Source organism: Haliotis rubra, unplaced genomic scaffold (genome assembly GCF_003918875.1).
Source record: "Haliotis rubra isolate DU_JTF1 unplaced genomic scaffold, ASM391887v1 Scf5, whole genome shotgun sequence".
NCBI lineage: Eukaryota > Metazoa > Mollusca > Gastropoda > Lepetellida > Haliotidae > Haliotis > Haliotis rubra.
This window is the reverse complement of record NW_025767190.1, coordinates 474,792-546,880: the sequence shown is the minus strand read 5'-3', so window position 1 is coordinate 546,880 and position 72,089 is coordinate 474,792. Positions and strand designations below refer to the sequence as shown.

Sequence of the window (72,089 nt, the reverse complement as noted above, 5' to 3'; positions counted from 1 at the left end):
TGGTGATCACAGCTGGGCTCATCTGGGAATCAGACAAACTATGAATTGTTTGGTTGGTGTAAAAAGACGGAATCCGGCACAAAATCGAAATTCGAGTTGAAAAAAAGTCAGTTACGAACAGTAATTAGAACAAAAATAACAACTTGGATTGGCAAGTAGGGGAGGGCGGGTAACGACAACATTGAAAGCATATTAACATGTCTCACTTTTAAATACTAGTAAGCCTCAAGCTGTACGAGCTGTAAATCATGAAGCAAAAAGGACCTTTGCCATATACACTTGTACTCGTGTGAAATAGGCATAAGATCTATCGTTTGAATTGAGTGAGTGAGTGAGTGAGTGAGTTAGTTGGGCTTTTACTAATATTCCAGAATATCATGACAGGGGACACCAGAAATGGGCTTCACACAATTGTAACCATGTGGGGAATCGAACCCAGGCTTTTGGCATGATGAGCGAACTTCTAAACAACTTGGTTACCCCACCACCCCCCGATCGTTTCAAGAATGAGAGTGTTTGACACAGGTTTTCAAGCCGTTTTAGCTATGATCTATCGGTTGTTAATCAGGCAAGAGCTTCACTTGACCCATGTGAAGAATCGAACACAGGACTCGGCGTGACTGACCAACGACAGCTCTCATGGGAGCGAGACTCGGACTGACGTTGTTTTCCCAGCTATATGACTGCCGTATGTAAATGATCGAGTCTGGGCCATATAATCCAGTGATTGACATCATGAGCAACGATCGGTGGAATTGGTGGAATGCGATGACAGGGGCGGATGCAGCTGTTTGAGAAAAGGGGGGGTGGGGGGTGGGGTGCACACTTAATTTTTACCCGAGTTTCAATGGTCATTGAACAAACTTTCAGGACAAAAGGGGGGCGCGCACCCCTGCACACCCCCTCTGGATCCGCCTATGGATGACATGTATCAACCAAACAGCGAACATGACCAAACTATCACGTTAGCTGACTCTTAATTCAAACAAACATAAGTTGCTGAAGATCAGTTCTAACCCGGGTCTTCACGGGCGTATAAGTGACACAATGTTCTGTGTTTTGAGCAGGACACATCGTTTAGAGCTGTATTCTTTCCTTGTCAGCTGAGAGTATGTATACACCCCGAAACCGCTACTCATAATAAAGACGTTGTCATACATACAGGTACATCTCTGACCGTTATAGCATGACATTTACGAGAGGAATATTTGGGAAACATGAAATTAATTTTCACATCACACCAAGTTAACTATGATTCCACTTTGCTTGTCTCTGGGGCACTTTAACAAATATTCTATAATTGATAAGTTAATACTTTGAGAAATGTTCTATTAGCCCCTTTTACGCCTTGAAAGTTCGTGCAGGGGACATTAAGTGCGCGATTTGAAAGATTAGATTATGTCGTCGGGTTGTTCATCATTCTAAAACATTTCTTAATCCTAAATGAAAATCAACCCAGGGTTGATGTGATAATATTTCTAGTTCAAACATATCCTGCGTACGTCAATAATAAAATGAATTGCTAGAAAACATGAGGCATATTGTTTTCAGATTTTCATTTGTCTCACACTCTACACCGAATCACCCAGAGATCTGCGTCGCGAAAACAGTGTCAGTTTTCTTTGAAAACGAATTAAAGTTGATAAAAATGGCTTGACATGTATTAATCAGCAAGTGATTGAGAGTAGGGTGTCGTATTGTTGTGGCCTTCTCGTCTACATCTGCGCTGGTGTGAACGTGTCAGCGCTACATCGTCGACAACCCGTCTTTGATCAGCAACGTGGGCCTAGAGACTATTTGATTAGGAGGGCGGATGCAGAGTCTTACAAAACTTCTCTGCAAGGAGCTTCCGTGTCTCCGCCCGTCGTCCTCGATGTCGCCAAGATGACCTGACGTCATCTGTCGTCGCAGAGGAGGTTGTATACTGTCTATACCGGAACACAGAGCAATGCATCTACACAATTAGTTTTGACGTAGCAATTTCCACATCATTAATTATTGAAGCAATGATCCTTCGACCCGTCTGTTCGCCTCGTCCAAGCTCCACATCCCTCGTGCTGCTGTCATTTTTCCCGAGTGTATCCCCCAATGATTTCCTCCCAGACTCCGGTCTTGTGGGGGGAAAGGATGAAGGAGGGATATGAAATGAAAATTAATATTTCGGATAAAATGTGTCACGTATTGTTGAAGACAGATAAAGTCGTTGCAGTTGCTGCATCGCGCTGACATTTTGATCCTCACCGGCAACGTGACACCACGTATGTGACAGCTTCCAGTCTCTAGGTCAGAGGTCATGGATGCGAGATTACCGCTCAGGCCGTATGACAAACCCGGATTTTGCTCTGATTTAATTGAACTCCGGGACTTTAGATTAGAGTCGAGATGACAACATGTTATGACTGTGACAAATGCAAGTGATGCGCGTGCGCTGGATATCGCGGTTGGTATAGGGCCGAGTATCCCTCGATATCGGGTGGAATATGGCTTCGCTTCCGTTTCCCTTGATCTTTTCTTATGGTATATGTTCGGTTGTCAGTGGTGATCTCCCTTTAGAGAACGTTTTCCTAGTGTGTCGAATGATAATTTGTGTTATAACTTGATCCAGCCTTTTAAACAAAATCAATATTGTAATGAGGTTTAATCTTCAATATGAAATTGCAGTGAATGTCATATGCATGTCATGCTTTTGACAATCGTTGCATTTGATTTTTTAAACAAATTAAACTGCGCAATTTAAATTCTGGAAACGGGAGTCGGATGTCTGTTCAGCGCGACTTTTGAGTACTGAGAGGTTATTACAAATGAGCTGTCGTTATTTCAACAGGAGATATTATATGGCTGAAAGAGGTAGTGAGTGAGTGAGTGAGTTTAGTTTTACGCAGCACTTAGCAATATTCCAGCTATATGGCGGCGGTCTGTAAATAATCGAGTCTGGACCAGACAATCCAGTGATCAACAGCATGAGCATCGATTTGCGCAATTGGGAACCGATGACATGTGTCAACCAAGCCAGCGAGCCTGACCACCTGATCCCGTTAGTCGCCTCTTACGACAAGCATGGGTTACTGAAGGTACATTCTAACCGGATCTTCACGGGTAGAAGGAATGAGGAAGCTGGGAATGCAGAAGATCTGTTTTTAGGGTAGAAAGAACTCTGGAGGTAGCTGTACATGCGACCTGAATATAGCGGATAGAAATGACGTTATGGTTAAATGCGACCCGGTTATTGAGGGTAGAAATCACTGATGACCTAAAGGCGATCTAGCTATTGAAGGTAGAAATATTTGTTTTGTAGGCGACCTGCTTATCGCGGGTAGAAGTCACGTGTGAGCTGAAACTAATCTACATTTACGGGTAGAAGTCATGTGTGAGCTGAACCTAATCTACATTTACGGGTAGAAGGCAGTGTGAGCGGTAGACGACCTTGTATTGAGAGTAGAAATCACGTTTGAGCGGAAAGCAATCCGGTTATTTCGGGTAGAAATCACATTTGAGCTAAAGACGACCTGGGCCCCGTTCCTCAAAGCGATCGTAGCGCTACGACAGTCGTAAGTGTATGTTGAAGTATGGGAGTAACGATCATCTTAGCGCTACGATCGCTTTGAGGAACGGGACCCTGGATTTCGTTGGTAGGAATCACGTATGAGCTGAGGGCGATCTGGTTATTGTTGGCAAAAATCACTCTTGTGTTACACTGGCGACCAGGATATTGCTGTTAGAAACCACGTTTGGGTTATGGGCGACTTTGAAGAAGTCACGTTTCAACTGTAGAGGCTAGAAGGACGTTCGAGATTGTTTTCGAGAGGGATAGAAGTAATTGTTTCTGAACAATGTCGAAACATGGGTGTTTCGGTATGGAACCGCCAGTCAATATATTGATGACATGGCGTAACGTATATAATGTAGGTAACATTTCCAATATCGTACAATACACAACTAAAACATTGGAATAATGGCTATGAGTTAGCCCTAACATAGAATAATGTTTCTTTGCCAAACTTGTCGAAACTGAATATATTGTGCCAGTCATCAACACTAGATACGAAGGCTTACTGAAGCGTTAGTATACACGCACTGGGAACTCACAGGTTAACATGACGTCATTCTATTAGCTATATACTCATGCCAATAATGGTTGTCACCCCCTTCAATTTTTTTAATTGGAGAGGGGGTGTGGGGTGGGTGTGTGAGGTGTATGTGGGGTTGGGGTGGGGAGGGGGGTGACAACCATTATTGGCATGAGTATATTTTAACTGAATAAATAATATTTTCGATTGTCGCAAATTCGAAAATAATACTTTTCAAATACTGACTGAAAATATGTAATTCAATCAAAGAATTCCTAGCCGTGAAACGTCTACATAATATATCCGTGGATTAATCGCTGAGGACCAGGCACTCTTTCCACAAAGCGTTCATAGCACTACGTCATTCGTAAGGCAATGATGTAGTATAGAGTTACGATAGGTCGTAACGTAACGAACGCTTTGTGGATCGGGACCCAGGGCCCTGTTTCACGAAACTTTCGTAGCGCTACGACTATCGTAAGTCAGTGTTACAGTATAGGAAGTACGAATGCTTCGAGAAAAGTTACGAGATCTTAGGCTTACGAGAGCTTTGAGAAACTGGGCCCCGTTTCACAAAGCTCTCGTAGCGCTACGACTATCGTAAGTCAATGTTACAGTATAGGAGGTAGGAACGTTACGAGGAAAGTTACGAGATCTTAGGCTTACGAGAGCTTTGTGAAACGGGGCCCTGCAGTCGTTTAAGCCACCACAAGTCGATGCGTCGCTATGAATGTGAGTTCGACTCCCGGTTCGCTCCGATTACCGATACGTTTCTAGGTTTGTCAGCACCATTCCCTGCTGTAGAGTTTCACCGACATTGTAAACGCCTGAGACCTGCATCATTTAGGACTGTCTTCCCACAGAGGCCTTGATATAACTGGACTACTGTTTAAAACGGCGTTCAGCACAACTCACTCACTCATTCATTCGGTACGAGTCGTGGTTGTAATAGTGTTAGAATAGTCGGGATGGAACAATGGACATGCGTTTTTGGTCTCTGGACTTATTAAATTGACTCTTTCTTCTGTCAGTTTTAGTTAAAATGGCTTTTATTAGTGTCATTAGGATTATTATTGATATTTTGTTTTGAGAGGATGTGAGGTCGCCATCAATGGCTAGTGTGGAGTAGTCTTACTGCACTGAAGATGTCTCTGAGGACGCTGACAACTGATGCCTCAGTGTGTCAGACTGTGGACTAATGACCTTAGTCATCTAAAGACACTAACAACAAGAATGACAAGACAATAACGCTATGACTGGCCCGTCTCTTTGTCTGTCGTACGTTTTGATAATAGTCCGAATTTCCGGAAACCCGGGTATTCCTTTTTCTGCAAATGGGACAACATCCGGTGCCAAAGACCGCTGGGAAGCCGTATCCTGAACAGCCAGCAGAAATCATTTAGTTACTAACACAAATGTCCTGGTGTTTGTGTACCTGTCAGGACTCGTTTAGGAAGCTGGATGTCTCCGCTAGCATTTTACTGAGAGCCACGGGTTACAGAGGGACAGTGATTGGGAAACAGCTTATGACGTGTTCAGCAAATGGCAGTTAAGTGATGGCTGGCGGCACAAGGAGCTGTGAAGCTACCTTGTATAAATCAAACTGCGGCACAACAATATATAAATATTTGATAAATAAATTCTTTCCTGATACTGTGAGTATTACAGAACGCCTCGAAATACTTTTCAACATGTCAGCGTAGTTTCTTTGAGAGGCATTCAGAAGTTGGGACAGTAAGGATGGATAACATATATGGATGAACAACTCCTTTACTGCTATGAGAGCGACGTTTCGGTGTAGGTTCTAACATCGTTATCAAGCAAGTGATGATGCAATGCTTGATAACGATGTTAGAACCTACACCGAAACGTCGCTCTCATAGCAGTAAAGACGTTGTTCTTTCATATATTGTTATCCTTCCATATCAGCATAGTGTCCAAAGTCTTGTCCTTGGGGTTTATACGTGCGTCCCAGTTACGCACGCAGTAGTCTGAAATAATATCGTAAGCAATATCAGTTGATTTCACTGTGCTGCTTTCAGACTAGTTGTTGATTGAGAAGTTCACTACTGGGGGTCTATCTTTGTTTGCAAATTATTTGTGTACGGTTGTGTCATTAAACCAAATGAAACGAACGTCGTTAAATGTGAGACCCCGTATATTGCAACCGATGAACTTGCGACATATTTGCGACGTCCGAGAGCTGCGACTTGGCGTATCGATGAAAGCAGAATCGGTGTTGCGCAGGTTTGCAATCAAAGCTGTTTACTTACGCATACGAGATTTGATCACATTTCCGTTTTCCTTCTGCTATCGTTCTCCTTTTTCTAAACCAGTAGTTATTTATCGTTATTGCCACGTGACCGATGTCAGCAAGACTTTCCGGTATAATGACAGAAACATGTTTGATCACGAAAACAAAGAAAATCAAAAGAGATGAAACTCATGCCTAGTTTCTTTATTATCGATTGTTTCTGACATTGTGTGTCCATATCATGTGTGTAAGGTTCCATGTAGTGAGCACATTGCATAGTCGGGTGACATCCGACTTGTTCTGCGGGTTCTAACCCCATTATCGTCATCTCGAACTAGCGATTTAAAAACACCAAACAAATCATGTTGAAACTGCACGCAGGTACAATGTGTGAAGCGCATTTCTTGGGTCATCCGCAGTGATATTACTGGAATATTGCTAAAAAAGGCATAAAACTAAACTCACTCATTATTAAATACCAACCTTCCTGAATGAATTCCACGAATTACACCGTGATTGTCCCGCCATGACGATACCGATCCCACCTGCAGTTTGTCTTGTCTTACACTCTGTCCTTGGGTTACAATACAATACTCCCTAGTAATGCTTACTCCTTGACTAAACGTTCACCCGAGAATGGGACTTTGCAGGTATCACCAACTGCGAGTACCTCGTCCTAGTCACAGGCCCTTCTTTGCGAGGATTAAAGATGTTAAAAAGCAAAACATTTCAGATGAACCCCGACTCGAAATACTTGAGAGTACAATACATTATATATGTAATCCTCGCAAAGACTCGAGGGCCTGTGGTCCTAGGCGCAACAAGTCCTAACTTTCCTCCTATGACACCTAAGTATATTTCATAAGCAATTCATAACTTGATTAATATATTGCGAGACTCCACTGAGAATCAAACCTGACATTATGAAGATATGATTGTTTAAGAGGAAACATTGAACTTATATCAGACATATTTTTTTAATGTTGACCAGTGTTGGTGCAAGTGCACATTTCATATGGAAACCTGATACACATAAGTAGTCCTGTTTAAGTCGAATGAAACCCAGTAATGAATCATGAAACGAAACAGAAAAAATCACAGAAACTTGCACTCTCGAATATTGTCAGACTCATGATAATGATCCGCGAACTAGACCCTTGATTATCAAATTTTATACGAAGCATTGAAGAGATTGAAAGGTACTGAACGAAAAAGACATTTTATGGAAACATATTTTTGACTCTTTGCCAACTCTTAAATGCAACTTTTTTTTATGTTTTAAACGTTTTTTCTTTCGTTGAGTTTCTCGAACAAAAACATTTTATAGGTGTCTATAAATTTGTCTGTTTGGCGTTTTAGCAACAGAAAGGCGAAGACTGATTGTTACTGGAGCTCGTTTCGTATCAGTAGTGTTTTGTCTGCACACCCCAAAGACACACACTTGAATACAAAAGTATAATCTGCATTTCCAGATTTTCATATTGCATCTCAAGAGCGGGACCAGTTCACATCGTGGTGTGAATCGAGTTACGTGCTTGTGATAACGTAAACGGACAAGTTTTAATGAATGGGAACTGCTGAAGCGGGAGCGCTTTTCCCCCGACAAAAACCCATTACAGTGACAAAAGTATCCCGTCCTCTTTAGCTTACACAAGAATACGCATGTGATGTGTCTTCGCTTGACAGGTGAGACGTATACAACTGAACAGGTGAGATGTGTACAGGGTTCTCGTCTAAGCTGAACAGGTGAGATGTATACAGGGTCCTCGTCTAAGCTGAACAGGTGAGATGTGTACAGGGCTCTCGTCTAAGCTGAACAGGTGAGATGTGTACAGGGTCCTCGTCTAAGCTGAACAGGTGAGACGTATACAGGGTCCTCGTCTAAGCTGAACAGGTGAGATGTATACAGGGTCCTCGTCTAAGCTGAACAGGTGAGATGTATACAGGGTCCTCGTCTAAACTGAACAGGTGAGATGTGTACAGGGTTCTCATCTAAGCTGAACAGGTGAGATGTGTACAGGGTTCTCGTCTAAACTGAACAGGTGAGATGTGTACAGGGTTCTGATCTAAGCTGAACAGGTGAGATGTGTACAGGGTCCTCGTCTAAGCTGAACAGGTGAGATGTGTACAGGGTTCTCGTCTAAGCTGAACAGGTGAGATGTATGCAGGGTCCTCGTCTAAGCTGAACAGGTGAGATGTGTACAGGGTCCTCGTCTAAGCTGAACAGGTGAGATGTGTACAGGGTTCTCATCTAAGCTGAACAGGTGAGATGTGTACAGGGTTCTCGTCTAAGCTGAACAGGTGAGATGTGTACAGGGTCCTCGTCTAAGCTGAACAGGTGAGATGTGTACAGGGCTCTCGTCTAAGCTGAACAGGTGAGATGTGTACAGGGTCCTCGTCTAAGCTGAACAGGTGAGACGTATACAGGGTCCTCGTCTAAGCTGAACAGGTGAGATGTGTACAGGGTCCTCGCCTAAGCTGAACAGGTAAGATGTGTACAGGGTCCTCGTCTACGCTGAACAGGTGAGATGTGTACAGGGTCCTCGTCTAAGCTGAACAGCTGAGATGTATACAGGGTCCTCGTCTAAACTGAACAGGTGAGATGTATACTGGGAGCTCGTAAAGCTGAACAGGTGAGATGTATACATGGGCCTCGTCTAAGCTGAACAGGTGAACCGTATACAAAGGTCTCGTCTAGGCTGAACAGGGGAGATGTATACAGAGGCCTTGTCTAGGCTGAACAGGTGAGACGTATGCAGAGGCCTCGTCTAATCTGAACAGGGGAGATGTATACAGGGGCCTCGTCTACGCTGAACAGGTGAGACGTTTACAAGGGCCTCTTCTATGCTGAACAGGTGAGATGTATTCAGGGGCCTCGTCTACGATGAACAGGTGAGATGTATACAGAGGCCTCGTCTAGGCTGAACAGGTGAGACGTATACAGATGGCTCTTCTAAGCCGAACAGGTGAGACGTTTACAGGGGCCTCGTCTACGATGAACAGGTGAGATGTATACAGAGGCCTCGTCTAAACTGAACAGGTGAGATGTGTACAGGGTTCTCATCTAAGCTGAACAGGTGAGATGTGTACAGGGTTCTCGTCTAAACTGAACAGGTGAGATGTGTACAGGGTTCTGATCTAAGCTGAACAGGTGAGATGTGTACAGGGTCCTCGTCTAAGCTGAACAGGTGAGATGTGTACAGGGTTCTCGTCTAAGCTGAACAGGTGAGATGTATGCAGGGTCCTCGTCTAAGCTGAACAGGTGAGACGTATACAGGGTCCTCGTCTAAGCTGAACAGGTGAGATGTATACAGGGTCCTCGTCTAAACTGAACAGGTGAGATGTGTACAGGGTTCTCATCTAAGCTGAACAGGTGAGATGTATACAGGGTTCTCGTCTAAACTGAACAGGTGAGATGTGTACAGGGTTCTGATCTAAGCTGAACAGGTGAGATGTGTACAGGGTCCTCGTCTAAGCTGAACAGGTGAGATGTGTACAGGGTTCTCGTCTAAGCTGAACAGGTGAGATGTATGCAGGGTCCTCGTCTAAGCTGAACAGGTGAGATGTGTACAGGGTCCTCGTCTAAGCTGAACAGGTGAGATGTGTACAGGGTTCTCATCTAAGCTGAACAGGTGAGATGTGTACAGGGTTCTCGTCTAAGCTGAACAGGTGAGATGTGTACAGGGTCCTCGTCTAAGCTGAACAGGTGAGATGTGTACAGGGCTCTCGTCTAAGCAGAACAGGTGAGATGTGTACAGGGTCCTCGTCTAAGCTGAACAGGTGAGACGTATACAGGGTCCTCGTCTAAGCTGAACAGGTGAGATGTGTACAGGGTCCTCGCCTAAGCTGAACAGGTAAGATGTGTACAGGGTCCTCGTCTACGCTGAACAGGTGAGATGTGTACAGGGTCCTCGTCTAAGCTGAACAGCTGAGATGTATACAGGGTCCTCGTCTAAACTGAACAGGTGAGATGTATACTGGGAGCTCGTAAAGCTGAACAGGTGAGATGTATACATGGGCCTCGTCTAAGCTGAACAGGTGAACCGTATACAAAGGTCTCGTCTAGGCTGAACAGGGGAGATGTATACAGAGGCCTTGTCTAGGCTGAACAGGTGAGACGTATACAGAGGCCTCGTCTAATCTGAACAGGGGAGATGTATACAGGGGCCTCGTCTACGCTGAACAGGTGAGACGTTTACAAGGGCCTCTTCTATGCTGAACAGGTGAGATGTATTCAGGGGCCTCGTCTACGATGAACAGGTGAGATGTATACAGAGGCCTCGTCTAGGCTGAACAGGTGAGACGTATACAGATGGCTCTTCTAAGCTGAACAGGTGAGACGTTTACAGGGGCCTCGTCTACGATGAACAGGTGAGATGTATACAGAGGCCTCGTCTAAGCTGAACAGGTGAGACGTTTACAGGGTCCTCGTCTATGCTGAACAGGTGAGATGTGTACAGCGCCCCAGTCTACACTTATGAAGTGAAATGTATACAGCCGGAGGGATCTCATTTATACTGGACAGATGAGATGTAGGCACGTGTGGTGGATGCTGGCGCCTCGTCTATTTTTGGCAGGTAATGTGTATCCATTAACCTCAGCCATTCACTCGTTTTCGTACATCCGACGAATGTACAATCGTTGAGGGAATTATGTTCTATGCCAATGTCAGCGATATCTACGTCATCTCATCTGGATCAGACAAACCAGAGAACGATATCATGAGCAACTTCCCACACTGTCGGGTACCGATGGGATATAAACTTACCACCTAATCCTCGTTTAAATCGACTGTTGAAGGTAACCTAGGGTCTGTGATCTACTAAGAGCGTATAGTTCTCTTGAGTTGTAGAAATGTCAATACATCTTTATGGATGATGACATGTCGGAAAACAGCACGTGCTCTGTCATGCGGCATGATAAAACACACCTGCGGTTGCGGAAGAGGCTACATTATCTTAGCCGCGAAACAGGAAAAGTACGTCAATTCACGATAATGTGAAATTTTAAGAATGCGAAATGCTAAACATTGACCTAGAATTCAAACTGCGGAGGAAAATAGTTTCTCTATCATATCGGCCTTGTATACAACTACTGATGTTATCAGCAAATACTTTAGCCAGGATGAAGTATGGATGGTATATCCGCCTATACACAAACACATATACCTATACATGCATGTACGTGAAGCTGAATTGGAAATTAACCCACTCTTTTCGTAATGTACAATTTATCCAGGTCTTCACTGATGGTAACACCATGAAACATGACTTAACGCTATCAGAAAACTGTTCTCCAAACTGAGATAAAACGTTTCCGTATGTTGTATTTTTTCAGAAATATCAGTAAACTTTCTAAGCTGTTTGAAAAAATGCGAATCCTCGCTAACTCTTCGCCTCCTATTCCCTGTGAAACTGCCACCTTCAGCCTTAACAAAATATGTGAGATTTCGACCTTAAGGGTTGAAGCATCCCTTACAGCGTGTTGCTTGTAGTCTGTTGCCAAGAAATATGGATAACTGTCTGTGATGTAAAAGGTGTTATTAATCACACTGCGTAGACAGTCGCAGGTGCGTGTCAGAATGACAGCTGGTCTGTGCTTCACGAGGTTTGCACGCTTTTTTGTTGCACTGCGTGCAGTGTTTAGGAATGATCGCATTTCCTTTACATAAGAATGCTTTTAGTTTCACTTATAAAACACTGAAAACAAAAGGCGTTATGTATTAAAAGAAATCACATAAATATAATTATATAATATTTGCATTTTTGCGCTGGGTTAGTCATTTGGAAAGGTGTGTTAATTTCGCTGACATAATATTTTATCACCGTATATGACCGTAAATGTTATTATCAGTACACATTTTTATATAACACAAATTAAGTGAAAGTAAACACGAGGATTTGGACGGCACCAGTACTCAGCCGACTAATAAGCTATTTGTCGATAGTACTCTTTTTCTCTGTCGTTCTTTACATTGGAGAATAATGACTGCACAAGTACTGGTCTTTTGCTAAGGAAAATAAAACAAACCCAAAAAACCTCGCAAACTAATATGGTGCCGTGGAACAAAACGTTCATTGTTAAAGTCGTAACTTTCTCTGCCTGGGACTAGATTGTCGAAGCTCTCTTAGCGCTAAGATAGTCGTAAGTGCCATACATTAACATTAACATACGACTATCTTAGCGCTAAGAGAGCTTCGAAAATCTAGGCCCTGATTTGCTAGGATTATGGTTTGGGTAGAATGTCTCTGTCTCTTGCGAACATCAGTGTCTCAACTGCTTTGGCTCCAGAGGTTACGTCCCTTTGGCGGTCCAGAATCCGCATAATAAATCTGCCGTTCCAGTTACGACATGGATGTTTTGAATCTTCATGATTAAGTTTTTAAAGCATAGTTTTAACATTCATTGTTTTATTAAGTTCCGATGAATGTTCACCCATCACGATACACTTTTGTCCAATAACCTTCAGAATACAACATAGGCTACCTTTAATTATGGTCACGATGTGGCTGAAATATTGCAGGTGTGACATTAAATTCTCAATCCCTCACTATCTTTATTTCACATGGACCACAATTCTCTTGACTTACAGAAATTGTAACTCACTCACTCAAGTCCGAGGTGTGTACGGGGCTTCATTAAGGAGTACCGGTAGGGTAATCGTGCTCATTAAAAGAATGTTGCAAGATTCATACTTGAAGAGAGCATCAATTACTGCATGCTTTGGTCTCAAAGTCCGCCGTGAACTCGGATCCGCATTAATAGGTGACAATTGTAAAGCATCTGTCATCAGGCATGGGTGTCAAATGGGGAGGGAGGAGGGGAGGGACTGGGGATTAATCCTGGGGGGAGGGGCACCCCGCTCCACTGAGTCACGACCCCTAGGGCTACAGGGCTTGCCCCTGTTTTTCATCACTCGAGAGCTCTTGCATAGGAATATTCACACTTCAATTAAATATCTTCATGATCGGCCAATTAGTTCGCCAGACGCCAGGACCCGGTTTCGATACAAGGTGTGTCCAGCCTGCTACAAAATTGATCTTGAGTGGACAGTTTGAGAGTAATTTCCACCTAAGTCGACCGGATTACTGAAAATGAGATTTAGGCAAAGGCTTTGGATCAAGTCAGAGGAAAAGCCTTCCTGCCTGACTGTCGGTATTCCAGGGTAATTAGTAGTAATTAGGAAAGTAGCAGCAGTTTGCACGTGAGTCATCCAATAGCACAGGAAACAAAGGGACCCATAATGCATCAGCCCGTGGGGTCGGGCGGATAGGAAAGCCAGACTTTGGGGGTAATCTTAATAATAAGGTTAGTGCACGTGGCCCGGTGTGGTTTAGAACTCGGACAAAAATGCGCAATCGGTTGAAATTAGCCTTCAGAGGAATCCCTCTGCCATTCCTCCAGGCAGTGGGGGAATAGCGGGAGGCAATGATCGGAATCCGTGTTCTGACCGCATCGAGCACACGCCCCTTGCCACACTTTAAAACATCATCACTTCCACATTGGAACAGTTTGTTAAGACGACTAAGCAAACTCTTTTCATTTCAGTCAAGTTTCCATTAATGTAATCTTTACATAAAACAATACGATTATGTTTAATGATACATTTTCTGAAATAATTTCTTTAGAATATTCGCGGAGTCAATTTACATTAAGGATTTACCAGTTTAGTAAGTAAGTATGATTTTATGCCGCTTTACCAATATTCCGGCAATGTCACGGTGAGTATGGGCTTCACGTTGTACCCATGCGGAGAATCAAACTGGTGTGTTTGGCATGTCAAACAAAATTTTCACCACTAGGCTACCAAACTGCCCCATATTCTGTTTTTACCAGAGTGTTAGGTCACGGCACCTATTCCATTTCTTCTCTGGAATATCCGAATACAGTCACAGCGTAATTGATTTCCCACGTTACCAGCTGTCAATAAGCTGCATTCTTGGTGACCTTTTTGTTTACGTAATTCCACTGTATATATAGTCACATCGTTGGGAAACAATACTAATGTATTAATAATTATGGTTTCTTCTGTCTAGTGTTTTCACTTAATTTACTGCCGAATGTATACATACATACACTGGCTACCGCCGACTGGCATGTTCCTCGAAACAACCCGCGAAGATCACTCCTGTAATTAAAATGAAGGATAGTTTATTCGTCTAACCAGGAAAAGAATGTATATTCCTGCATGTTTTGGAATGTGCCGATAAAGCTATATATACAAGGGTACAAAAAGTGATATTTGTTGTTACCATGCCTTGCGTTTAGCGTCAACTAGATGAAACATGGAAGTGTCTTGGCAGGGGATGCATGATAAACTGCGGCTTGGTGTCTAAGTATGCTAGCGCCATAAGTCTGTGCAAGACCATGCATCCGCACACACGTGCATGCACTTTAGCGCATAGGCCCAATAATTTTGAATACCACATTAAAACACATTGGACTTCACTTAAACCGAGGTGGTAAATGTCAGCGATCTACGTCAGTTTGGTCTTTCTGCTTCATCGCTGAACGTTGTGATGCCTGATGCACTGCCAGAAAGACGTTAAAGTCACTTACTCTCTAGTATTGTAAGAACACTTGGAGTAAATCAGCGAACGCCTCTTACCATGTATACACGACTCACGTGCGTTGTTGCAAAAGTAAATGTCAGCAATATTCCATCAAGCTATAGCGCGACTGGATAATCAATGTATGGCAATACAACCCTGTAGTTGATAGCATGGCTATCGAGTCTTTTCATCGGGGAACTATGACTCTATGAGTGCGTGAGTTTAGTTTTACGCCGCTTTTAACAATATTACAGCAATATCACGGCGGGAGACACCAGAAATGGGCATCACAAATTGTACCTATGTGGGGAATAGAACCCGGATCTTAGGCGTGACAAGCGAACACTTTAACCAATAGGCTACCCCACCGCCTACACCACCGCCCCTATGACTAGTGGACAAAATGATATCAGCTATGAAACACAAAGAACAACTGTCGGTAGTTTCCGGGATACGAGTATTATTTTTATGCTACAAATGTTGTTAAGAAAATAATTCCTTATTTAAGATACTAGTTTTGATATGCTTTAATGATTTAATTTCATATTAGAAATATATCTCCTTTAATCGTCTCCTCCATCAAGCTTGTTCTCAGGGGACTGGTTCTGTCCGTATATCAATTTGGTTTAATATCACAACGCGATATATCTCTCAAAAACTACGAAATCTGGTCTATTGTATAGTTAAAAGAAATTTATTACGATTTTACCGTTTGTGAGGTTCAAATTGTTATAATAGTGTATATTCTACATTCAGAATTTGTCAGAAGGAAGCCTCTAACTCAGTCAACCTGAAATTTCATTTATCCGATTGTTACGCTCGACTGGAAACAGGACTGGTTCTAATTAGAACAAAGTATCGACATTACATTCCGACATACCAGGAAATGTACGTCATTATTGTATATCTAATTTCATCAAGCATCAAATAATACCGAGTGCACTCGTTCATCAAAAGGTCTGTATTTATCAATATAATCGGGCTGCGGCTCATTAACGAGAACTATCGGAACAACTATAATCTCGTTAATCACATGGGGACAAAACCCGTGTTCCCCGGGCCTATTTCGGGCAGTGCAATGCATTACATTGGCTTAGACATATTCAATGTTGTTTTCACCACTAATACTGACGCACTAATACATGATCCTGTCGAGTGATGATTTTATCTGTTTAGGTTGATTTTGTAAAGCCTTTTTCATTATCGCCTACCCTATCTAACTGTCGGGCTAAAACGCCACCTAATTAATCCAAAGGGATTCCATCATTGATCCCAACGCTGGGCATTTATATCTTGAAATCATACATTGTCAGTAGCATCTTCTTGATGAAGACGGATGGCGCGCGGAACAATGTCCGGCATTAGTCTCCAAAGGGGGGGTAACTCTTCCTCAAATCAAAGGTCAAGACCAGTATTACTGAAACATCGATGCAGTAACTTTTAGATCTTGATAATGAATTACAAGTTGGCAGAACGAGTGATTTTCGGGCTTAATTCACGCTAGTCTTTCCTCCATGGGATCACGCAGGGTCAAAGATGAACGATCGCCATCTTGTATTCCATCGACACTGTCCTCAGTCGCTAATGATCTGGCCGAGATCAGATAGCAAACGACACACAATGCAAAATAAGGCATGTGCTCATCTATCAGATTCCAGATCCATGTAATTTTACGCTATTTATTCAAGATGAATTGTCTTTAGGACGATTCCTTTGGGTGAGGTAAAGGTTGGGTAAATTACATTACCTTCTCATGCAAGTCAGTGTTTTTTTATTTGAAAATATCAAAAAGAAAAGTCACGATCGCCTTGGACATTCACGCAGAGGATAGCATGATGGGTTGTTCCATTCCAGAAAATATTTTTTTAGAGTTTCTTTGAAGTACGACGAGGCCCCTCCATTCCGTCAGAAGCACAACCTGATTACATGGCCTCACTGTGTGTTTTGTACCCGAGTTATTATGCATCTGATAGTGCGCAAACAGATGGGACGGCGATTAACACACTTAGACAGGACAAAGAGAGGCAACTGTCTCCAAATTCAATCACTGTCCTGGAAATAGCGCCTTTTATAATGAGCTGTTTTACATTATCAATATTTCAAATTTACATTGTTTAATAAAGTGATACCGCATTCCACATTATTTAATTTAGATGAGAAATCAAGATCACGCTGCATACAAAATCAGCTTTGTTACAAGCTTCCTGCGTGGGTTAACTGAAAAATGCTTTTAGATATTCTCGTTTCCGTTTAAAGCGATTATTTCAACATTAAACAAATCGATATCTGCATAATGACTTAAAACTAACATCAAAGCCTTTTAACTCATGTCTTCTTGCCACACAACAAAAGTCAAATCAAATATTTATACAGTAGTTGTATTCATACATCCATACACCAGTAAAAAATTTTTTTGTGTCAATTTTTTATTTTAATTTTAATTTCTTTTCCCCGTTGTAATTACGTCACTCACCACCCAAAAAATAAATTGTTTCAGCGAGCGAGAGTATTCCAAATACTTTATCAGCAGGTCCCACGAAAATGATCTCTAACGATATTCTACCAGTGTCATTAATCTCCTTGGGTGACTTATCGGGACCAATATCAGCTATATATCAAAATGGTAAACGGATTTGTCAGAGGCCAGGTGGTGACGAAGCCATTTTGACTGTGATCACGTGATCAGATTATCGCTATCCGGGCGAGTGCACGTGCACAGTAACCATAGACACGGACAGTGATAAAACGTGGGACACTGTCACAAAAGCAGTGATCGACAACTAAATTGATTTACGAGCTTTTTCGTGTGTTGAGCACGTTATGCACGTGTAAATGACAAACGTTTAATGAAGTAACGAGGGGTGGTATAAAGCGGACGAGAACTTAATATCAATCAATGTCTCTCGTACTTTGGGTTAACAAGATGTTTATGACGAATTGGCGCAACATCAAATAGAAAAGTGCGAACGGATTGTTTGCCATATCCTTTACGGGACGATATTATTTAAATTATTTCCTTTCATGCATATTAATTTGCATATCTGCAATCAACCAGGATGTGAATGACAGTCGAGTAATTAATGTCAATTGTTTTACATTGACCAGTTTTGACCCCTTGACTTCTCATTTCAGCGAGCAAGTATTTTTTTAAGAACAGAGATTGGATCGCGAGAACAGACAACCCGGCAGACATATTTATTGGGGATTTTATACCCTAATAAAATCTTATAAAAAAAAAGAAATCAAATTCGATAATCCAATCAAAATATTGGAATTAAAACACGTGTATATGATATTGTTTTTCATTTTCATCAAAACTGTAGTTACTTTTGAGACACGTTAAAATACCTTTTTATTTCTTTGAACCCAACCCAGTCAGCTGTCGTTTTCAAATTTAAGACTTTCAAAACTCGTTAAATTCATTCACCTAACACGCTCGCGTGACCCTAAATGATTCCTTTGTCTTTTTGCTTCATTACGAGGCCAATTTCCCAGACTAGAATTGCAATCCCGAAATCAAATCGGTCTGAATCAAACCAATTACATGTTTAACTGTAACCATAGAGATGGGGTATTGCGCGTTACGCCACACTGATGGAAAGGTAATCTAACCGCCGATCTGCCTGTACCCTACAGAAAATGAAACCCAATTTCTCTCAGATAAGATGACTTAATGGTCGTTTAGCCATTGACCTCTACATTGACTCGAAGTCATATAAAGCTCATCAAAAGAGATCTTTGGCTCCAAGGAGACCAGTGCTCTCAGAACATATATCTATTTTCTACTTACATGTTGGGTCGAACGATGCATTTGAGAGATTTTGGTGGAGAAGCGATAACGCCACAATAAAATGATCAGAATAGCCTGTCTTATAACGGGAACGCTTTAATTGATTTCGTTCCATCTAGCTGTACTCGTCTTGGTCTAAGTATTGGGAATGGAGGTTCTACATTACTACATCTATTGGGAGAGAATCATCACTTTGTCACGTTATTAATCTGATGACACATCCTAGATAGCTTGTCAGCAGTATTGGGTGAGTGAGTTGATTTTTACGTCACCTTTGGAAATGTTTCAAATAACGGCAGTGATAACGTGAATTGACTTTGTCAGCATCAGAAACTAGGTCGATATCTTTGGACCAATGTGATTAAGGAGTCCGATAGTAGGAATGACTCAAATCTGGAATCCTGAATACATTATAAGGACAAATGGCCACAGGCGGTTAGTTTCTATCAATATCTGTCTTTAGGGGTTCGAATCCCATAGACAAATCTGATCATCGTTCTTGGTTTCTTTTTGGTCTTGTGTTTTACGGAGTGGTAAATATGTACGACCTGTATCACTTCGGGCTTCCCTGCATAGACACGCCGTCAAACCATAATGGTTACACAAAAGTAAATGTTTTCCCATAGATTTCCATAGTAACGTTATATGTTCTTAAAAATAACCAGGGTGTTTCAAACCATTACATGTACATATATGTACAATATGGCCTTAGAACTGCAATAAAACGCATATTTTGACCAATTCCTTTTCCGAGTACAGGAAGCTGAAGACCCAGCCCCAGTTCCGCACCAAATGCCACCTACTTGAAAATATCTGTGCACACATTCAACATAAGTCAACGTGTTAAAAGGGCAGCACTAGATTTTAAAAATGTGGTCAGTTTTAATTACTTGATGGATGTCGATTTAATAAACATAAATATCCTTCACAATATCATCCAATCAGCTGTCACATGCCTCGATCAGAACTGAGGTTTACTTACGATACTTGCTCAGGGAGCAGTGATTTATTTAGTGGAGAGGACCTGTAATGGCTGCGTTAAACCAAACTCACTCACTCATTCACTTATTAAGGTTTAATCGGTCCGGTCAGACACTAGTTGGAAAATGTTTCTTTACAGTGTTTCAACACTGGCAAATGTCGATGAAGAAATCCATGTCATGTGACCAACCAACAGAAGCATCCCAGTCTTATCAGTGAACACAGCTTTACACGAACCATTTGGCTGTATCTTTCCTATATGTTTGACGTAACCATCGCATAGTACATGACTAATGTGAACACACGAGATAAAGCGATGACACCGTGGATTGAAGGGGCGACTTAAGCGATATGCTTCGACCAAGTCCATTAAAGTCCCAACCACTTCTAAATGTAGTTACCCAAATGAGAGTTCACTCGGTATTTTGAATGTTCGAAATACAATACAAACCGAATTAATTACTGGAAATATTGACAAAACAAAAAGTCATGCATTCTTTAAAATTCCCCTAATATTACGCTTTCAAAGACATCTGCGTTAAATCGTGTCAATAGAAATCGATATTTATCGATCTGTTCTGCAGTGTTTCTACAGATAATGTTATTCGCATGATTACAGTTTGTAAAGCATGTTATTGTTAGGAAGCGGAAATTGTAAATCCATGATACTTCCCCATCCCTTTGACTCATGTTTTCAATAATGTTTTTTTAATGATACACACCACTACTCTAGCACGACCCCCTCCGTCCCGACGTGATGTTATTGTGAAGGAATAGGAAGACGACTTCCTCAGCCCCGGGCCATGCACAAGTGACGTATCAAGAAAATCACATTGATATACTCCACGCTTATTTTTGTATGGGGGCGGTGGGGTAGCCTAGTGGTTAAAGCGTTCGCTCGTTACGCCGAAGACCCGGGTTCGAATCCCCACATGGGTACATTGTGTGAAGCTCATTTCTGGTGTCCCCTGCCGTGATATAGCTGGAATATTGCTAAAAGCGGCGTAAAGCCAAACTCACTCACTCACTATTTTTGTATGATTAGAAGACAATAATTTGGAAATAAACGTTATAGCAACATGTCATGTGGTGTGTCTACAGGTAAACCCCGATAACCCGATCGTACAAAATCAATGAGTAAATGATGAGATCACAGACATTCATTGAAAATGATGTGGAATTACATGATAATCGGGTCAAATTGTAAGGCGAAACTAAGGTAATCGAATCCTATCATAGACAAGGGACGAAACTCCAAGCAGTATATTGCTTTAAAGAGAGGAGAGATACAGGTGATGAAACAGTAGTTTGTTTTAAAACCTTTCAATGACATTTAGAAATGATACACAGATGGGGGAAATCATGGATGTCAACTTCTGTATCACGAGGGACACGTGGTTGTGGAGTATATTCTTACTGCTTCATCAGGTGAATATAACTAGGAAGCAGAGCGTGTATATGTACATGTGATAAGATAACACGGGTGGGCACTTAACGCGAGAAGCCAGGAATAAAGTGGCTCTGATTGCTAACAGCAATGGTTAAATGGAATCCAGGGTTAATTCCTGGAATCACAATATAGATGGAATATTGCAGAGTAAGGCGATAAACGACGAACAAACAAAACTATAAATTAAACACATATTATTGGGTCAGTGTGCAGTTTATCACATCTTGGACGACATGTCAACGTAACAACGCTACTCTGCTTTTACAAAACATGCATTTTCCCCGGCAGGCCGTGGGGTAGCCTAGCAGTTAAAGCGTTCGCTCATCACGCCGAAGACCAGGGTTCGATTCCCCAAATGGGTACAATGAGTGAAGCCCATTTCTGGTGTCCCCCGCCGTGATATTGCTGGAATATTGCTAAAAGCGGCGTAAGATCATACTCGCTTACTCATATTTCCTGGGTATTCCGGGTCACAGTTCACAACCTATTCTATGTATAATGGGCGAATAGGCAGAAGGCATGGTTGATAAAGCGTCATCGTATCCTGACAGCGTGAATCGTTACTTACAATATCAATCACTGGTTGGCCTGATTAATTACAAGCTCTTATCCTATAGCTGGGATATAAACAACGAACACACTTAACAGGTATTTAAAGTGGTTTTCTCTGCCTCGGTATTAAAGAGTTAAACACCTATATACATCAGATTCCGTGGAACTAATTCCAATATGTTGTACCACGTGCACGTTAATTGCATCAGCGACTGTATCTATACGGATAACCAAATTGGACATAAATCTATAAATACCCACATACGTGCGTCTCTGCAAAGCTAATAAGAGGGAAGCAACGTCGTTTTGAGTTTAAAACGCAACAAAATAGAAATTAATGAATGATTGCTGTCTGAGTAGATAGTGCGTTCCTCGTTATGCTGGTTTAGGGCTGTGTTTGTGGTAAGTGTGGATCTACAGTGACGTCACAGAGGCTACTTAAACAGGTCCTTGACGTTAATCACCGTCTCCGGTCGCTGTATACCTCTTACAGGCTGATGGGGCATTGTGTCGAGCTGGTGTAATGCTATAACATACGCGTGAAAAAGGCCGTCGGTAAAAACATTTGACATACATTTTCTTTTCTTATGTTATAGTAGTGTGCCAGGTTCATTCTGATCAATGTCGCTTGCAAATATCGTGTAACTCAGTGATGCTTACGCAAAATTAAAGTGACCTTAGTTCCTTAATTATTTCGTACAATTGAAACCTTTTCCAAAATCTGTAAAAACGACGAAGACGTGGTTATTTATAAACTTTTATAGTGACTTGATTAACACATAGTCTATGAAATAGTTCATTACACAATTCCTTTCTTGCTTAATCTTTTTCCAGTGCTGTGGAATAGAGATAGCTAGACCTGACTATTTATTATCTAGGTTGGTTTTGATCACACTTACTGCAGATACTCCGGATCTATGGCGGAGCATTTTTCGCCGCAACGTGCCATTGGAACAAGATGTTTACAATGAACAAGATGCTAAATCCATTATCCCGTGTACTATCATATGTATGGGTACGTTTAGATGCTCCTTGAAGAATATAATATGACATTTGATAATAGATGCAGCTGACATGAGTATTTGATCGAAGAATAAACAAGGTTAAGCCCATCCGATTCTTTCATATATATGCAATTATATAGACAAGTTAACCTGCCATGCTATGTTAACCCAATCCGCAAAACAGATTCTTTCATATATATGCAATTATATAGACAAGTTAACCTGCCATGCTATGTTAACCCGATCCGCAAAACAGATTCTGTCATATTACGATGGTGACTTTGTCATTCCAGATGAACTCTGGCAATATTAACAAAAATCCTTAAAAAATTTTCAGTAGTATATAGGTCTTGTGCAGCTACAGACTTTCACATCGGTATCTTACGACTTTTGACCTTTCTACGTTTCGTGTCCTCAGTGTAAAGACTTGCACTGAACGGATGAAAAGAAAACGAGTGAACGAGGTCTAATGTGGACGCATTATCAAGAGATAGTACCGCAAGACTAATGACAGTTTCAGCTGGAAGCAAAGGACTTTTTAAATTGTTTGTTGAAGAAGCAATGCTAATTGCCTCTCGTTTTATACAATGTCAACAGCTTTTTATGTGGAATGTTTCTGACAACGTATTTGACACGTTTCTATTGTCATTTTAAAAGGACACTGTTTTAAAATAACACAACACATTTCCTCCGGCACATTTTTCAATCATAAATTGGGCTTGATTCATATGCCCTTTGTGACTTAAGCCAGTACAAAATGTCGCGCCTCGAGGACAGCGTCTTGGTCACTAAGGAGATTAATGCCACACCGACTGGACGTGCACGATTTCGCCCGGCCTGAGACAACACAATTGACCATGCGAACTTTAAACACCAGTTCCAGATCACAGAGGGAGAAATTAATGGAAATACGCCCGCCTCACCCGCCGCTGAGTCATTAGCCTGTGAAATAATGAACTCATTTCGAACTGCATTGCATTAATTCAAAGTCTGGGCCGCATATCTCTATTGTTTTTGCGAGGGTATTTTCGTTGTCACGGACTTTGACAGATGTCTGGTGCTGTGGCAGAGGTAGCTGTCACGTGGGAGGCTGATCCTGCACGTGCAGTGGGAGGTCACATGACACTGTTCAAATCTCGCGGTGGATTGAATCTGTCACGTTCCGAAAACCACACCAAACAGCGACTTCAAGCTGGTATGGTCAACCGTATCATGCCCGTCAAAACTACAACATTCCTTCCACCGCCATCTTGCAATACCAGTGTGTGTTTGCGCAGTGTCATGGTCCGCGCGTGCCGCACGAGCGCCACGGGAACCTATTCCACATGCGCGTGCCGACAGTGGGATCCGGTTTGGCGCCAATTCTTTGTTTATTTACATCTCGCCAGGACCAAGGCGGATCACGAGATCTTAAACGTGATGGGCGAGGAGAGAAGATAAAATCACAATTTATATTTTAAATAGAATAAACCCACTAGCAATGCATGGACTGATTGTAAACATGTCAATGTCGATCTCCGCCGGCGGAATGATTTCATCTGTGGGATCTTGCCATAAACCTCACGAGATGTTCATATCCACGGCCATCTTGAGACCCGTGTGGAGGGCATTGTAATCTGTCATGCTAGGTTCCGACTCCGAACATTTACAATAAGCGTCGATATCAATGTAAACATGTAGTCATGCAGTAGTAAAAGTGCCATGTTCACTGTTGTTATTGCTGAAATCGGCGTGTTCGGAACATGTGGAGTGACAGCTGATTCCAGATCGAGATTCCACAGATATTTGGATCTGAACGTTTTCTCAGTATAATTCTCTTATTCTACATATAAAATACGTACGAACAATCATGTCAGTGAAATTAATTATGTACACATTTGATTGGGGTGTGAATTTCAGTCACAAATTCCCTGAATTATCGAAGGAAATTTCGCTGCAGAAATTCTCCTATTCCACATCTGTTTCTATTCACGAAGATACTGGAGAGGGAACGCTAACATTACAAACGGCAAAATGAAAACCAATACAAGTCACGATTTGAATTAACGAGAAGTAAGCGTGACTGACGGAGAAACCAACTAACCACAAACCTTCAAAGGCATCTAATATAATGTGCACGTGTGTGTAACGATTGACAAGGTATTTAATTTAGGTCATCTTAACTCGGTGTTGTTTACAATCAGGTCTCCTATGGTAAGGACATCCGTTATTGTTAGGTGGTTCTCATCTTTAACCTCAACCAGCAAGAGGCACCCCCCCCCAAAAAAAAACAACAACAACAACAACAACAAAAAACAACCCCAAACCAACAACAAAAAAACAACAACAAAAACCAAAAAAAACAGCAAAAAAACCAAACAAAAACAACCCCACAATACCCCCAAACTAATGAAAAATAAATGGAAACTTTTTTTCACTTATTGTGTAACCTATTTTTTTAATCTTAAGGTTCATGTCACTTGGTAACAGTCTTTGAATGAATTTATGATGCAGATCGAGTTACTTTGCTTGGGAAACAATTTTTTTAATGTTTGGGATGAAGAAAATGACCAAGCTGGTTTTAATGGGTGTACAAGGGTAAGGGTATATTTTGCTATCCCATCTAGGCATACAATTCAACAGCGGCAGGAAAAATTGATATAATAGTCTTTATTATTTTACGAAGGAATGATAATTCACGGAGGAAGATTGAATATTGGAAAATTGGAAACACACAAACTAGATACGGGCAGGTAAATCTGATTGTATAGGTGTTGTGTTGGAAAACCCATTCGGCAAGTGGGTGAATGATTTCATGAATTCCAGGTTTTACTCGGCGGCCTGTAGATCATCTAGTATGCTTGTATGTCATTTTTTAGGCTACTCAAGATATATGCATACACGTGCATGTGCGTGAGTGTGTATGTGTGTGTATACATGTGGCTGCTTGTGTGTGTGTATACATGTGGCTGCTTGTAGTAATCCTGATTAATGACGGTGTCATAGTGCTTGACAACTGATAAACCATTCCGAAGTGTACCTTGACACAGTATACTGACTCAAAGCCAACAACTTTGTTTTAAGATAAGGTAAGATAATTCTTTACTACCAAACAGGGAATTTTGTGTACATCACAGGTAAATGACATGTTAAAACAGAGAGCACGATACAAACAGACATACAAACGTAAACAATAATATTGAAGACATCCAAAGCAATAGCACATGTAGAATCCCTAAAAGTTAAGCATAAAACTATGACAATAACTACGAGCCAAGCACAACAGATAACAGAATATTTAAGATTGGTTTAAAAGAGATATACTAACAGGAATAAAAGATTGTTTTGCTTATCCACCGAATGCCGAGAACCAGACAGAGGCGCAAACAAGAACCATCTCAACGTCTTTCGGTATGAAGCGATCGAAGTACATCTGACGCAAAGACTATCCGTCATCTGGGCTCACTGCTGGTCATGGTATTCTATGGGTGTTGTTTAGGTGGAAGTGGGTATTGGCGCTTCGTGCTCAATGAACGAGCGCGTTGTCGTCTAGAAAGACAAAACATCGACCTACTCGCCTTGCACAGGGGACACTAAGGGTGTCAGTATGTTATGATAGTACTGTCCTCTGACCTTTTCTTGCACAATATGGAGTGCAGTTCACTCTGTCATAGCGACACCATAACAGATCAACATCTGTCACGAGGTGTCAGACTGACGGGTCATTTTGACGTCGCCAGACACGACCCCGCCTATCAAGGAACTTCAAAGTAAACCGTTAATCTGAAGATATAACCTGTGACCAGCAACGATTACCCTGTCGACGTTGGTATACCACTGACATCTGATTTTGGAAAGGGTTGCGGAACACGTGGCCGTTGAGCATGGAGATGACTTGCATGTAGACGATGTCTTCTGATCGCCATGCCGTACTCCAGAAGCTCCACAGATTCTGCAACAATTTGATTCGCCGATTCACCTTGATTTCGAAGAGTCTGGTTTTAGATCAACATATTCTGTACTCTTGTCTGTAAGGTGGGCGCATCAACCGGGTCAATCGTTTACATTTTGGGTTAGTTGGTACCTGTTCCAATCTCTGCTGAAACGTAGACCGTGAAACACGGCGTGTAGTGGCCATTAATTGACTTCTGCCAGTTTCCAAAATGGCTTTGCAGTGGCAGAATGGCTGGTTCACACACAAAGAAGGAAAAAGACGTCACTTAGAAAAGTATGATCAGCAGAATCAACAAGATTGACAGAAATCTTGATCCACACACAGATTAATCAACCTTTAAAGTTTCAAAACCAGGAATTTCCGCAAGCGGCACGTGTAAACGATAGAGGGGTTTGGGGTGTAACGTGCTACAGACATAAACGCTCCTGCATAGGATGTCTGCAGTCTAAACCTATCTTAGTTCTACTACTTGGAATTAACATTCATGTTTCCTGATCCCCGACAGCTTATCGAGAGTATATTGGGCGAATCTTCGGTTTGGAGAACTAATGGATCTGACTCTGTGAGCTGGCCATATGCCACCATTGAGCTCCAGATTATTTCTCAAATATTCCTAACCGCCAGACTGACCCCAGTCAGCCTCTCAGTCCCTTACCGTAATGAAAATGCCCTAAATGAAGCAAGTCAGGTTCTGAATCATCCAGCTCACTGGGATAGCTTTTCAATTTAAATGCAGTTGTTTTGTTTCTACCAAAATGATATGTATTTAGAGACTAAGCGTAAGTATTCACGGTCCCGTTCACTGAAGTTATTCTGCCACGCTGGCTGGTTCGACCAGGTTATCTGCTGGACGTAGTGGTTGGGATGCAGATTATCCATACTGGCGGACTGTCTGAGATAATCCACAAGGCTGAAATAGACCACTGTCCTGCCAGACTGACCAAGATCACCTGTACTACCGGACTGTGATAGAAGACCCAGACTTGATGACTGGCAGTTTGGTTTGTTGTTTTGCGCCGCACTCATCACTATTCCGGCTATATATCGGCGGTCTGTAAATAATCGAGTGTGGTCCAAATAATCCAGTGATCAACAGCATGAGCATCAATCTACGCAATTGGGACAAGATGAGATGTGTCAACCACGTCAGCGAGCCTGACCACCCGATCCCGTGGGTTACTGAAGACCAATTTTAACCCGGATCTTCACGGGTCTGATCATTGACAGCACACCTGTACTATGATTGACAGAACACCTGTACTACTTGCAACTGATTGTGATTGGAGATCCAAACCTGATGACTGACGAAACACCCAAACTTCCAGACTGTGTCAGAACACCAAAAGTCCCTGCGTGACAGAACTCCTAAACTGCTTAACTGTGGTATCCTCCTCCTAAAACCTCCTCCTCATTTCCCCGTAGTGTCCGCACCAAATTGACCATGCGTATGCGCGTGCTACTGTTAAGTTGGCCAACTTACCTACATTTAGGTCTTCAAAGCGTACATTCCTTTCAAAGAGTGTTCCCTCCACCCGGTCTATTCCATTCCTCTTTCCCATATCCCATCCTGTCCCACTATACCCCCCTTTCCCCCCTCCCTCGATTCAACTCCTATTCCATTCAATAGCCCGATCTCATCCCTCCCAACCATTTCCCACCCAGGGGCGGCTGGGTAGCATAGTGATTAAAGCGTTCGCTCGTCAGGACGTAAACCCGAGTTCTATTCCACATTTGGGGGCAATGGGTGAAGCTCATTTCTAGTGTCCTCCGACGTTACCATTGTTGGAATATTACTAAAGGCGGCGTAAAACCGTACTCAGTCATTCATCTCCCATTCAGATCCTCCCTAAACATTACAAGATCCCATCCCACCGTCTCCATCCCATCCTACCCCTATCCGTACTGATCCCAGACAGCAGTCAATATTGCAGCTATAAAGAGGTCATTAGAAAGGGCGGCAGTTGGCATCTGCTATCAAAGGCCATACTAAATCGTGCCAGTAATTAATGTCCAAAAAAAGAAATACATCTTTCTCTGTGCGAGTGGAAACACATTCATTAGCTTTACTGATAATGAAATAATGAAATCTGTGGGTAATGAGTCCGGCTCGACTGAGCGCGCCAGTCTGCACGTGCAGAGGGTAAGACTACCGACACATTTAGCAAGCTTCTGTGAACTCTGAATTGGCCAATCAGCAGGCATCAAATTCTGTTTTGCCGCAGGGGGTCTCTTGGGACAGAATGCTGGAATTTGATACGTAATAGAGTCGTTTCGACTTCACGGTAGTCGAAGAAGTATATGTAGCTGTTATTGTCTGATTGAAGACATTGACAAACATATTGACCTGGTTTTAGTTACCAAGCTTTGTCCGAAAGATGCAGATGGTTGTGGAGTTTGCTCGGAGGTACGGAATAACGCCATCACGACTGCCGTGGCCCATGGGATGGGTCTCATCGTGATCGGGGTCGGGTTGGCGTTTGGGTGTGACAGCTTGGATAAGGTGGGGTGCTTCAGGGAGAAGGGCGGAGAAAATTAGTATCTTTGGGGATAGGGGGTGACGGCGTTGCTGTGGCAATCAGTATGGGGATGTTGATGGGGATGATGGGAAGGGGTGTGAGACAACGACGGTGATGTTGTGACAATCACCTCTCGCACCCCTGGGATGGCGGTTCGTTGTCGGTGTTGTCGGTAGGTGGTAAAGGGTTGGATGAGGCGAGTCGTTGTGTTTTAAGGCCAGTAAAGTTGAGTAGCTGGGTGGGGGAGGAATTTGGGTGGACGGCAGTTTTCACTCACTGAGTGACAGTCGACGCCATCTGCAGGGATGAGGGAAAGAACAGGGCACCAGGTGGCGCTGTCGACACAGTTAAGGAAAAATATACTTGTCTTATGACATTTCACTAGCATAATATTTCAGCAAACTTCATTGATATATTTTGTCATCACATATCACTACCACACAACAAAGTGAAACACAGTCCGGGTTCGTAACCTTTACAACGACAGCACGTACAGTGACATCCTCCATGAAATATAACATACATACGAGATGAGTACTTGAATGTTGGACTACTGTCTCAAGGGGAAGTCACTCCATCGTTAAACAGGCACTTCCGTAAGACCTGACACTGTAATGAGCAGGTGAAACTGGGCGTGCCGTGGAGTTTTACAAACCCGATTGTATCTGCAGCCTGACCTGATGGAATCACATGTGGGTCACGTTTTGGAACGAGGATTTGAATCTGGGTCAAGTTTTTTCTCAAGGAACTGAATCGACCGCAGGTGGTCACTAATTGCATCTGGGTCACGTTTAGCCAGTAGTATTTGAATCCAGGTCATTTCATTTGGACCAGAGATTACCGCGAGTTTATTGTTAAGTTGTTATCCCCCAATGTATTCTTGATACGTAGCCTTTTACGTACGAACCCCAATAACTAGACATTTGGTTCAGCCACTGAAAATGCCCTGTGAGGATGACAATGGTATAACTACTATGAATTGTGGTAATGGGGGCGGTGGGGTAGCCTAGTGGTTTAAGCGTTCGTTCGTCACGCCTAAGACCCGAGGTCGATTCCCCACATGGATACAATGCACGAAACCCATTTCTGGTGTTCCCCGCTGTGATATTGCTGGAATATTGGTCAAAGCGGCGTAAAATTGAATTCACTCACTCACTCATAGTAGTAATGTTCGTTACGTCTGAAATATTCTGATTGAATTGTTTTTAACGGCACTTCAGACGTCCAGTCGCTGCGTATCTCCTTACATATACGGGCACAGATTGTTCATGTTAAAAAGAGTTCGAAATCCACGATGAAGGCTTATAATCATACAGGCCAGGGTTTCGAACCAGTTTACTGCGGGATGTTAACGATCACTTCCAGGGAATTAGGGGGATGTTAACGGTCACTTCCGGGGAATTAGGGGATGTTAACGGTCACTTCCAAGGAATCAGGGGATGTTAACGATCACTTCCGGGGAATCAAGGTGATGTTAGCGGTCACTTCCGTCACGTGTAGGGAATCAAGAGATGGTGACAGTTACGTCTGGGATCTCTGATATGGGGAACATAGATGTTGGCAGTCACTACCAGACGGTCAAAGGTGGTTAACATGGCGTCGAGATACCATGTCACGTCCAGAGATGTTAACGTCACAAGACGTTGATGATGTCTACAAACAGCCTATCGTTAACGGTAACTTGGAGCCCGTGATCTGAAGAACGTCTGTGGTATAAATGTATGATGTCAGTGTATTGTCCACGTTCTTGTCATCTGACCGTTTAACAAGTTCATGGTATGCGCATATATGGCTGTGTTTCTCAATGCTAAGTACTGGCGGTCTTCGTATGCAAATAGGCTGTGTTCTTTTTTCCAAAAAAAAAGTATGCACTTAGGATCCCAATAGAGAAGCAGCAAAGTATCTCAGCCCGGCATTTCCCCACGTTTGTCTCGCCACATTCTAAGATAATTCATGTGTTAATTGAACGGAAATTTCTGGCAAAACTTTGGCGTTTGCCGAATTTTTGTCTCATCAGTCACGTCAAGTTCTCGTAATTATAAAAGTATGAATCTTTGGCGTTTAATAAAAACATCCGCAGTTGGAGAAACATTTCAAGTACCTCCCGATAGTGTGTCTAGCGTAACGGTCTTGTACTCTGCTCTTTGCGATAGGCATCGAAAACTGTCGATGGGCACTCTACCGCACCACACACTTGTCCTCTTTCTGCATGCTCTGCATAGACAAAGCGCCGTAATGACGGAATTATCTCCCTTTGACTGCCCGTGCAAAGAGACTCTCTCGCGCATTGTCTAACGGCCTAATAGACTCTCAGATGGCCTACGAGATTTCCTTATAGCATTGATCGTCCAATCTCGCGAGCGATATTCAGGTAATCATTGGGTTGCGTACATAGCCTAATTGCATTTGGGACGACCATGAAACATTATTAACTTTATATGATCACGAAATCCCAACACTCTTACTATCGTCTTTTATTGTTGTCATGGCAACTTAATATTTTCAGGTTTGACAGGCTCCTGGATACTAACCCACGGAAATGAGTTTTCTGTTTGTAAATGTCAACGGTAATCTTAAATTGTATGCTTTAATGGGAACACCGTAGAACGTTTAAAACATTTAAATTAAACGTCCGACAATCGATACAATCTCGGCCTTAGGATTTCTTAAAGAAAACTGACAGTTAAATTCTACAGCCTTCTATTTAATCAAATGAAAATATATAGAATGACAATGGCATATTTATACGGTAAATTCATCTCGATTAGTGTTAAATTTGTTTGAACATCAATACTTTGTGTTTACTGCGCACGGCCAGTGATGTTTTGAAACATCAAGCACTAACTAGTGTTCTCTCGTGTCACGATTTTTCCGAATCTCCGGGCGCTCTCCTCGTCCGTTGTAAGACATCATTTAGCGAGTGCCTCAGTTAAAGAAGGTTTGTAGCTGCAGGATAGGTGGTAGCCAGAGCATGTCGTTCAAATCACTGAGGTTCACATGTAGCGTTGCTCACAGGCTTCCATTCACATCCCCGCTCGGGACTGCCTCCGGAACATTTCGACCAATCAATGCGCAGCGCCAAGTCACATGACCACAGCTTACTCGCGCGACGATAACATTTAACAGTGTAGGGAACCGACTGGCCTTGCAAGAGGTGGGGAGTTTGTAGTTATGTTAAAATGTGAGATTACGGACTACAAGTGTTCAAACAGTGACAGGCCACCGTGATACAACTTGTAGACACTCCGAGTGCCCACTTGTAATGAGATATGGAATGACAGCAACGCAAGAAGCAGGCGGGACAGGACCATGGGTTGTGTTCAGCCCGACGACAGTCGCCTATTCACTTGGTGCCTTTGGATATGCTAAAATATTGTCTCCGATGTAGGCCTCGAGTGATTTTGGCAGGCATAATGCTGTGTGTTTTATTGATGTTAAGTGTGTACAATCTGGCAGTCATAGGAGCCGTGCCTCTAACTGGCAACGATTACGTCATAGCGGTCAGGAATTCCCTATCGAATGTCCATGCGCCGGAAAAAGTCATTCGTCATAACAGAATGCTTCAAGATGCAAATTATAAAGATTTTAGTGTGTCGCCGGACTCTGGACATTTCGCCGGGGGTCATCTGGATAATAACAAGCATCCCCCGGGGGAATTAAGTGACAGCAACATCTACGTGGATGATGATGATGGGACTGTTGGGGGTGTCCCCCCTGGAGTTACCCCCCTGAGTTCTGGTTTCAAGGAGGGTTACAGGACTAACCCCACCCTAGTATCAAACGCTACAAAGAAGCTCCCTGATGCTATTATTATTGGAGTAAAGAAAGGAGGAACGCGGGCGTTACTGGAGTTCCTCAGGATTCACCCCCGAATTCGGGCAACTGGGCCGGAGCCACACTTTTTTGATAGAAACTACAATGAGGGTTTGGCCTGGTACAGGTGAGTCTGGTAGATTCACCCAAAGGAAGATATTGTCACAGACAGGATTGCGTATTATGTCATGGGTTTATATTTAGAGACTGTAGACTGGGTGGACCATGTTTCAAACCCCTTGAAATACAACCGGAGAGACACCTCCAACTTTGACTTATATACACAGATTCATATATTCAGACACACAGATAACAGACACAAATACAGATGTACAGACATAGGTACAGACACATTTGCACCTGGTGTCTTATCCAAGTGTACCTGACTATACGTTTTGTAATAAACACTTCAACGAGATAATTATCTGTCGAAAGGAGCAGCGCACCCGTGTAGTATCTTCACGATAGCACATTGCTGATAACACAGGTAGGTGGATATGATAGATGGATATGACAGGTATGTCGACTCAAGTACACATGGGGATAAAGTTTTGAAGTTAAGTCATCAAATAACTTCCCTGACGAACCCCATATCTAATCCCAGGACAGTACCGCGTGGCTGGAGACTGTTGGGATACCGTTACTGCGCCGTATTAGAATACTTTAGAATAAAAACATGAGAAATCATTGATGGCAACATGTATTATTCTTTTCATTCACGAAGCTGTTGTCTATCAGATGATGCTACTCTACAAGTTGGACTTAAGATTTTCCAGTGATGTGTAGGACCAATATCAGGTGTAGAGTCTTTGAAGGGCATTTGGAAGTGATAACACATAAAGGCAAGAATTTTATGGATGTCAACTTCTTTATTGTGAAGGGTCACGACGTTTCGAAGTATGTTCTTACTCCTTCATCATGTGAATGAAACAATTAGGAACAGACAGCTATATATGTACATGTTAAAACAACAACAGTTATGGGATAACAAGGGATCTTATATCTTATATGGTTATATGTTGGTAATATAATTCAGAACCATTCGTGTCCAGACTGTTAAGGTAGATATTGATAATGTGTTTATTATGGTAATACATAAGTATCATTTAATAAAAATGATAATAATTTTGAAATGTTAAACGAGTTAAACGATCTATGAAGTTTAGAGAGCCAATTTGATCGCCACACACAAACGTGTTCAATCACCATTTGGCTTGGTCCTTGGTAATATGTTTTCATACCAACATTCAACGTCCATGCACATTCATTGTGTCCTCGTGATCTGTCCCTGAGAAAAGGCCATTTTGAAAGGCTGTTAGTCATGAACAGGTGTATGTGATACCAAGAGATCTAACACCACAGCACACGCACGTAAATACAACCAGCTTTCAACTACACGGACTATAATATCATATTTGATCTGCCTTTCCTGACACTAGAACGATCGTGTCGAATTCGTGACATTTTGGACCACTGCATAACGATCTCCCCTACTTTTAATAGTTTATCAGCTAATGGTCCGCTGAGAATTTTAATTTTATTGCCAAGTCAAATGAAGCCGATAAAAGCAATTGAACAGTATTCCTCAGACCATACAAGCTGTAGGTCACTTCTGACAGCGTCAACATGCCAGTCTTCAGGGAGATGTTACGATATGTGGTGTAAATAATTTATCCGTTTCAGTTGTAAGTAGGAAAGAAACTTGAACTTTACCAAGTGTGTCTTCCACAGGGTGGTGTATTGAGACGTTGGCTTTTACTGATCAGCATTTGTTGAAACTGTGAAAAGGCCTGTTGATAAAATTGTTTACATGTATTATGCATAGACATGACTGTTAAACGATGTTCATGGACTACAGTAGGGACTGTGAGATGAGGGGCTACCTTGGTTTAACAGACTGCATGTTACCTGTGTTCATTTATTCCTTTTGGGGAACAGGTGTGAATCTGCACTATGTTGAGTTCCTTTAAACGCGGATAGTGTTACGTTCGAAGTGACACTTCTGTTACACGCGAGACGACATTCGCGCGCATCTTCTTTAAACGTAATGGTGGATAGATGAGGTTAAGAAACGTTCTTTTGTAATTGAGTTAACAAAAGGCGTCTGTTGAAATTGTTCGGAAGAGTTGTGGGCTGTGCGATGATGTTGACACGCACAAATTACAGGTAAGATAATAGCGGGGAACACCTGCGACATGAGACACATTAGAGACAAATGTTTTTTAATGGACGAAAAAGACAAAAGTGAAGAGCCTTGTGACTTACGTTTGAGTGATGCGCAATGTCTCTGTGTGAGTCGAATGAACCAGTCAGTATTGACTGGTTGCCTGTCAAGTGTGACCTGGCTTGATTAATACGGTTTACTAATGACAAACATTAAGTACAAAGTATAAGAAATAGTGTTTCATCTGCTTGGCATTTATAGCCTGTTGCTAGGTAAACCCTGGTACTGTGTGTAACAGGAACTGTTATTGTGACGAAGATGAAACATCACAGCTTTACTGAAAACTGTTCATACGATCTTGTGTACCCTGAGGGTTCAACGCTTAGACTTCCTGTGAAGTTCAGGTATCAAGTGAAATGATAGACTAATGCTTAGTCTCTGAATGTATATAATTTTGATTGTAACAAATAAACCCATTTCAATTGAAAAGGGGCCTCAGGGAAACCAGAGATTCAGAACCTGAGGAAATCTAAACTTGCTTCATTTAGGGCTTTAGCATTGCAGGGAGGGCTAGGTTGCAGGGAAATATTATGGTTTAGGGACTGTAAGACAGACTAGTAAAATGATGGCATGATACGATATTCAATTTCTTTAATACATATTTGAATTTATCTGTCATATGACGAATGGCTGTTTCTATATTAACAACGGTTGTAACGTTACGAGTGTTTTTGTTCATCAGTTAAGTTCCATGATCATATCCCAATCAACATGTACAAGTAATACCGTGATTATCTGTTTTGATGTTAATGTCATTGTGAAAGTACATATTGTTAAGTATCCAAGCTACCAGGCACTGGGAACACAATGAGTGTGTTCGCTCCACGTGGCTGAAAATGGGAGATCGTGATTAAAAGAGATATCACCATTAGCGATCACTTTGTTGATCAAACTGATAAGTTCAGTGGACAGGCCGTCACTGGACGAGGGAACAGCGGTCATTTAGATGTAAATTAAATACGGTCCTTTGACAATAGTAATATTGGACGCAGGATAATAGTATGATCTGACCACCACATATGCTACGGTTGTGAGACCAGCACGGTTGGTCAAAGGGTCATATTAGACTACCATGGCAATGAACCATCAACCACGGTCCATAACTCTCCAGCTGATATTGATGTTAAATACGCCGAGATTGATCGACCTTTTTGTTCTCTTTTTATGGAATGGTATTGTGCTTATATATAGAAATTATAACCACACAACTTCCGTCCGATGGAATTCAGTGCGTTGATGTATTTGAAAAATACATTATATGAAAGTTGCGTGTGGTGTATTGGTCTAGACGGATAATGATACGCCGTTGCTGTGTATGTAACGTTTAAGGATGCAGAATTGCTGATGTGTGAGAGAGTCTATACCGTTCAGGTAGACACCCTCTTTACATTGTGATGAACAATCTGTGGGCTGTAATTGCTCTGTTTATGCTCTATGCTCCGATAATGCCTACGCTTACAAAATATTCCTTGTTAGACGGCCTGCTGCCACAGGCTCAACTAGGAGAATCATATCAGTGTGTATCTGACGACATAAGCTTTCTTTTCTCGTCTCTTTATAACGCAGTTTCGGTCCACGCGGTACAAGGTAATTCCAGGGAGAACTCCGAGAAAAATGAAATTTAATCATAACCAACACTGCCGGCCAACCATGACTAAACACCGAGTATAACCTCAAGGAAACCATGTATTAATACCCTGCACACGAACCTATCAATCATATACAATATACATGTTCATAAGGAATATGTTTACTCTGAGGCCAGGCAACGTGGATGGTATTATCATCTTCCTTTGTATAGCGGAGGAATTCTGAATTATTCAGCTGTTCATCACTGGTGATTTAATTCCGGTCACTGCACACATATAGAAGTGTATGGTTGTTGATTCAGAGGGGGAAGGGGGAGGAGTTGCAGTAGATGAGGCAGGAGGAGGGGGAGGGAGGGGTCTGCAGCGTCCCTGCGCAGTAACGAGATACACATGATTGGGGTGAACAAGGTTAAAGCTCGTTAAGGGATATTCAGACATAGGTACAAAACACCAGCTAACCCCCCTTGTGTAAAACCCCAGTAAGAAGCACATTGATGTCGTTGACAATGACAAAAACGATGATGCGGCGTTTCTGGATGAAACTGTCGCTGTGGTCCTATTGACTTTAAGAGAAGTTATTCTGTTGACTGAAAAAGACTCATATATTAACACAGTGGTTAAGCAGGTGAAATTAACATACTGATAGTATTATCATTTTCAGTCATATATTATCACCTCTATTTGCCTATTACACCCAACGTAGTGTGCGAAGGTGGATAATCGAAACTGGATTTTCTCTGACGTTGACGTTTAACAGGCACATGCTTTATCCAAAGATAACGGGTCTAGGTAGAAGCACACACAACGGACGATATGTTTAGGATGTTTTATGTGTTTAAGAGCAGTTTCTTGTAAAATTAGACGATGTGTAACTCGACACAAATATCAATCGAATTTGTTACTGAAATCAGTCACATCTTTTCACAAAAATGTGAATGGTCAAAGAAAATGAGAACAAATGAATTATATCACTATAAGATCGTTTTTAATCATTGTTGTGTTTTCATAGTGTTTCTGTATACATATATGAAAAGTTATATGATATATATTTCTTCACGGTACAAGAACAGTTGTTGCCAAGGACTGACTAACTGACTGAGTTTAGTTTTACGCCGCTTTTAGCAATATTCCAGCAACATCACGGCGGGGGGACACCAGAAATGGGCTTCACACAATGTACTTTTTGTTACACACAATGTACCCATGCGGTATTCGAAGCCGGGTCTTCGGCGTGACGAGCCAACGCTTTAACCACTAGGCTACCCCACCGCCCCTGTTGCCAGGGATGTTGTTAGTTACATGAGATACGTATTACGTTCGTTACTAAATATTGTGATTATAAAATATTGAATACATTTATTTTGTTTTCAAAAGAATTATGACGGCTGTATATCAGGTTAACGTCGCTAAAAACAGACGCACTGCAAACGTAAGGTCCAAAACACAACATGATACCCGTATCCAATACTTTCCATCCAGTAACCATGTCTTGTTTGTAAACGTTTAACCATGATTAATCATAGGTGTATGGGTTTTTTTGTCCGGTAGTGTACATATCGTGGTAACGAGAGCAGACAGGTCTGCTACAAGTTGACGCTGTACAGATCTGTCAACAGACTGATACTATTTCCCCTATGATTCCACTCCTTACCTCTTAGCCAGGAATTGGAGAGTTGGAGCTTAGATTGTGAAAATAGAACATCATATTCTAAAGTCGTTCTAACCGCGACAAGATCGTGTCGAGTTGCAGTTTAACTTGAAGTAAATGTCTTTAATCACAAAATGAATGAACCATGCACTGGGAATGGCTGCTTGACTGAACGACAGTAAGCTCGGTTTGTGAAATCACGTAAGGTGCCTTATCCTCCAACTTTCTTCATTAATAATCCAGTTTCAACGTTGAAATTACTTTTTGTCAACGGTTACAGATGTCAGAAACTTGAACGGATTTGAAAGGAAACGGTTAGTAATAACATTAATTAACGGTAGCCATTCACGATATTAATGCGCTATTTGTTAGACGTATGGAGCTGTAGTGAAGGCAAGACGTGAAGTATCGGGTTAGGAGTTAATGACTAGTTGTCAGGAACCATGTCTCCGGATGTGAAGCCATCTTGCGACAATCTACCAGCATTCAAATATCAGTAATAGGAAGACTGTGCTTAGATTAGTCATTATCACAGCGATGCCTTATTTAGCCATGTCTACAATTTCCCCGAACAGTGGTTCTATTGTCGAGTTATGGAGGACGTCAACACACTTGGTAAAAGTCTCATCAATGACCCCGCAGTATTGGAGGGAGGGGCGGGCGCGGGGGGATGAACTACACGTGTTCCTGGGTGCTTTTGATGACCAGTGGACATTTGATTGACAGATGGACACGATAATGACAATTGACCAACATCTCGACTCTAAGGTTACTGGGTAATAGGGAATCTATTCAGCACGATAGTGGGCCAAGCTCCTTACATTCACCTTGTACATGACGTGGTAGTTGTGAGGTGGCAAGCTCGGGACAGTTTAGTTCCAAGCTATTTGACTCACCGTGAACATCACAATGACATGTAGATTACAGACCCAGACTATTAGCTTCCGTAGGTGGCTATTGTTCGCTGTGATGTGGCGTTGTTGGTCTCGATTTGTGGAAAAATGTTTCAGTGTACAAACTAATTTGAGTTCCCTGCATCAGAGGTATCAATTCACACTTCAAAAATGAAATATTTATGTAAACCCTAACCTCCTATTTTGCCGACTTGGGTAACCTCTTCTCGTAACAAAAGGGAGCCTAATACTTCTCCTTAGCCCGACCCCACGTTGGATGGAGCATTCCGCGCCCCACCCCCACCCACCGCCACAGTAAGATAATACAACTCATCACACGTCGGGTCATGAACGGGGTTATCTCCCCCTTCATCACGGCCAGTGTCGGGGCAACGCCACCGCCATAGTGGGAGATACCTCCGTTCAAGTATTAGATGGATATGTTTACCAGGAAAAACATTTTTTATCGAGGACAGGTGTGTTGAAGGCTATTTTGCTTGCTTGGGGTATTGTTAGCGCGCGTGTAGAGAAACTCGCGTTTATTTTGAAACACTACTGTGTGTGCCTGTAGTGCTATCAAACGAACATCTCTTGATGCACGTGTTATTTTGTTGAAATGTTTAATTCTAGATTACACACGGTTATTGACATAGGTATCTGATCGGTGACGCTATCGCACGCTTCGGGCGCCAAATGAGGAATTCACGCCTGTCCACACATACCAGCTCCGCACTCCACTCCATTTGACGGGAGTCAGGTGGTGTGAGGAGCTTGAGCGACAACTACAACTGGCTGAAATCGTCGCTCGGCGACTCCAACAGACTACAGTCTCCCTGCTACCAGCGTTCATCTGATACGTTAAAGGTTACTGCGACTACTGTTTGTAGATGTATCGCATCAATGCCGTTAAGATTTTCCGGGTCTGCTATATAATCATAATCAATATAATCAGTTAGCTCATGAAGAACATTGTCAATGTGTATTAATTCCATTTGCAGTAACCCTCGTTTCAAAGACTTGCAAGAGTATATTTATTGCCGATCCCAGGAACTGATAACCTGTTCTGATAAGTTCGTTCCTCCATTAATGATGTTTTCTTGATTTTATCACGTTGGAGAACACGATGTTCTGTCCTTGGGTTAAAGAGTACCATCGCCAGGTCGCGGGATTGTAAAGAGCAGGTGTCATACAAATAGGAGATTGACATTATACCCTGTGACCCTGGAGCAAATTACGTCAGGACGAGTGAATATTAGGATCAGGTTTTCTAGCAATGTTGTGAAAAAGAGTTGCGTGTCCCTGGGGTGTATGAGAGAATGTGAACTATGGATATTACACGTGTACGGGGATTGTCAAGAGTTGTGTTTTCCCCAGCTCCTTACCGTCTGTCATAGAGTGCCTGTGTCAATAACCAGCATAATTTACTGGTCATTGATAAAGATCTTTGACATCCAGGCTAGACTTGATCCAGTCTCTATTAAGTCATGGTTCAGAAGGATTTGGTGATATTTCGCATGCTCGGTTGATACAGATTGGACAGAAGCTGACACCCAGAGTCGTCGCTATACGCTTATGATGAGACTAGGTCTCTGTAAATTCGTCTCTACCAGCCTTTTAGACTTTCTTTTCTTCTGACGGTGACACCGAAGTCCCGAGTTCGATTACCCAACTCAGGATGATGTGTGACGCCCATTTCTTGTGTCCCAGGCTGACACCAGAAGGCGGCGTAAAACCATACTCACACACTCTTGTGACAGATGCAGGAATGCAAAAGTTTTCATACAAAAGCATAAATGACACAGTATCTTAATGAATCATCACCGGATTGAGGGTGGTGGAGCTCAGTGGTTAAATCATTCGCTCGTCACGCCTAAGGCCAGGTTCGATCCCCTCGTGGGTTCAGTGCGGTAACCAGTGGTGTTTCCCGTCGTGATGCACTGCTGAAAACAGCGTATAACCAACTCACTCACTTGTACTACGTTATGATGTCAGTGATATGCTGTATTCTTGTAGCCGCTAAATACGTTAAGACGGTTTCTCACACGATGTCTTTACATTACAACACACCTTCATCAGTATCTTCTCACTGTGAAGCAGCTCAGCAAGCCGACCAGCATGGGTTTGGGTTATCTCTCACTCTGAGAGTCGTGTCGAGAGCTTTGCAACTTTGACAACAAAGTGATGACGGCGATGCTGTAATGATGTCAAAGCCAGCGGGCCACTAGGAGATAGTATGGAAGAGGATAACTGAAGGAATGGGAGATAACTCGAGTGTTCTGTGAGAAGGCAGGAGATCATGAGACTCCAGTCATCAAGAAGGATTACGTAGCGCTCGTCACCAGATTAGGCGAGAGTGGTGCAGGGAGAACCAGAGGCTTGTGCGTGGATTGCGCTGATCTTGGTCACTTGGGGAGTGTATCTTTGGTATACTCAGCATCGACGACAGGTGCAGATGGTATTGATAGTACTGATAGCATGTCGGGATAGCATCTTGGACTGATGATGTTTGGGGGTCATTCGGTAGGAAAATGCTTCATGCATCATTTTTGATGCAGTAGAAATTGAAATTTTGCAACAATTTGTATGAATGTTTTACATTTCAAATTGATTGCGATTCCCTGGTTATATTTTCTGGCGATACCGAACACGGGTCTTTTATCAGAAAATGTTTCAGTATACTTCAGTAGTGCAATCATCTACCTTCAATTTGTTCGTTTCAGAGGAGTAGATTGTGTATATAGATGCCTTTTCTAGTTCCTCGGTAATTCATTCAAAAAAGGTTTATGGTACATATGTGCTGGGCATTTCCAACTTTACCAGCAACCAAAATAGTCCTTTCAGATTCGCCATTGCCCTTCCTCTGCATGCGTTTGTGATAGGTGACACCGATAGGTCACCATACGCTTACCGTTTCGCGAAGACCTGGTATCATCACTATTTGATATTGACTCCTGCTCATGATGCTCACGGAGAGGGGATGATTCCTGCTTTAAGATAGAGATTGTTTATTCGTGTGTGCGTGCGTGTGTTGTTGTTGTGACAAAGATCCTAAACCCGGACCCTTATAGACACATATGTGCAATTACAATCCATTTCCCTCAGCTGTTCCAGTACGTCCCCTCCCGATACTGTTGCTATAGTCGTTGAAAGGGTTCTCCATAGATACCCAATACGGCGTTACGTGTTGCAAAACACAGCCCAGCATTCCATTTAGGTTTAGATTTAAATCTCAGCCGACTGTGTAACGTCTCCGTTCGGTTACACGGAATGTGGTAATTGATAAAACATATTCTTGTCGGAAAATATGGATGTGTTGACACCAGACGAGCGCAGACGACTTACAGCAGACGACACACACCAGACGACCAACGCTGCTCGTTCAGAAAATTGGCCCACTGATTTGAGTCCGGGCTATCAAATGGATGAATTGTCAAGGTAATTTACGGATAAATCAGTTAACTGGATTGATTTTTCCTGTTTGTTATTTCCCAGAAAAAGAAGTTCCATTTATCGGATGTATAAACGTTACATTGATTCTCTGCCGTCAGTTGTAGTAACTTGTGTTGGTCGAGGCCTTTAGAGAACCTGATCAAGTTAATGACTTGCATCCAGTCCTTTTGAGCAAGCTTGTTGGAGTTGTTCTCTTCAATAGTGCCGATAATTTGATCATTTATCGAATCTGTTTGTGGATGGAGATTTGGCTTTGTTATAAAGTGATTACCTGTCGACTATGATTACATGATTTCTGAGCAGTGCTTTGACGCGCTGCGCTGGGTATGTATTCTATCTGGTCATTGCAAGCGGAATTTCCCCTATAAAATAATCACTCCCTATTGAAACGAGGCATACAGTTTCCATGCAAAATAAACACAGTTTCTATAGATTGCTGTCAGTGTAGTCATTTCCGTCCTTGGGGACCTATTAGCGTTTACAGGATTCACGTTTGCATGTAATTCTTGGGAGTGTTAAGTCATTAAGGCATTTCGCACTAGGAAATTACATTATTCGAAGGAAAAAGGTTAATAGCATGAGGTTGTTTTTCTATGCTGTAATTGCAATGTACATGTCAGCAATTTTATTTTTGTCCGTAATTTCATTTTCATTGTAAAACAGACGTGTTAATCGTCTGATTGCTGTTGTACTGATGACATGGCGCTGTACTGTTCAGAACTCAATACAAGGACGGTGGACATAAGTCTTTATACATATTTGTTTGAAAGTATAAAAAATACGTACCTGTTGCCCTGACGTTTACATGGATTTAAGAGATTATATTTATTTGTACTCATCTGTTTAAAGTGCTTCGCGAACGAGGTTATCATGTCCGCCTGGACGAAACAATCATATAAAACCAATGACATTCGTGAGTACTCGCCCCTTTCTGTAACGATGGGTCAGAATTTTGAACTGGGGCTCAACTGTGTCTCAAATAAATTAGCTGAATATACTGGTTGGCATAAGAAACTACGCATCTCTGTTAAGTGGTGTATTTTTCCAACAAGAATGGTTATCAGTCGATGGTGATGTATAGGATAGGGGTGCCAAGGTTGTGTTTTGGACGTGAGTTTGCAGTTTGTCTGCGACTAGAGTTTGGACAAATCCAGTTTCCAAGTGTATACCTTCTTCTGTATATCCCGACAGTTTGTTATATGAAGGATAGTTGAGTGAGGTGATGAGTCTGGTTTACAGACAACAATATCCAACTATATCATAAATCCCTGTAAAACAACGGAACACGAGCCTTGCAACAGGAGGTTGATAGAATGAGCAAGAACGCACGTCAGGATACGGCGACATAATCAGTCCGCTTCACGCCCACCCGATCCGTATTCTTAGTGGGCTTTTTACAAGCATGATGTTTTGGGTTAACGCCATAGTCAGCAATATTACAGCTATATGTGTAAGCAAGCGAGTCTAAGCCAAGAAATCCAGCGGTTGACATCATGGGCATTGATTAACGCTACTGGGATACGTTGATATGTTTCTGCCAAATCGCCGATGACGCTGATCATGAGATGAGATCTACTCTATCTGAGTTAATTAGCAATGAATCTGAACCGTCGCATACTGCACCAAATAACTCCTTGTGGAACTAGCTGAACAAATATTACAAAATCATGTGCAACGGAGGAACAGTACCCCGGGTGTGGGTATGTTTGGCTAGTTATTCCAGTGTTGACACGGTTCCACGTGTGAGTGATGGGAACATTTCACATGTCATAAATGTCAAAATTAAGTGACACGCGTTATCTACCATGTCCATCCAGGGGGCGTACATTCAAAAGTCCATCTTGCTTACAATAGCTACACACACACACGAAACACATCCTTTCTCACATTAAGCAATACCTACAGAGTGAAGCACAAACCTCATTATGTTTGCATTTGTGCCAGCCAAATAATAGCATGTTTAACACACGTGCTATATTTACACTCTCAGTATACCAAACATTGACGATTTGCCAGTTGTGGCGAGCATAAAAAACGTTGTGATAGAGGAATGCTTTCTCTCCTTGTCCGTATTGAGAACTGACAAACATGGGGTAATAATCGCTTAGCGTCTCTGCACTGTGTTTTCCGTTCTTTCCTCCCGTCTTACAAATTGAAGTGTTTGCAGTGTGGCTGTTGTGGGTAGGGAGCAAACCCACGGCACGAGTCGTAAGGAGCTCTGTGGAACACATGCTGGCTATTGGCTTAACACGGCCTCTTGGTGATGCTCATTTCTGAATTGCTTGCTTCATTAAATATGTGGAATTTGGGAGTAATTGGAATCATCTCTTTGGCGTGAGATGTCGCATGTCTTGGGAAGGGGGTAATTGTCAGGGGGAAAGGGTTGAGCAAACATCTGGTGGCGTTTGCCCATTTCGTCATGAGGGCGACAATATGGCTGACCTTGGGAGATGGCTTCGTTCCACAAACCTGTTGTTAGTTTTTTGTTAATTTCTTTTTCAGTCTAGCGATGATATTCTTATTTGCAAACTCACGTGTTTTTGTAATGAGAGTAATTTTACACAAATATTGGTCACCCTGTTCTTCCAACTCTCTGCAATGTCAACCCATCCCACCTACACTGCCAACCCCCCTACAGTGCCATCCAATCTGACCCACCCTTTACATTTCCACCACTACCTAAATTCTACAGTGCCTCACCGTACCACCGGCGCTTTGCACTGCCACCCCGCCCCCTCACACCCAAATCCGCTCTTGACTCTCCCTTCTCTCTCTCCCCTCTTGCTATGCGGCGTAAAACTAAATTCAATCACTTAACCTCTCCATCTTCCCTCCCCAGTATGACCCGCCTCAACTCTAAACTTCCCACTTATCTCTCCACCCACTCAGCCTCCTAACATCTTCAGTATCTCCTACCCTCCCTCGAGACCATTCCGCTGGACACTACATCTCGTGTTGACCTTCTTGACCAGAACCGGACACCTTGCTGGAAAGCAATCTGATATTCCACGTTTACGACCTTTTGGTTCTCATAATTTGCTATTTATTGTCCATATCTTCTCAAATCCTAACATATAAATAAATGGAAATCACTTGCCATTCAATACCTTCTGATAGTAAAGGTTTAATGCCCAATGTTCCGAGTTCAGCAATCAGAAATATTCTAAATATGGAACTGACCTCGTAATCCAAGATATTCTTCTCATATTTCAGAGTAATGTACAACGTGCACAGCTATTGATTTCGACATCAGTCCATTAAGAGTTATACTTGAAACGCGCAGGAATCATTTCAATCCGGTCATTCAGCCAGAACGCACCAGCCTCAGTATTACTATTCCTATGTATTACTTCACAGAAATGATTGTGAACGATTCGTTCTCTCCTTCGCCCAAATTCGTCCACATTTTAGATTTCGGACGAAATCATTGTGTTCCCGAATGCAATACCTTTTAAAATACATATTTACAAGAATACAAAATATCGATGAATTTGTTTTTTTTACAGTATGAAATATTCATTTTAAGATGAATAAAAGTGTTTGATTCCAAATGGTATGAAATCTTTGTCGATTTTCCCTGGGTTGGCTGCGAGAAGCGAGGGCCGATACAGTCAGCAATGAGTCTGCCCTGTGATGTGATGTAATCACGATATCATATAGTATTTGTTTCCTTTGATATGACACATTTACAACAAAGGAGTAGACCCGGGCGCCATCTTAGTGTGGAGTCTAGCGGTTCTATTACGTTAAAGTCCAATGAATAGCGAAACAAAGGGAGACACGTTCGGTTCGGTTTGAACTCGAGGCGTTATTTTGTCTTAGAAACCGGGCCGTGAATCCAAGGGGAGATAATAAAACAACCCCGGAAGGAATGCCAAAGTTAATTTGTATCTTCGGGGTTTATGATTGAGAGAAATTGCTAAGAAGATTATTATCAGAAAATAACTGGATTTTTTTAAACGCCTGGAGAAAAATAATTTTCTTCGTAGCGGAAGTGGTATGACCAGGGGTGAAAGTAATACTCCATCCATCATCGGTCAGCGCTGGTCTTGACGTGGACCTTAGGGAAGGGGAACAGGTTCAGGACTCGGCGCGTTCCGTCAGTCAATAGCAAGTCGCTGGTGTGATCTATCATCGCTGTCAAGCGTCCAACCGGACGCAGTACTGATGTGGATCAGGGCAATCATCGCCTAGCTTGTCTCACTGATGTCAATACCCTTTGTTGCCCTGGACAGTGTTAATTTCTACCAGTGTAGATCATCTGCAGGAGCTGCTATTAACGCCCAAAATCTTAGCATGACAAATAAGGATATAATATTTCCACGTTCCTTTTTGGGTCCACAATGATGAGGAATAATATCGTTAAAAGTTGAGTGGTTGCTGTTAAACTCTGCACTACTGAGTCTGTATGACGGCAGCCGCGAAATGATCTGTTTGAACCAGACAACCCAGTGCTTGATATTGTGTACACTGATCCAGCAGCACTAGTCGCCATCAAATGACAAATTACCCAGACTGACCATCTGATAATATGGTCGCTTCTTCAGACCAGCTTTATGTTGCTGGGGAATACCTGAAATCCCCACAGGAACTGCGGCATCAAACGGGAATTCATTATTTAATGGGAGAAGCTAGTAAACCAAGGACCATGTACCGTATATATCTAGGAAGACTGAAAATGCTCTGAACATTTCTGTTTTTTGTCTATTAGATGTCACTGAATGTCTATTTTTCAACTTAATAAATACTTAGATCCCAACTCACGAATCATCTCCTACAGTAAGGGTCATCCTCTTCAAAGTTGATGTTGAATATTGACGTCATTACTTACAGATTTGCTCTCTCTGCTTATCTAAACAGAGCGATGTGAGGTTTGAAAGACTTGGTTGGTAGATTTTTGATTGTTGAGTCGTAGCCTCGACCCCCAAACCCCCTTCCCAGTTACCTTACTGCGTCATGTACCTGTCCCCGCGCCTCGCTACCCCACTTCGTGTTTGAACGCTGTCACCCCTTCCCCCACCCACCGACGCCACCATCTCCCGATTTGAAAGTTGTCATCTCCCCACCCTATCTCTTTTGAACGCAGTCGTCGCACTACCCTGGGGCGAAATGTGTTAACCCCGGTCTGGTTTCGGGTTATCTTTTCCGGATGGGCGCGTCAGAATTTCTGAATTCTGAAATGACAGGCTTTTAGTGTCAGGACAGGGTGAAAAGCCGTAATGAAGCATGAAAACAAGAGTAGATTGTTTGCTTCGCCGGCTAGACAGAAAACACTGTAGTTGGGCCTCAAAGACTCACAATAACTTTCAAAGAAAGTGCAAAGCCCGCCATTTGCCACCCTAGTTCTCCCTACCTGCATCGACCTGATCTGCTAACACAACACCTCGGGCGTCTCCGGATCATTTCGTAATTAATAGTCCCCTCGAGTAAAATGACAAAGAACGCTAAATTAGTGTTACAAGGGACCCAAGGAGGCTCTTGACACCATGATAGCCCCTTAGCCTCCCCAAAACAGCCTCTCAAACACGAACACTATATGTATAGAAGTTCTTGTGTTGGCGGAGTGGCCAGGTACGCACATATAGGCTCCGGAATGACACAGTGTTACGAGTTTGGAGAGGGGCGCTGCATTGAGCTCGTGCCGTCTGTATGCTTGGTTAGGCTTCAAGTGCCGTTTGATCTTTGGGGGAGTAATTGATCTCGTGATGAGAGTAATGAAATAGAATGTTGACATGCGTTAATGTAGGGGTCTGGTTCAGCTTTAGATGCTTTTATCTTTGTCTCCTTGTTTGTCTGAGCGTCTTTGTCTATCCGTCTACACTGCCTACCCCTCTTTCTCTCTTTCTGTCACTTAATCAGACTTGCACAAGCCTTTAAATCAGTGATTAGTTTAAATTATAAATCCTAGATAACAGTTATGATGTGATTACGTTTTCGCCATAAAAGGACTGGCGTTCTTATGGGACTTCATTTCTGTACACTTTTCCAATTCCCTAATACAGTAACGCCTAAGAGCAAGGCTATCTCCCCTTTGTATCTCTCTCTCTCTCTCTCGCTCTCTCTCTCTCTCTCTCTCTCTCTCTCTCTCTCTCTCTCTCTCTGTATCTCTTCACCTCTGCATATGAATCTCAAGATTAGATTTGACATTTTTAATATTTTATAGCAACTCTTATCACGCTTTTGCACTACCTCTGGAAATCTAGAATCTCTAGAAATATTATTCTATGTCTTCAGCTTTGGTCTTAAAGAAACAAGCGCAAAACTATACTTATTCCAGACAGTTAATTAGCACTTGGCTACATCACATAGCCCCAGGTGCAAGTATTCCTGACTAGCCTGACGGTTGAAGCTTAGCGAGCTCCGACCCCGGAGTGGCTTGTCCCACGTTCATTACCAGCGCGGTGCCAACCAATAAGTCCAGAGTTGTTCTAAGACCTTTGAATGCCAAAGTCAACACCCTCACCTTGTTATGGACCTCTTTGTGGGACTCTGTGTGGAACCTTGCGGTCTCCACGTAGTCTTTTTCCCGTGTTCAGGAGCGGAGTGCGCCATGTTTACTTCCAGGGCGTTGGTTTAATGTTACAACATTACCAACTGAATGATTCAATAATGTTGTGAACTGCTACCCAGGGCGACTCCATCAGACTCTATGAAAGCCTCCTGATGTGAATACTTGACTTCGGGGAACATTCTCTGAAGAAGGTCATTAAGAGAAGAAAAGCATACAAATCCTCTGAAACTCCACTGCTTGTTTTCCTGTTAAGCAATATAAGATATAGTGAGATGTTGTGAAGATGGAGTTGTTTTTGTGTGCAAACAAACGCTTTGTTGTGGTTGTTTTGTAAACAACAGCTGCTAGTTAGGTTGGCGTGGTTGCAACGGATCGGATACCAACATGGCGCTAAGAGCTACTGGGGTGTTATTTCCTGTTTTGTGAGAGGAACGGACAGGCAGTATGTTAATACTTGCGTTCTTTGCTTCTGGCGAGCATCTAGAACCTAGTCACATACCGTAAAAACGACGCGAATATCCAATTTCATACATTACAAGTTTTAATCCCTTGTAACTGGAATGTCATCATGTCCCTAGTATATACTACTCAAAATAACATGACAGGTTAATGGCGAAGTATCGGATGTTTTCTAACTTCTTTTGACTAGTATAGGTCCTTTACGACTATGGAACGTTATGATTCCGATCTCATGTTCCAGAAAAGGGTATCAGCCCTAGAATTTTCATTAGTCCTACACTTAAATAGAGACTTAAAGCACTAAGATCGCTTCATGCAAGTAGACCCATTCCTTAAAGCTACCTTAGCGCTAAGACGATAGTAATACGGCCTCTTTATGGAACCTGACCCTGGTAGAGTTCGACACACTTCGCTTGTCTCGAATTTAGGACACCTTGACATGCATCGGTTGGTCAGTAAGCAACTTATTGCCTTATCGTTACTCTATGAACAGTGGTATGATTCTATCAATGAGCTACTTCAGAACATTAAATCTCATTGCCACAACATAACTATATTATTAACCATATAGTTTACATCGATACTGCGCTTAGCTCGACTAGCGGATAACTCGATGTATTTTCGATGATCCAAGGATTTGGAATTAATGAGTTATTCCGTAATAGCCGCGTTGTATGATGGTCCATAATTGGTACACTTTAGGTCCAGTATGGCACTTTGTCAGTAAAATGAGTCCATGGAATCACGGTAGATTTACCAAACTGCGATTATCCGCGAAACTGTATCTGCATTACCTATTTATCAGCGCTGCATGCAGCGTACACCGCGTTGCCCGAGACGTTATATAGGTGCATTATCGGACCACGATTTAGATAATTAACTTTTATGAAGCCAGACTGGCGTGTAGGACAGTACAGCATCATTTCAGCACATATCCATCATCGACCGACACCTATCTGAGACAGCCTTACACAATTACAGTGTCAAAACCCACACATGTTCCTCTCTGTTAATTATATCTGTTCGGGTGCAATCAGGGATCACCCGCAACCTATTACAGACAGGGTAATTTATATGATCACAAGATGGCGTGAATGAAATGGATGGTTTCACAGTCTGTATTGATTGTCAGCTAAAACAACGGAGTGTCTTCACATTCCCACACGACCGTGGCATTATTCGGGGCAATATTTCACGTTCAGGACAGTAACGTTCTAAGGGGGTAATGAAACCCAAGCTAAACCATATTGTCCCTTGCGCTGAAGCAAGCCTTAATGAGAGTCTCATGTTCGCTGTGACTTATAACAGTCGTATGTAACAATATTGATGACTTTTACAGAAACCAGCGTTGGTTTTGTCAAAGTTGATGGATGTTGGTCTTTAGTTTTACGAAGCCGTGGCATTCAGATACAATCGGACGACCTCGGGAATCTCCGTGAAGGTTCGTTTGGTGGAACAGTCGTGTTAATTGGATCTCCCTGACCATGTTACCAACATGTCGGATTGGTATCATAATGAGACAACGTCTTATGGTAGTATTGGGGTTATAGTGTCCGTTCGCCACTCAGAAGACCGGGGTTTGATTTTTGACATGTGCATTTCTTTTTATATCACCGATTTTGTACATCGCATGCTTTAATGAGAGTTCAAAATGTCAAATAAACCGCTTAAAATACCCCGTTTCCGACTGAAAATACTGCTGCCGGCTTAAAACAAAACAAATTTTAATTTTATTATTTGATAACCCTGTCTTGACCTATTTCGAATGATACTATTTAGTCGGAAATTATACAACAGAGCAGGATGTCAGACTGTGGAGTTCACGTTTTACCAACAGTTACATCATTAAGTTCCCCAGCGTTCCAGCAGTGTGCCTGGTTTTAGCCGAGGCTTGCTTCCACAATGTGCTCCCCGAAGTGATCTGATTGAGACACGACGATACGTAGCCATATGGAGTCGCTTCGTAAAGGCAATATGTACCGTTCTTACATCTGTTTACTGATTAGTGGATGTGTTTTGTATAAATCCGAGATACTTCCTGCCGGCGTGAGAGCGTTCCGAATGAGAGAGGATGAAAACCAACGGATCCGAGATTATTGTGAGCAAAAGGCAGCGACTTGGCTGGAGCTCTTCAGGAAATCTACTGTGCTCATTGTTGGTCTCAGGTTGCCCGCGAAGGCAGGGTAAAACACCTTCAAAGAGTTGAAACCCTAGCAATGAGAGAAACACGCTACTTGGGAACAAAACGTAATGAAAAAATCACAATGTCGACTCCAGCTGTCTTTGAAGAACCATACTGTAACCGTGTAGCGCCATCGAGAACTTCCGCAATTCAGACGTTCAAGTGAACGAGAAAGCATCCAGTTGAAGAGCCCTTTACTTAACTGTGTCTTTGAATTGTTTAGGTAAAACATGTAGGATGTTCTTTACATTCCGGGTTCTGAAACAGCACTGGTTTACTCTGAAAAATGCGATAGCTGGAATCTGCAAGAAATACGCAGCATTCTGTATCTGTTTTGAAATGAGTGTGTGGCACCTCGGCAAGATTTCCTCGACATGTTACGCACATTTGATTTTTCGAATATCAAGTTTTCACATCTGTCAAAATTTGCATAACTTATTTTTTTCTTGATTGTTATGTCTTCTCGTTAGTATTTTTTGCCTGTTATTTTTTTGGCCTGAAAATACACATCGCGTAACTTTGTCTTAGATTATTGGGTTATTGAATTTCAAGTCTGTTTCTGTGTTCCCAGTCTGCTAACGTGCGTGCTACATATCGCGTGTATTACGTAACGACATGGTCCTAAACTAACATCATTACCTCCATTAAGGGTAACGAATGTTTTTGGAACGGCAGTCGCAACCTGCTAATGTCCGGCGTTGAAGAACGGGGCAGTATTGGAGTATTGATTGAAGCGTTGTCCTGTCTGTGGGCCGGGGACCAGTGTAATACTCTCTCATCAAATATGTATGTTCAAACTCATGCAGAATTTAGTTCTGGGTCTCCCCTGTGACTTGAACTGGGGATGGGGTGACGAAAGAGAGGTTGCATCTCGACAGTACCGGCATCACTGGGAACACTTAGAAGCTCTCACAACACTCAATCTACTGGACCAGTCACGGATGAAATTAAAAAAATTGAAACATTAAGCATTGAAAGTATGCACAAAGAACTTGATAAAAGGGGATGTTTGTAGGCTTCTCTTAAAGAATTGGAAGCAATTAGAACTCTGTTTAAGTTTGGATTAATAATAACAGTCATTACAAATCCACACTGCTCTTGAACCTGACATCACTGTAACAAAGACAATGGAGTGTTTGAACTTGAGCTGTGTCACTATTTGTATAGAATTGTTCAGTCGGGCTGGAGTTCTGTAAAAGCTTGTTTTCACGTTTTTTTCGAATCTTTTATCTCCATATTTTCATTTCCACTTTGTATTTTATCAAAAACAATGTGTACACGGACGTTGATAGGAACAATACACTATGACAGCCGTGTCATCAGAATCAACGCTATGGCCTTGTATTGTGTTGCGGAACGAGTAGTGTCAAAATCACCAAGTTCCCAGGCAACTCTCCGACGTATAGTCGACGTCAAGGAGGCTGGAAATTGACTTCCACCGCCCGGTTTTCCCAGCGTAAGTAGGAGGCTGGGTATATTTGTGTTGGAGATGAAGGCTTCCTTTGTTTTGATCGATTCTGATCTTTTCTCCTCCGGTGTCCGTTTGTCACTTGTCGGGTTAGCATGTGTTTCGAGGATCCGCCATTGCACTCAGGGGAGGAGGGTTGCTTGTCCTGTAGACAAGTGATCGTAAATTGATTTGATATATTTTCATCTTTACTCCGCCACCAACAGTCAGATAGAACTAACATGACGGTCACTGGAGGGCATATACGAGGGGCGATCAAAACGTATGTAGAGTCACCAAGAAAACGATACAAATGCAGTTATTTTTATGTTTTATTTTTCTACATATTATCTGTCAAGCTCAAGCAATTTGGTTTTGCTATGTTCCAGTCTCACGAACCCCATTTTGTTTGACCTTTTATCTTGGTACCCTCAAAAAACGCAAAATCTACAATAAATGCATCAACAACTTCAGGAAACAAAATATGCAAGAAATCTTTTGTGTGTTTGACATTGATAGAATTCCCCTAGAATCAATCACACTTAGATATTAAAGTCATAAAAAAGTAATTTGAAATTACAATCGATTGTTAAAGTGAAACAACCCACCCACCCCCACCCCCACCCACCCCCACCCTGACGTTGACTGAAAGAGCTTGTTTTGGAGACGCTACCCACCCCTTTTCAGATGACGTAATCATAAGGACATAACTTATTCTAATGTTTTCACTTATTCATACATGATGCCAAGGGTTCAAGCTAAACACCGAATGGTCACACAAGTGTCAGCTCACAATATATTGTAAACAGTACCAGCTTGAATATCTTGACACAATGTTTTAGGGAGATTGAAATGGGGCTGTCCTTAAAAAACAGCCTTCGACTAAATATAAATTAAGCAATCCAAATCTTTGACTGTTGGTTATGACGGGAAGTCATCCAATACTATACTGAATATATTTTATATGATATACTCTGAGGGCATACCACTATCCAAGAAGTACCAAATGGCAGATCGTTTTTCATTTTCTGCAGTTTTGTTGAAATATTAGACCCCAATGTGTTGTGATGACTAATATCTCATTAACCACATTACCCACATATGTGAAATTTTGGATATGACTTTGCTAAAGATTCCTTCAAAATGGAAGCTTTTCAAACATTGGACATCGAGAATACAGTTAGTCTACGTACTTTTTGATCGACCCACTTATAAAAGTTGTTGTTTACTCGGTGTTTTCTGGTCTGGCTCTCCGTTTTGTTTACTACCCTCCTTATACAGACTTACAATACATTTGTCTATACAAGTCTCTTCACCACACCTCTTTGGTATTCCTGCTAAATGGCCATTCTGATATTTATGTGCGAGTTCCAAATATGAAATGTTGGTTGTGAACATTATATTTATTATCAGAATTATTATAGGTGCATTAATATGCAGTTTGTTCATCCGGGGAAGAGTGTATTGTAGATCTGAATATTATTCTAAACAGTCCCATAATAAACGGATATTAATGTCTATGGTAGGGACGGGAAAATGACATGTCCAGCCGGTTAATGGGGTATTGAAGACCAGATGGACCAAGCACTGACCCATGAAGTAATGGAGCTAATATCAACCTCGGCCCAGGCCAACCTGTCACAACATATACGCTGTAGGCGTAGTGTAACCCGCTTTGTTTATGATCAGTTACTGGTCATTTCCTACGATAATATTTTGATTGCAATGACCATTTCACATCAACAACACGCATCACGAGAACAAGGGAGATATGCACGGAAGCAATTTAGCGGAATTGACTGACATATTTACTTACATTTAACGCTAGTGAAGAACGTGGTGCCTCATGAATGTAAATTTGTATTGCGGTATTTTGCCAAACACAAAGGGTTAATGAGTTTTATTATAATAATTTGTTTCATTCCAATTAGTGTGAATAAAGAGAACTATCAAATGAACAAACCAACGAAATATGAATTTCTATGGGATTTGTCAGTTAGAAATTATTAAAGGAGGGAGGTGGGTGGTCCATTGGGTAAAGAAAACCTGGGTTCCATTCACTATAGTTATAATGTGCGAATTCTGGTGCTCCCTGCTGTGATTTTGCGGGAATATGCTAAAACCGGTGTAAACCCACATTCAGGAATGAGGTAATGCGGTGAAAGTTCTACGTTCAAACAACATTGCTGACGTATGTTTATTCGTTGTTGCAGGGAGCAGATGCCGTTGACGACGCCAGGACAGCTTACCGTCGAGAAGACCCCAAGCTACTTCGTCACCCGCGATGTCCCCAAGAAGGTCTACAATATGTCGAGGAACGTCAAACTCATCGTTGTGGTCAGGGACCCGGTGGTCAGAGCAATCTCGGACTACACCCAGGCAGCCAGTAAAAGACCGGGCATGAAACCCTTTGAACAAATGGCCCTTCTGGACAACAGGACCGGCCTTGTGAACTCGTCTTGGGGTGCAGTGAGGATTGGAGTGTACCCCAAACACCTTGACCGGTGGCTCAAACACTTCCCACTCCGTCAGTTCCACTTTGTGAGCGGGGAGAGACTAATAGTGGACCCGGCTGGCGAAATGGCCAAAGTTCAGGACTTTCTTGGTCTGGAACGGGTTATAACGGACAAACACTTTTACCTGAATCAGACTCGTGGATTTCCGTGTCTGAAGAAACCAGGAGGTAGTGGCAAACCTCATTGCTTGGGGAAAACAAAGGGCCGTCAGCACCCTTCAGTGGACCCTCACGTGTTACAAAGACTACGAGACTTCTATAAACCTTTCAACTTAAAGTTTTACCAAATGGTTGGCCAGAACTTTAGGTGGCCTACATGATATCGGTGCTCAAAGTCACGTTTTGATAAAATGAGATTGAAATAATTTATTATATGTGTGTTACAAGATTCTTGCCTTTCTACTGGGTCCCACTGTTCTACCTCATGGCGCTAACTAACTGACCGCTGACCCGAGCCCGGGATTGAAGAAGAACCAACGTCGGCGATGATATGTCATCGTTGCACAGAAACTGTGATGTTCATGACGCCGATACCTGTTCATCAGATCTGTGTAAAAGCAAGTACAGTGACCATGGTAGTCCTAACCATGGCTCAAGTATGTTCCGGAAGGGCCGGTCTTTGGACTGGACAACCGGACGTCTGGACGTTAACATTAATTTAATTGGTAACGTTTATTTCAACCCTTTGTGTTGTAACAAAAGGTCTCTGACATCTTAAACGGCCACACACATGGAAACCACGTTAGTCAAGATAACTGTTAATCTGCAAACCCTGTTAATCCAGAAGTTCAGCAAGTGCTGTTGGTACATCTGTACAGATTCCAAGAAACATTACACAATACAAATGACTCTTTAACCAGGACATTTGTTAATCTGGACGATTTCAGTGGGGATCTGGATTAACGGGTTTTGTTAAGTATTTGTTGATTTCAAGCGCTTTTATACACCCAGTTAATATTATGTTGAAAACAAAGGTAAAAAGCTTTTGCAATTTTTAACGGACCTGAAACAAAGTATTACAGAGGTATTGTAGCACGTTGCACACGATCTCTGTGTATAGTTTCGTATAGCCATTGTGATGTCCCTTGCTGTCGTTGGTCAAACAATGTCTGCAGGAATATTTCTGCCATGGTTTCTTGCCAGATGTCCGACGAGAAGTCTTATTTTTATAAATCTCGTCCTGTATTATTTTCAAGCCTGACAGATTTTTCAATTGCCAGTAACAGAATGTGCTTATTTTTCTACACGAGTCTGTACGCCACAGCTCGCCACTGTGTAGTTGTATGTGGGACACTCTGATGTGATAGGATTTGAATGAGTTACACACAAACCACCCATGGCAATATACTCTTGACAGAGCGGCTAAGGATGATCGGACTCGCTGCCACTGCGCATGCGTCCGTTCTTACAATCAGTCTGTTACTTGTTCCGGTTGAAAGTTAAGCTTAACCTTGACTTGATCCATACGCTCTGGAAGCTAAGGAGGGAATGGCGGGAAACGGAAACACTTAGTCATCAGAATAAGAATTCAGATTTGATAGAGGTGGGATGACTGTAGATCGGAAATGAACTTCTGCCAGACTACCCCCATGCTCCCTGGTCATTGCGATGAGGCGTCGTTACCCTGAAATCGTTGTCGTTTAATTGTTAAATACGGGCCTAATCAAAATTTAAACCTTATTCAGGGCGTGGGCATCTGCAATAAACATGATTGGCTGCCACAGGTTTGGACGTATGTAAAGGCAAGATGATATTGACAACTGCACATAGATATGTACACTGACTCGCGTGTGATATTGCCTTGTATGAATGAGAGAGTGTACAACCGACATTGTATTCTATAGATTGACATTACTATGTAATGTCACATGACTATTATCATAAAAATATCAGTATACGCCTTTTAGTTACAGATTGGGGGACTTCTTCACTCTTTCTAAAAATGAAACCAATGCATATTTGAATTGCTTTAAATCTCAATGATATTTAAAAAAGTATTAAAAAATTAAATCAAATTATTGTTAAATGACAGTACCGTTTACAATATTGCTGTTTGTCGTTGCGATAAAATAATGGATTTTAGTCGTGACATTGTTCTAAGGTATTGTTATGTTCATTGCAACGAGGACTGTTGTTAGTTATGTGAACGCTTTGAGCAATTCGCATATTTGTTGTATATTTCTTACAATGCATTAAGTGCTACTGTGTCCTCAGACACTGTATATCCTAAATTATTCCTGTTTAAAACAGTGTCGGGGTCAAGGTCAGGTATGTGTATGTCCTTGACCTCAGGTAGAACTCCGGACTCAATTCGACAATGCATCTTGAAGAATATTGCGTTTGTAATGTGATACGTTATTAGACTTCTGTTATTATGTTTTGTAAGCAGTGCGATTTAATTTTTTTTGTTGCTACAACGATTGATTGCCTTCTGATGTATAGCATAATACCACTAATTATGAATTATCCTCTCTTGAAACGCCATCGACAGTATATATCAATGTGTCCGAAGATGTTGGTCAATGGGCACTGATTGTCGTCCAGATCACTCTCGGTTGCGCAAGTATACCTCACGTTCCCAATTATGTTCAAGTACTTATGGAATCCATTTCCTCGTTTGTCCATGAAAACAGGGTCAATATTCTATTCATGCGCTATTCATATCTATTCGCACCAGTAACTAATGCTAATCATTATACCCAGGCGATGTTGCCAGAGGGGCTACGTTGTTTTGCCAAATATGAATCTACCGATCTGATACGCATGTAGCATATGAAATCCATGTAAAACTGTGAATATTAGATTTTTTTAAACCGCAGGAAAGTCCACTTATAGTACTGTTATCATCCTGTACATATCACAATCTCTCGCGAGATCACGTAGAACCGGAAGTCGATAGCAGATTCGCTTGGAGAAAGGGCATCGTGCTGAGTGATACAAATGTGTGACGATAATTACAAATATTGTCTGGAAATATTATATAATGTTAGAACCAGGGGGAGAAAATTCTACTAATTTCTCAGAGTCAGTTCCGGGTAAACTGAACATTGGTTATACCGAATCTCAATGTAAACCCTTAATGGTAAATGTTAAAGTTATGCCCAAGTTCGGTATACACGGACTTGCCAGTGCCCCGATCCGAGTGACGTCTATATCGACTTCTGAATGTATGAATGATGTATGATCCTCTATGGATCCTTGGACCATTTGCATGGAGATGTTGTTGTTGAAACAGTGCAAATAAACATATTTTAAGATACACCTTGTCTGTTTATTTTCTACAAAATATCAGTCCGGCATGGAAAGCCCCAGAGTATCTAGTCTTTGTCAATTGCTTCAATTACCTGAAACATTTGCTTGACATTTCGATTGGTTGTTTGCCAGCAGAACATGGTGACAGAGCAACAAAACGTGATATGTAGCAGGAAAATATTACAAGACAGTTTACATTCAAATATCTCTGATTAGTCATGTGAGATATTAAGCTTTAATATACGGGAAATCTCGATAACAACAAATCCGAAGAAGTTTGATCCAGAACCGAAAACTAAATTTACACAATCATTAGGTCCACATGGGATCTAGTAAATACCATTGCACATTAGATATACTGACTCGCAGAAGGACTGCTGAGCGGTCGTGTTCCTGGTTATACACCGATATATATATTTTAAATGGCACGTTTAAAAAGTGACGGTGTCCGTTTTCAGCTCCGAAATATTGTGACTCCGTTGACGTGGTATCGCTTGAGCAGCGAGTACATATAGACGGATCCTGATGTAGACGTGGTTACCATGGCTCCCTGGAAACAGCCAATCAGAACAATCACGGATCCTACGAATAGCTTTTGTGACGTCATGTAATTGTTGACAAGCGGAACGGAGATTCAGTGGCTGTGCACGAACGACGACGTGGACGGCAGTCTTCCACTACCTGCAGGCGACGCAAGGACCGAACTGGATATCGATCTCTTTAAAGGTTAAAAATCAAATTGATAAATGAGGATTACTGAACAACGGCATGTTACCAACAGCAACGTGTCCCGCGAGATCACGTTTTACACCCTGCCGACTAAAAGAAATTTCGAATATGATGTGTAAACTTTCAGAGTTATATACTTCCTCATCTGTCATGACGTATAAGCTACATTGCCAAGAAGACGCTTTGCCAAGTTTTATGGCGATTTAAAACCACCATCGCAAATAGCACACGTCAAGACGTTCAGCGACATGGGCAAACGCGGAAAGAAAAAATGAAATACATACTTTCTGCCATCTTTTAGCTGATTGGTCTCATTAAGGAGAGTATCCGCACATCGTTCCAGCTGACAGGATTCTTAAATCCGGACCCTTCAACACATCAACAAAATACGGCAATACTATCACGACATGTCAGAAATTGCTTGGTTATCACCCTAGACGGTTTACGGCAGTTGACCTTTTAGGATTCATTGTACTCCGCAAACAAATTCTGTGCAAATACCACTGGAATCAACTAAATTGCTTCTAGGGTTATTTTGTTCTATATAAGCCATCTCTGCTGACATGCATGTAGATTACGGCTGGGCTGTATTTGTCCAGGTGATGACGCTGTCACTATAGGCTGATCAGAGTTAGGCTCCTGGAACCCGCACTGACATCGAGGGTCATCGAAATCTCATTAATAACGTCGCCGTCGATGACACAAGTGTACCAACTCTCTTCAGTGTGGGGCTCTCTGTCGATATCTCCCCACTTGCAAATTGTGGATTATTACGCAATGGAAATACAAGGACTTGAAGTGTTTTGCTTCGCGTCCCCCTACAAAAGTCTTCGTATGATACAATACTGTTAATGACGGCGTCGGGTTTGAACCACGGGAGTACTTCCTTTCCTGATCCAAACAAACCTTCCTGAGTGCAGGGAGTGGTGCTTGTCGGCGAGTGTCGGTCTAATTGAGGAACACAGGGACCTCTGTAATCCCCAACAACTGAAAACACTGACGAGATCGCAGTGAGGAGTTTTTGGACGTGGCCGTTAGAAAAGTCAAGTCTGAATTAAGTAGTGACTGACTGCATCGTTACAAGAGTACATATATAGACTGTCTAGCGACCCGATAGGCTCTCCCTGAGGTGTTGTTGTAAAGAATTGGCTTTTCGTTTTCAAGACTGGGTTTGATTCTCATGATGATTTTAACGTATAAAACCTTGTGTTTTTCCTAACCATTATAACTGCTTGGTTGGATTTTGCTTGCTGCTCCTACCAACATCCCAGCTGTGTCTACCACTGCATCCTGTTCATACATGGGAACCAGTGGTTGACAACACAAACAATGACCCATGTCGACGATGAATCTGATGACCCAGTCATCAGGACACAGTTGTGACCATCAGAGCCTCCAGGAATACAGAATACACACAATGCCATTTAGAATGTGATTTGGTTTAGGTTGGTTCTTGTTTAACGCCGCACTCAGCAATATTCCAGCTATATGGCGGCGGTCTGTAAATAATCGGGTCCAGACCAAACAATCCAGTGCTCAACAGCATGAGCATCAAAAAGCTGTATCCGCCCCTGAGCATCAGTCTACACAGTTGGGATGCAATGACATGTGTCAACCAAGTCAGCCATCCTGACCACCCGATCCCGTTAGTCATCTCTTACGACAAGCATGGGTTGATTAAGGCCAATTCCATCCCTGATCTTCACGGGTACATTTAGAAAATGGTTAGATGTAACATATGGTATGTTTTGGATTGCACTTTCTCTAGTACAGATTTTAGTACTGTGTAGTTAATGTATTTTGTTGTTTAGCACTACACTCAGCTACATTACAACCATATGACAACAGACTGTACTAAATCGAATTTTAACAAACACGTGATTAATATGATAATCAGAAACCACCATGGTTGGAGGACATGCAATCAACTATGTCGCCAAGCCTGTCCACCCGATTCACCGATTCGCATGGTTGAGTGAGTGAGTGAGTTTAGTTTTACGCTGCACTCAGCAATATTCCAGCTATATTGCGGCGGCCTGTAAATAATCGAGTCTGGACCAGACAATCCAGTGATCAACAGCATGGGCATCGATCTGCGCAATTGGGAACCGATGACATGTGTAAACCAAGCCAGCGAGCCTGACCACCCGACCCTGTTAGTCGCCTCTTATGACGAGCATGGGTTACTGAAGATCAATATTTTAACCCGGATCTTCACGGGTACGCATAGTAGCACAAGCATAGGCAGTTGGTGACCGATTCTAACCCACCATCCCCTTGCAGTACCTCATCCAGGAACTGAAGATGATAGCAGTATTCACATCTGTTATGGAACAGTTAATGAGTTGAGAAGGTCCAACGCCTTAGCCACGTGTCTGCAATGGACCACACAAGCCTAACAGTTATGTGCACATCTTCCTGATAGATCTGAAAATAATTCTTTAACAAGAGCTGAGGTTGCTGAGCCATCCTGATACATATACATGTACATCTGAAGGAAGACGAGAGTCATGACTCATCTGAGCCATCCTGATACATATATTGTACAACTGAAGGAAGACGAGAGTCATGACTCATCTGAGCCATCCTGATACATATACATGTACATCTGAAGGAAGACGAGAGTCATGACTCATCTGAGCCATCCTGATACATATACATGTACAACTGAAGGAAGACGAGAGTCATGACTCATCTGAGCCATCCTGATACATATACATGTACATCTGAAGGAAGACGAGAGTCATGACTCATCTGATCCATCCTGATACATATATTGTACAACTGAAGGAAGACGAGAGTCATGACTCATCTGAGCCATCCTGATACATATACATGTACATCTGAAGGAAGACGAGAGTCATGACTCATCTGAGCCATCCTGATACATATACATGTACATCTGAAGGAAGACGAGAGTCATGACTCATCTGAGCCATCCTGATACATATACATGTACATCTGAAGGAAGACGAGAGTCATGACTCATCTGAGCCATCCTGATACATATATTGTACAACTGAAGGAAGACGAGAGTCATGACTCATCTGAGCCATCCTGATACATATACATGTACATCTGAAGGAAGACGAGAGTCATGACTCATCTGAGCCATCCTGATACATATACATGTACAACTGAAGGAAGACGAGAGTCATGACTCATCTGAGCCATCCTGATACATATACATGTACATCTGAAGGAAGACGAGAGTCATGACTCATCTGAGCCATCCTGATACATATACATGTACAACTGAAGGAAGACGAAGACGAGCCAGATCATGACTCATCTCATCTGAGCCATCCTGATACATATACATGTACAACTGAAGGAAGACGAGAGTCATGACTCATCTGAGCCATCCTGATACATATACATGTACATCTGAAGGAAGACGAGAGTCATGACTCATCTGAGCCATCCTGATACATATACCATCCTGATATATACATGTACATCTGAAGGAAGTCTAGAGTCATGACTCATCTGAGCCATCCTGATACATATACATGTACATCTGAAGGAAGACGAGAGTCATGACTCATCTGAGCCATCCTGATACATATACATGTACATCTGAAGGAAGACGAGAGTCATGACTCATCTGAGCCATCCTGATACATATACATGTACATCTGAAGGAAGACGAGAGTCATGACACATCTGAGTCATCAGGCAGGTTTAATGTGTCACCTGCTGAAAATATACGCTTGAACTTAAGAGAATTGGTCCCTGAAAGTCAGTCATGACACCAGGTGTTCGAGAAAAGGTTACGCCTGTCCTGCTCCACTTGTAGGTACTTGTGGCCAACTTATCAACCTCGGTGTAAGTAGTCGACTGTGTAAGTAATCTAGTAGCACTAGACTCTGTACTGAGAAAGTGTAACCCCAAACATAACATATGCCCGGGCGGTTATTTCAGCAACTAAGGGCAACTGAAAACCTATTATACCCCGGAATCCACACCAAGGTGACATAGTTAGAACAGTCCTGGAAGTGGCGTAAAACTGCATCAACTCATTCATTTGGGGTTTTGAAAACAATGATATACTGCCATGGAAATATTTTTTATACACCCATGTTTTCACTATACTTAGCTTAAGAGGAACCAATGAGCGCTCGAAAGTGATGTATTTGATAAAAGTGCTCATAGCAGTGTTGATCGTCATATTAATCACGTTTGTTAAAACTCGATTTTCCACAAGCCGTTGTCATACAGTTGGAATATAGCTGAGTGTGGTGTTAAACATCAAAACACATTAATTACACAGATGCGTGTTAACGAACCAATTTACCAACTTTAAAAAAAATACAAAGGGAACAAATAATCGTTGTTCTTACGATCTATATACAAAGTGAACGTTAAGGGGGATTCCAACACGTGCATAAAGACATGTGTTTAGCAAGACCCTCAATCAGGCAGCATCTTAATTAGATAATGGCAGCACCAGGAAGCTGGTCTAGCTTGCAGGTACGGCGATGACGTTTGAAGTGGGATACGTCTGTGTGCGGAGCTCTAAACTTAATCCAAGGATCAAAAGCGTGGATGCAGTGTTTCACATTTTCAGCAATCGTATTACAGCATCTTCAGTGGACGAGCGATACTACATCTAAGTATGCGCATCTGCTGCATCGTATCTACAGTTACAGCAGCCTGATTAACGCTAATACCTCGATGCTCGTAACAAAGTCAACATCGGACCTTCAGGCCCCTGGAACTGACCAAAATAGCTCTATCAGTTACATATTACATCACTCAAGGCGAGAGCGCCCGCAGCGAGGAAGCGTTACACGCAGTGCATAAGAGCTTCAAAGAGCCGCGCGGTCAAGAGTCTTGTGCTCGGAGGATCTCAAAATATACTCGCCAATGAAGAAGATAACTAGTAATATCCGCCTCAGGTTGAGTTTGTCTCACGTTAACGTAACTAATATACGTTTACACATAGTTATGACACCTCAGCTTTGACCTAGGGTCACAGTTGTTCCAAAGTGTCGGCATATGGCTTATAGGGAATGTTGCCCAATTAAACGTAACAGTGTACCTACTACTGTTGATTAAATAACGACCAGATGGAGATTGTTACGATAAGCTGCGATGCTGTTGTTTGGTAAGTTCCCTATCTATGTTCCACGGTATTGAATTAGAGCTGTTACGACATAATTCAATGGAACTACGTTGGACGCTGCGCTCGCTCGCCAGCCAGGTGGTTCTCGTACAAGCGTTGAACACCCGCTGTTAGTTTACATTGCTAATATTTACCCAAGACAATTACAGCGATTACCTTTTTCGAAACGACTTGATCGTGTGTAACATGGCGATGTTTCTTTGTACTGTCAAAATGTATTTGTTTTTAATTGCGTGTATCAAAACGAAAACTGACTTAATAGTCTTGAGGGAATTGAGGGCTTAACTCCACCAGGCTTAAATAACAGAAACTCGCCTATCACTTACATTGTGTTTGTGACAGTCTTCATTGTAACAGCATGTGTTTTTCTTTGCTTTTATTTGGACACCATTTTGCCATTACACAGTTCGTCATACAGACAAACCTACTCAAAATTATCTAATCTGTAATAGTTGCCGTTGTAGACCATAGCATGAATACACAATGCCATTTAGAAAGTGGTCAAATGTAACATGTTATATTTGGGATTACACTTTCAAAGCAAAGTACAGATTCTAGTGCTTTGGGTGGGGTGGGGTGGGGTGGGGGTGGGGGTAGGAGGGGTTGAGGTTGGGTTGAGTCCCATCATCGAACCCACACCCTCAGAGTCAGGCACCTATAATCGCCAGCACACAAAGTCAGTCTCCAAACCCGCTCAGCCACCGCGGCTTCCACTAAGGAAATGTAAACCCAAAATAGCATATGCTACATTAGACCATAGCATTTGACAAAACGAAAGTAGTCTCTAGGCTTCTTTTTTATAAAAGTAAAGTAATTCAACAAAGGATTGTAATTAGCTTCTTTTCAGAGACTAGATGTTAGTCTATTACACATTTATCGCTTTAGATTAAATTTTCGTCGTAAACACATGAGTTACGTTCTCGTTAACGTTTAGAGTACGGGGGCGTATGTGCCCCTTAGTTCCAGAAGGTCACAATCAATTTCTAAACGAAATTATAAACATACCGATTCGTTTAGACACGTATAACAAGCATGGTTCAATTGGAGATCAGGGCTACCAAACAACCCATCTCCGGGCACGCAATCAAACTCGTATTATGTCGCTGAAACTAAAGCAATTGAAACCCCACTCATTTTAAAATTGGATTGAAATTTAATTTACAGGTTTCATTGAATTCAACCTTCCAACGGTGGAAAGAAGTCGGTCGCCAAACTGGTGGAATATCGTCTCTCCGGATCCGCTACTTTGTGCAAGCCCTCGTAAAGCGAGCAGTCTGCTGTTTCGTAAGCTTCCACTCTCCACATATGATAGACCGCAACAAAGGCTGGTAAATCCAATACCAGAAGCCTAGCGATTTCATTTACGTCAGTCTGTGAATCTATGTACATCTGACATGCGTACCAGTTGTTGACACGTGTTGTCGTGTTGAGACAATTAACACCCTTTTTCTCCGTTTCCGTATATCCCATGAATTCGTTATTAACTGAAGCAGAATTAACTGGCGTTAAATGTCGTTCCTTCCACTTCATCAGATAAAAGTTGCTCTGTGGTGTTTAAGAACTTTCCTGAAGACGCCTACATTGCATTTACGTATATCGCTGCACGGAGCTCTGATGCAATAAAACTCCCAGCACTGCACAACACAACGTCGTCACGTCAGGGAATGTCATATACCAGATCGACTTACATGTTGCATCCCGTCCACTTTCTGTAGCAAAGATTAGCACCAGAACCCCGGCTCTAACACCTGTGTCGGTGCAAAACCCATCATGCTTGATATGTGAGGATGAATATTGTATGAGGTGGGCCTAAGATCATTATATATATGTTATGGGTCCTGTGTGTGTGACGGGCCTGTCACATGGGGATCAATAATAGGTTAAGTAGACAGGCTGATATACAGATGGACTTTATCAATAAAGGCGGCAGCAGGTGCGTTCACAATATTGGCGACGTGTTCCAGGTGGCACAGTGGCCATAGTGCAGCTGGCCTTGTAAAGGTGCTGAGATCAATTCCCCCGACAGTGTTAATTAACTATCGCGTTCCAACCTATATATTCCCATTGGGGTTGTAGGGGACATTGTGCAATATGTACTTGACTTGCTGTTTAAGGGTATACTCTGCAACACTGCTGTATGTGGCAACTGTCTGTAAATAATCATGTCTGGGCAAAGCGAACCAGTGATTGATATTATGAGCAAAGGTACACGCCATCGGAGTACGATGACTCACAGCCAACCAAGTCACCGAACATGGTCATCTGATCCTTGTATGTCAGGCGGAATCACCATGGGGACCAATACACGCACACGCACACGCACACGCACACGCACACGCACACGCACACGCACACGCACACGCACACGCACACGCACACGTGTATGGCGTTACCCGTTCGCCCATCTCTCCTATTCAGTTTGGTAGTGTATCAACTGCAGGGCAACATACAGTATTGGAGCTAAAACGAAACAAAGCAGCAAGGGGTTTCAATGGTGGTGTATTTGACATGGTATCATAGCGATGTGACACGTATATATAAGTTAATATCACCTGTCAACAGGTGACGTCCAGATGACGTCTCTAGGTACACGGGGTCACAAATTCAGAGCATGCACAACAACGAGTAGATAGAAGCAGGTATTTTCAAACTGCGTATACTCCTGATGCAGAATACTGATTGAAAGAACATGAAGTGGTCAGAATACACTGTTACTCTGAAATTCTGTAACAAGCTTACAACATGATCAAGATGAAAAGTACGGAATACTTTGGGAAAAGGTATATTTAAGAATTAAAGACTTACCTTCTCGGTTTATTTGCAGCTTGAATTTTAAAAGGCATAGAATATCGGAAACTATTCAGTTTGAATTGGTCATTTGACCCGTGAAGATCCGGGTTAGGATTGGTCTTCAGCTACCCATGGTTGCTGTAAGGATCGGGTGGTTAGGCTCGCTGATTTGGTTGACACATGTCATCGTATCCCAACTGCATAGACCAATGTTCATGCTGTTGATCACTGGATTGTCTGGTCCAGACTTGATTATTTACAGACCGCCGCCATACAACTGGAATACTGCTGAGTGCGGCGTAAAACAACAAACAGACAAACAAAGGGGTGTAATCGTCATTTACATCATATCAGTGATTTTAATACTTGAAGGAAAACCGGTCATGACGTGTATTACAATATTTGCTTTTTCTATTTTGTTTGCGAGAGGCCGTCAAGGATGTTTACGTCAGCGAGTTCATTTTACCTATAATTATGACGTAACTCGTCGTTGAAGAACTTCTGTTGAAAACAAGTCAGCTTCAAATGACACCGTTAGCCGAACCGAATAACCTCCGAGACAATGTTGAATATACCGTTACATACATATGTGTGTATAAATATACAGGAGGGACAGGCAGGTATTGAATGTTGTGTTTATGTATTGACCCTGCCCACACTACACTCAGTGACCCACGTACATGTACAGACTGACTAATTACTGTCTTTGTCAATACCAGACAGCTCTTGTTAATATACAAAATATGGAATATATCAATATTTTCATAATCAAACTCCAGCGAAGGGATAGTCTCAGTTCAAATCGATCTCAAGGTTTTGGTTCTGATTTCTGTTGGTATTGACGCTCCCTGTTCTCACAGATAACACAGGGCAGCATATTTCAGCATGTTATATACCACACTTACTGACTCGCTGGTTGTGAAACAAAGATGGGGCGTGTTGCTAACGAGGCTAGATTGCAAGATTAGAAGCGCGATGTATGTAACATGGCCCCCATGTCGATACACGCGAGTAGAACCGGGCGGTTTAGCTATACGCGGAATACAGGTAACAGGTTAACAATATGTTGGAGGTGAATAGGGTCATTAGTTAAACGATAAATATCTGCGAGAAAGGAGAATCTTCCGAACTGATGTGTTGATGCGTTTTTCTGAAGTAGATTCTGGCTAATGACGCGTAATCAAACAGCGATGTACGTCCCAGCCTGATATGTAATCAGGGGCGATGGGGTGGCCCAGTGGTTAAAGCGTTCGATCGTCACGCCGAAGGCCCGGGTTCGATTACACATGGGTACAATGTGTGAAGCCCTTTTCTGGAGTCCATCACCGTGATATTGCTGGAATATTGCTAAAAGCAACAGGACATGTTTAACCTTTTCTCAAACACCTGGTGTCATCACTGATTTTTCAGGGACCAATTCTCTTAATTATTATCACTGCATTTGTCTTTAAAATTACATGAAATGAGTTTGAGCAGATAATCGATAGGTTAGTCTGATGTTGACGGTTTGAATTCAAGCGTATATTTTCCGCAGGTGACACATTAAACCTGCCTGATGACTCAGATGTGTCATGACTCTCGAGGCTGGTTTGAATTTGGGCGTTCCCTTGCAGCATGTGACACATGGTCCCTGGCTGAATAAGTCACATGACACAATGACTCTAGTGAGTGAGTTTAGTTTTACTCCAATATTCCAGCTCTATGACGGCGGTCTGTAAATAATCGAGTCTGGACCAGACAATCCAGTAAACAACAGCATGAGCATCGATCTGCGCAAATGGGAACCGATGACATGTGTCAACCAAGCCAGCGAGCCTGACCACCCGATCCCGTTAGTCGCCTCCTACGACAAGCATGGGTTATTGAAAATTCATTCTAGCCCGGACCTTCACGGGTCATGAATCTAGTCCTCCCTTAAGTTTTATTTAACATAATGGATCAACAACGTCAGCTCTTGTAATTATCAAGGGCAAGTTAAAGAATTGTTTTGAGATCTATTTGTAAGGTGTGCACATGATATGCCTGACTGTTAGGTTTTGTGGTCCATTGCAGACAAACTCAAATCATGAACTGCCACATACATTTGACCGCCTCCGTGGTGTAGTGGTTAGAGCGTCCGCCCGGAGAGCGGAAGGTCGCGGGTTAGAGCCCCGACCGCGTCATACCAAAAGACGTTAAAATATGGTTCTTGTTGGTCCCTGCCTGGCGCTCGGCATTAATGGGTACAACAAGGACTGGTCGGCTCGGAGTCAGTATAATGTGTCTGAGTGGGGTATTCATGCTTCACTGTGGCATGGTATCTCATGAGGCTAGCACTATAAAACCAGCTTAAGTCTGGGCTAGTACAAGCAGCTGCACATACACATACACACGCATGCACGTCGTCATATGAGCGAAATATTCTCATGCACGACGTCAAACCCAATTTCACCTTACTTCACCACATACATTATGTGAATGTTCATCTATCATCTTCATCTCCTGGATCAGGAACGGGAGACTGCGATGTCACAGTGCATCTGCTGCCTCAGGCTCTCCATCACCTTATACCCAGCAACGCTCTCCTTACATCTACTGTATACGTTTCTGTTGTTCAAGAACAAAAGATGGGGATTAAACCCTCCGCTGTGATGCATGCAAAAAACGTTCTATCTTTCCTCAAACTTTCTCTCAATAGACAGTGCGTGTTCATGTGGCCCTGTGCACGGTAGGGGTTGAAATTAAAATGAAGGTCAGGCTGTGACCCGTCAAACAATCCGTCATGCGAAGGATGGGAAAAGGACAGTATGAATATTAATATGTAGTACGCATACTAATGGACCACTAGTTCCTACCAGTCGATACCTACTAGACTGGAATAGACCAGGTGTTCGGCTTAATATGATTATTCCTCCCATTTATGATTAAAAGAATAAATGAAAAAAGTCTGTTTATATACAAATATTGTATGTTCGGGTTCATTGATCACTTGATTGTCTGGTCTGTTTACTGGCCGTAGTATGGCTTTACTAGACTGCTTTGCTGTGTCAGGCAGCAGACTTGTATGAGTGGCTGGTAGGGCAAGACATGCCTAAGGTTTTCACTAAAGCCCGGTATCATCACTGGTCACAGGGATCTATTTAAACAATTTCCGCAGCAACCTTGCCCTTTAGACTCGGTGCAGGCTCGGGGACAATTCCGACAGGTTATTCTTTGGAGTTAACGCTATTAACGCTACATTATATTCCGGTTGTTTCACACTAGCCGTATAATGTTCTTTATCAAACCAGTGACTGAAAGCATGACCAACGGTCAAAGTTACCAGGATCCGATTACGTGCAACCTGCCAGGTCCCCGTGGCTGGCCTTGTCATTCCCTTCAGTTGGCTTCTACAACAAACATGGGTTCTATAATGGCCCCCTGACCAGGATTCTTATCGTACATAAGGATTTATGCCGATGTTATTTAAACACCCCATTGTATCCATCGCATCGAACTCGGAACTCTCTATGTGACCAGTTTGTATTACTTAGCCTAGATGATGAAGCTTTCGCTAATCTCTTAAAGATGTAGGTTTCATTCCGAAAATGTGTACATTAGAAGCCTTACTTACTTTTTGTTGTATTGCTTGAACCCTGCTATAATGACAAAATAACTTCAGCTCATCAAATTTAACGACTGAATACACCAACAGGGGTCTTCTCCGCCCATTGCCAGTGAAGAATATGTAATGTACAGGCGAATACACGTTACAGAAGCCATGCAGTGAGATGCGGGGCGTTGATGCTGCACATCTTCCCCTGCCACTAGTGCTGTAGTCTGTATGCGAGAAGTGAGTTTTGTTATGGTGTAAAGACGATCGTCTCCAAGTCGTCCACCAGCATGGGGCTAAGTAGAACACGCTAGGTTATTGATAAGAAATAAGCAAGGTTTTAGATGAGGTTGGAGTACGATGTCTTTGATTCTGGAGTTATTAGTTCCGCAGCTGTGACTTAATGTATTCGGATGACACATTCCTCGTGCAGACCTGGCGGGGTACCGTGCGAGGGGAGTCCTGAGAATATGCAGGACCTGTGAAAAAATTGAAAAGGACTGTAAATAAAAGTTATTCATCATCAGAAGTAATGGAACGAATTTAAATGGCTTGTTTTACTGAGAGTTGCCGCGGCGTAAGCCGAAATGGTGTAGAACAAGTGAAAAAGTGGAATATTTCACTACCACATCCTGTAGAGGAGAGCACTAACTGTACATGTGTTGGGTAAATGGCGGGAAGGGGGAGCGGCAGGGGGGTGAGGGGGGTAGGGAGACTGCTGATTTCACGGTTCACGATATGCATGGCGTCGTATGATTACTTTACCAGCGTGTTGTAGAAGACTTGAA

General features: G+C 42.3%; 1 protein-coding gene across 1 annotated transcript; it reads left to right on the top strand.

The window, feature by feature from the left end:
- Positions 1-32,212: 32,212 nt before the first annotated feature.
- LOC124291665 (heparan sulfate glucosamine 3-O-sulfotransferase 6-like) lies at positions 32,213-59,090 on the top strand. Its single transcript, XM_046728714.1, has 2 exons — positions 32,213-33,040; positions 55,530-59,090. Exons 1-2 carry the CDS (start codon positions 32,463-32,465, stop codon positions 56,149-56,151), a joined length of 1,200 nt encoding a protein of 399 aa, XP_046584670.1. The 5' UTR covers positions 32,213-32,462; the 3' UTR covers positions 56,152-59,090.
- Positions 59,091-72,089: the final 12,999 nt, after the last annotated feature.

Coding starts and splice junctions, on each gene's coding strand:
- LOC124291665 (XM_046728714.1), top strand. CDS start 32,463: ATGCTAAAATATTGTCTCCGATGTAGGCCTCGAGTGATTTTGGCAGGC. Junction 33,041..55,529: donor GAGGGTTTGGCCTGGTACAG/GTGAGTCTGGTA, acceptor TCGTTGTTGCAG/GGAGCAGATGCCGTTGACGA.